Raw genomic sequence first — 72,089 nt, 5'->3', positions numbered from 1 at the left:
TGGCCAGTCCCAGATGGAGCCCTTTTCGCCTAAGCCGGTATTCCGGGGTACTCTGGATAATGGTTCCTCCACCTGGGAGGCAGATGTTACTCTGGACTCCGGGGCCGAGGGGAACTTTATGTCCTCGAGTTTTGCCCAGAGTCACTCTATCCCCCTGGTATTACTCCCACAACCTCTGACCATCAGGGTGGTGGATGGGGCACCATTGCCGTCTCAAGTGACCCATCAGACGGTCCCACTCGGTCTCGCCATGTCCCCCTCACATCGGGAGACCCTGTCCTTGCTTATTATGCCTCATGGCATCGATCAGGTACTCCTCGGGGTTCCCTGGCTTCGTTGTCACTCCCCTCACATTGATTGGGCATCGGGGAGAATACTGGGCTGGAGCAAGGAATGCGAGGGAAGGTGTCTATGGGACAGTCTTCAGGTAGCATCTACAGAGCTGCCTACAGATCTCTCCATGCTTCCTGAACCTTACCATCAGTATACGGACGTCTTCTCTAAGAAGTCTGTGGAGACACTCCCGCTGCACCATCCCTATGATTGCCCGATTGACCTCCTGCCGGGCACAGAACCTCCTCGAGGATGTGTCTACCCATTGTCTCTTTCGGAGACAGAGGCAATGTCCCAATATATCCGGGAGAACCTGGCGCGGGGCTTTATCAGGAAGTCGGTGTCACCGGCTGGGGCAGGCTTCTTCTTCATTCAGAAGAAGAGCGGAGAGTTATGCCCCTGTATCGACTACCGGGGTCTCAATGCCATCACGGTAAAGAATAAGTACCCTCTCCCGTTGATCTCCGAGTTGTTCGACAGGTTGTGTGGGGCGCGGCTATTCACAAAGCTAGACCTACGAGGGGCATACAACCTGATCCGTATTTGTGAGGGAGACGAATGGAAGACAGCTTTTAATACTCGGGATGGCCATTATGAATATCTGATCATGCCCTCCGGCCTTTGTAATGCGCCCGCTGTCTTCCAGGACTTCGTCAACGACGTCTTCCGTGACATGCTTTCTACCTCGGTGGTGGTCTATCTGGATGACATCCTCATCTTTTCGCCAGATTTGCCCACCCACCGGAAAGATGTCTGCAGGGTATTCGACCACCTGCGGGCGAATTCCCTGTTCGCCAAGCTGGAGAAGTGTCAGTTTGAGCAGGAGTCCTTGCCATTTCTGGGCTACGTCATCTCGGCCCAGGGGTTGGCTATGGATCCGGCCAAACTGCAAGCGGTTATGGACTGGCAGGAACCCCATTCTCTTAAAGCGGTGCAGCGCTTTTTGGGGTTCGTTAATTATTACCGTCAGTTTATACCCCACTTCTCCACTCAGGTAGCTCCTTTGGTTGCTCTCACGAAAAAAAGAGCTAATCCTAAGGCGTGGACCGAACAGGTTTCTAAGGCTTTTTCCTCCATAAAGTCCCACTTTGCAGGCGCTCCCATTTTACACCGTCCCGATGTGGATAAGCCGTTTATCCTTGAGGTAGACGCTTCTTCCGTCGGTGCAGGAGCAGTCCTTTACCAAAAGGATGCTCAAGGTCGGAAGCATCCCTGCTTCTACTATTCTAAGACCTTTTCACCGGCGGAGAAAAATTACTCCATCGGCGACAGGGAGCTGCTGGCCATGAAATTGGCTTTCTCCGAGTGGAGACATCTCCTGGAGGGAGCCCGGTTCCCCTTTCAGGTGTTCACGGACCACAAAAACCTGGTCTATCTTCAGATGGCCCAACGCCTGAATTCCCGTCAGGCCAGGTGGTCGCTCTTCTTCTCTCGCTTCCGCTTCACCCTGCACTACCTCTCCGGGGAGAAGAACATCCGAGCAGATGCCCTCTCGCGCTCGGTGGTCTCAGTGGAAGAAGGAGAGGCTGAGCCCCGGTTAATTCTCCCTCCAGAGAGTTTTACGACAGTGGCTCCTATCGCTCTTGAGTCCGTACCGCCAGGCAAGACCTTGGTGCCCCCTCGGCTACGGCCGGAGGTTCTTGCCTGGGCACATGCCTCCAGGCTAGGTGGCCATTTTGGTAATAAACGGACCACCGAACTCCTGGCAAGGTCATACTGGTGGCCACATATGGCTCGAGGCGTCAAGGCATACGTGAAAGCATGCGTCTCGTGTGCCCAGAACAGGCCCTCTAGACAGAGGCCGGCGGGACTCTTGTCTCCCCAGCCAGTAGCGGATAGACCAAGGGAAATGGTGGGCATGGACTTTATAGTTGGCCTGCCCAAGTCCAGTGGCAGTACGGTCATCTGGGTGGTTACCGACCATTTTTCCAAAATGGTACATCTGGTGCCACTCGCACGCCTACCTTCCGCCCGAGGTCTGGCCGTCCTGTTCATTAAGCATGTATTCCGTTTACATGGTATGCCGGACAAAATCGTAAGTGACCGAGGTCCCCAGTTTGCGTCTCGTTTTTGGAGGGAGCTCTGCAGCTTACTCAGCATCGAGCTAAATCTGTCCTCCGCCTACCATCCCGAGACGAATGGCTTGGTCAAAAGGGCCAATCAGACCTTGGTCACCTATCTACGACATTTTGTCTCTGCCAGGCATGATGACTGGGCATCCTTGCTGCCTTGGGCTGAATTTGCCCTAAACAAATGGCCGATTCCACTGGTCAGACGCCCTTTCTCCTAAATTATGGTCAACATCCACGCGTCCCTGTCCCAATGCCGGTGTCCTCCACTGACTCCAGGGTGGCAGACAGGGCAGTGGAGGCCCGGGACATTTGGGATCGCACTCAGGATGCTATCCGGGCATCTAAAGAAAGGATGAGGGCGTCCGCCGACACGCACCGGCGACCCGCGCCAAGCTTCTCCCCTGGTGACATGGTGTGGCTCTCCACCCGGAACATTAAACTGCGGGTCGAGTCTCCCAAGTTCGCACCACGATACATTGGACCGTTCAAGGTCCTCGAGCGACTTAGCTCAGTGGTCTACCGCCTGGCTCTTCCACCACATTTGGCCATATCGGACGTGTTTCATGTGTCCCTCCTCAAACCAGTTCACATGGTCTGGTTTTCTGAGCCATCCACTGGGTCATCAGACTTATCGTCTGACGAGTATGAGGTTAACGCCATCGTGGGGCGCAGGTTTGTCCGTGGCAAAAAGCTCTATTTGGTGGACTGGAAGGGTCATGGTCCCGAGGCTTGGACCTGGGAGCCGGTGGAAAATATTCATGCATCGCTCCTGGTCACGGCTTTTGAGCGCAGTGAGGCGACGGAGTAATGCTAGGCGTCAGATTCCTGGCACTGCACAGCAGGAGTCCAGAGCCAGACATCCTGCGGTCTCCCATTCTTCCTCGACCGCTGCGGGTGTTGCTCAGCAAACACGGCGAGCCAGGCTTGCTGCTCAGACTCGCTCTGACAGCCTGGATTTTGCTGCCACCTCTGGTGCAGCAATAGCAGCGCAACCTGCTCTGCAGGGAACTGCTCCTGAGGCTAAGTCCTCATGCCGTGCTACTGGGCATGCCCGCAACCTGACCTCTCACTGGAGAGCAGGGGTCACATGCTCAGGTCCTACGTCGGATCTGATTGGTCCTTCCCAAGCTAATGGAAGGTCCCGGAAGCGCATCGCTATAAAAAGCCCGCATGGCGGCTCAGCGATGCACTAGTGTAGCATATTATGCTGTGTGTGTATGGTGACGGATGTGTGGACTGGTGACTGACGCATTATGAAACCCCTTCCCTCGGATATTACGAATGGTGACAGAGAGTTGGATAGTCAGTTTCAGCTTGTGGCAAGCTACACGCCAAGTGATCCTCGCCTACACTAGCGTCCGTCGGCGCCTGTGGCTTTACCTGCCACTGCGCTGCACTAACCGCAGCTACTCTTGGTCGCTGTTGCGATGCCACACACAGGCCTCTGTGACATTAACAGAGCCGCATCTCGGCATCACATTGCCTCTTGCGACTCTGTGCCAGAACAGAGCCGTCCTTAGTAGAGTTGAGCGAAACGGGTCGAAAAAAATTCAAAAGTCGCCGACTTTTAGCAAAGTCGGGTTTCATGAAACGAAACCCGACCCTAGGATGAGGTCGGCCACGAGGTCGGCGACTTACGCGCCAAAGTCGCGTTTCAAAAGTTTGTTTTGCGCTCTTTTTCAGCCAATCAGGATCCACGGACACTGTGGGCAACGTGATGACCTAGGCACGGGTCACCACCATCTTTCAGAAGGGCATGCAAGTGATTGGCTTGCTTTGGTGGGCGTCACAGGGGGTATAAAAGGGCGTGCACGCCGACCGCCATCTTACTTCTGCCGATCTTAGTATAGGGAGAGGTTGCTGCTGATTCTGTAGGGAGAGCGTTAGGCAGGGAAGAAGACAAAAAAACTGCTTCTGCTGCTAGCGATTTGGCCTGCACAACACACAAGTCACTGTGTGTGCAGTGCAAGGGGAGGCTATATTGTGGTGTATCAGTGGTGTTGGTTGTTGGGCTGCCTTTTAAGGCTTCCTGACACGCTGGCATTGCTGTTTACCCACTGCTCCGCAAACTGCTTTTTTAAAAGCAATCCAATCTCCCTTATCCTCTAGTCACTTTTGTCACAGCTGTGCCATCGAGCCTGTCACATAGCGCTCAGATATCAGTGGGCCTCACACAATCCACAAGTGTCCAGTGTCCAAAAGTGTGCGCAGAGATTCAAAATCTCCATTATCCTCTCGTCACTTTGGTCACAGGCAGCTGTGCCATCGAGCGTGTCACATAGCGCTCAGATATCAGTGGACCTCACACAATCCACAAGTGTCCAGTGTCCAAAAGTGTGCGCAGAGATTCAAAATCTCCATTATCCTCTCGTCACTTTGGTCACAGGCAGCTGTGCCATCGAGCGTGTAACATAGCGCTCAGATATCAGTGGGCCTCACACAATCCACAAGTGTCCAGTGTCCAAAAGTGTGCGCAGAGATTTAAAATCTCCATTATCCTCTCGTCACTTTGGTCACAGGCAGCTGTGCCATCGAGCCTGTCACATAGCGCTCAGATATCAGTGGGCCTCACACAATCCACAAGTGTCCAGTGTCCAAAAGTGTGCGCAGAGATTCAAAATCTCCATTATCCTCTCGTCACTTTGGTCACAGGCAGCTGTGCCATCGAGCCTGTCACATAGCGCTCAGATATCAGTGGGCCTCACGCAATCCACAAGTGTCCAGTGTCCAAAAGTGTGCGCAGAGATTCAAAATCTCCATTATCCTCTCGTCACTTTGGTCACAGGCAGCTGTGCCATCGAGCCTGTCACATAGCGCTCAGATATCAGTGGGCCTCACACAATCCACAAGTGTCCAGTGTCTAAAAGTGTGCGCAGAGATTCAAAATCTCCATTATCTTCTCGTCACTTTGGTCACAGCTGTGCCATCGAGCCTGTCACATAGCGCTCAGATATCAGTGGGCCTCACACAATCCACAAGTGTCCAGTGTCCAAAAGTGTGCGCAGAGATTCAAAATCTCCATTATCCTCTCGTCACTTTGGTCACAGGCAGCTGTGCCATCGAGCGTGTCACATAGCGCTCAGATATCAGTGGGCCTCACACAATCCACAAGTGTCCAGTGTCCAAAAGTGTGCGCAGAGATTCAAAATCTCCATTATCCTCTCGTCACTTTGGTCACAGGCAGCTGTGCCATCGAGCGTGTCACATAGCGCTCAGATATCAGTGGGCCTCACACAATCCACAAGTGTCCAGTGTCCAAAAGTGTGCGCAGAGATTCAAAATCTCCATTATCCTCTCGTCACTTTGGTCACAGGCAGCTGTGCCATCGAGCGTGTCACATAGCGCTCAGATATCAGTGGGCCTCACACAATCCACAAGTGTCCAGTGTCCAAACGTGTGCGCAGAGATTCAAAATCTCCACTATCCTCTCGTCACTTTGGTCACAGGCAGCTGTGCCATCGAGCCTGTCACATAACGCTCAGATATCAGTGGGCCTCACACAATCCACAAGTGTCCAGTGTCCAAAAGTGTGCGCAGAGATTCAAAATCTCCATTATCCTCTCGTCACTTTTGTCACAGGCAGCTGTGCCATCGAGCCTGTCACATAGCGCTCAGATATCAGTGGGCCTCACACAATCCACAAGTGTCCAGTGTCCAAAAGTGTGCGCAGAGATTCAAAATCTCCATTATCCTCTCATCACTTTGGTCACAGCTGTGCCATCGAGCCTGTCACATAGCGCTCAGATATCAGTGGGCCTCACACAATCCACAAGTGTCCAGTGTCCAAAAGTGTGCGCAGAGATTCAAAATCTCCATTATCCTCTCGTCACTTTTGTCACAGGAAGCTGTGCCATCGAGCCTGTCACATAGCGCTCAGATATCAGTGGGCCTCACACAATCCACAAGTGTCCAGTGTCCAAAAGTGTGCGCAGAGATTCAAAATCTCCATTATCCTCTCGTCACTTTGGTCACAGGCAGCTGTGCCATCGAGCCTGTCACATAGCGCTCAGATATCTGTGGGCCTCACACAATCCAAAAGTGTCCACTGTCCACAAGTGTGTGCAGAAATTCTAAATCTCCCCTGTCCTATAGACACCTTGTTTTACATACTATATAGTTTGTTGGATTTTGTCTACATTTCTACCAAAAATGAGGAAGGCTGGTGGAAGAGGCCGTGGAATTGGGCGGGGGTTGGCAGCTGGTAATGATGGTGTTGGTGGTGGATCTGATGGTAGTGGCAAGAGCAAAATAGGACCGAATGCAGGAGGTGCTGACCCTGCGTCATCGTCTGGCTACATAAGGCCTCGAACGCTTAGTTTTCTAGGAGTTGGCAAACCGCTTTTAAAGGCAGAGCATCAGGAAAAAGTTTTGTCTTACATTGCTGACTCAGCCTCCAGCTCTATCGCCTCCTCTTCTTCAGTTGTAAAAAGTAAAAGCACTGAGTCGTCATTGGAGGCTCATGTTCATGAACCACACCTTTCCTTGTGTCCTTCACCCCAACCAAGATTGAAGGATGACGCAGGCCATACTACTGATTACTCCATGGAGCTGTTTTCACATACCTTGCCTGGATTATCAAGTGAAATGGTGAATTACCCAGGCCAAGATGAATCTGACATGGAGTGCACTGATGCACAGCCGCTGATGGATGATTCTGCTGGTACATTCACTCAGAGCACTACATTGTCCTCGCAGTGTACAGAGGCAGATTTTGACCCTGATGAGACTCAGGTGCCCCTTCCCGCACACTATACCACCATACACGGTGACACAGAGAAAGGTGCACATGACATAGAAGAGGAGGTGATGGATGACCCAGTTGTTGACCCAGATTGGCATCCATTGGGGGAAGAGGGTGCTGCTTCCAATAGCTCAGATGAGGAGCATCCACAGCAGACATCGACATCGCAACAGCTGTTATCTGGCAGGCCCGGAGCACTCCAAAGACAGGTTCCAAACATCAAAAGAGTTGCTGGACAGCTTGTCCAGAGGGTCAAAAGATCACAGCGTGCTAGGCCGCAAAATGTCTGCCAAAGTAGGAAGAGTGCAGTGTGGCACTTTTTTGAACAAAATCCTCATGATCAGGCCAAGGTTATCTGTAAGAAGTGCGCAAAGACCTTTAGCCAAGGGAAAAATCTGAAAAATTTGAATACCAGTTGCATGCTTAGACATTTAACCAGCATGCACTTGCAAGCGTGGACACAACAACAAACCTCAAGTGCCACATGTGCAACTGATCACAACGAAGGTAGTCAGCAACGCTACATTGTTTCCCCCACTGTAAGCCCACCGGTTAGCACAGCAGCAAATGTTGAGGTGTCGTTGCAAGACCACAGCAGTCAGGGAATCCCACTGTTATATCAACGAAAGACTGATTCTAGGCCATCAGAAAGAACACCAACTCCATCACCATCATCAACCCTCTCTCAGTCCGCCCTGTCCACCACTACTTCCACCATATGCAGCTCTCAAGTCCAGCTCACCCTCCCAGACACTATGAGTAGGTCAAGAAAGTACTCAGTCTCTCATCCGCGTACACTGGGTTTGAACGCCCACATTGCCAAACTAATCTCGTTTGAGATGATGCCCTTTCGGTTGGTGGAAAGCACAGCTTTCCGCGAACTCATGGCCTATGCAGTACCACGCTATGACCTACCCAGTCGCCACTTCTTCTCTCGCAAAGCCATCCCAGCCCTCCACCATCATGTGAAAGACCGCATTGTCCATGCACTCAAGCAGTCAGTGAGCGGAAAGGTGCACCTCACAACTGATGCATGGTCCAGTCGGCATGGCCAGGGCCGTTACGTGTCCATCACTGCGCACTGGGTTAATGTAGTGGATGCAGGGTCCACAGGGGACAGCGGTGGTGGGACAGTGCTGCCTAGCCCACGGTATAGGAAACAGTTGGCTGTAGGCGTTCGACCCTCCTCCTCCTCCTCTTCCTCCTCCTCCAGAAGCGAAAGCTCGTCCACAGAGCGCAGTCGTACGAGCACTCCATCTGCAGCTGCCACTGTTGCACACGATGTGTCCCCCTATCGAGCAGCTAGTGGAAAGCGTCAGCAGGCTGTGTTGCAGATGATGTGTTTGGGCGACAGACACACCGCCGAGGTGCTGGCCGAGTACTTGAAGCGACAAACTGAGTCATGGCTGGGCAGTGTACATCTTGAGGCAGGCAAGGTAGTTAGTGATAACGGCCGTAATTTTGTGGCAGCCATAGCCCTTTCAAAACTCAGCCACATACCTTGCTTGGCTCACACCTTGAACCTGGTGGTGCAGTGCTTCCTCAAAAATTATCCGGAGTTAACAGCCCTGCTCCAGAAGGTGCGAAGACTGTGCGCGCACATCCGCCGGTCGCCTGTACACTCCGTTCGTATGCAGAAGCTGCAGCGATTGCTCCACCTTCCCAACCACCGCCTCATTATCGACATTGCAACAAGGTGGAACTCCACCCTGCACATGGTGGAGCGGCTGTGCGAGCAGAGGCAGGCCATAATGCATTTGTGGGAGGATACACGGCCAGGCACTTTGAGAGCAGACATGGAGTTGACAGGCGTGCAGTGGTCGAAGCTGAAAGACCTTTGTAAAGTCCTTCAGTGTTTTGAGGAATGCACACGGCTGGTAAGCGCAGACGACGCCATCCTAAGCATGAGCATCCCACTTATGCGTCTGCTCATGCAAACTTTGACGCACCTTAAGGAGCAGGCGTCTGCAGCCAATGTTGATGAGGAGGAAGAGGAGGAGGGAATCCTTGATGACATTCAGCCATTGTCTGCTCAGGGACCTCTCCTGGACGAGGTGGAGGAAGAAGAGGAGGAGGAGGAGGATGATGGGGATGATTACTTAGGGGAGGAGGATGCATCTCGTGGGGCAAGTGAAAATGTTGGCGTGGCAAGGTCTGGTACAGGGTTTGTGCGTGACTGGAGGGATGTGGATTTGCCAGAAAGTGCTCCTCCACCCAGCACTCGCAGTGCATCATTGACACCGGGAACATTGGCCCACATGTCAGATTATGCCTTGCGGATCCTAAAAAGGGACCCCCGCATTGCCAAAATGATGAACGATGACGACTACTGGTTGGCCAGCATCCTGGATCCACGCTATAAAGGCAAATTACAAAACATCATGCCACAGGAGAACCTTGACCTAATATTGGCTAATAAACAAGCAACTCTGGTAAATCGGTTGCTTGAGGCATTCCCAGCACACAGCAGCGGTGATGGTTCTCACACGAGCCGTACGGGCCGGGGGCAGCTTGGCAGAGGTGTTCGTGGTGCACACAGCAGAAGTGGCGTTGGAGACAGGGGTTTCATGACAATGTTGTGGACTGATTTTTCAAATACCGCTCACACAACTGGTAATACTGCATCGATGGAAAGTGACAGGAGACAGCAGTTGTCAACTATGGTTACAAACTACTTTTCCTCCCATATCGATGTTCTCCCACACAGGTCATTCCCCTTTGACTATTGGGCCGCTAAACTGGACACCTGGCCTGAATTGGCCCAATATGCCTTACAGGAGCTCGCTTGCCCAGCTGCAAGTGTGCTATCGGAAAGAGTCTTCAGTGCAGCTGGATCAATCCTGACAGAAAAAAGGACCCGTCTGTCAACCCAAAATGTGGATGATCTAACCTTCATTAAAATGAACCACGCATGGGTTTCCAAGGATTTTGTCCCACCTTCCCCTGATGACACATAGGGTGACAGAAAAATGGCTTGCTTTGGTCCACCTCTTCCTGGTACTTCACCTATTTCGCCTTTTGCATCAGCTGAATGTCCAACATCAACATATGCCACTTTCTAAAACTCCCTAACTGTGCTGCCTCCCCCCCCATGGCCGGGGTCACCACCTACCGCACGACACCGTGCGATTGCCGTTGCCCTGGACAGGTGGGTAGGCCGACTCTTGGGCGCGGGCACTGGCACAGGGTCCCTCATAGTGCAATCAAGTGTCTCTGACGGTGGTGGTGCACACCCGCCGTCAGACACACCGCTGTACTATGAGGGGCCCAGTGCCAGTACCGACGCCCATGAGTGGGCCCCCCTTGCTTGGGCAGGGCCCCAGCATTTGCAATCTTTACCTCTCCCTTCTCCTCCGCTGTGTAATCTGGGCCGTCAAATCCATACTGTGCCTGACACCGTCTGAGCCTGCCTCCTGAGACATATATTTTGAATGTGTACGCTATCCATACATGTTATCCGGGGATACGGTACCCTTTCTAACCTTTGTGCAATCACGTGCAATCCATACTGGGCCTGACACCGTCTGAGCCTGCCTCCTGAGACATATATTTTGAATGTGTACGCTATCCATACATGTTATCCAGGGATACGGTACCCTTTCTAACCTTTGTGCAATCACGTGCAATCCATACTGGGCCTGACACCGTCTGAGCCTGCCTCCTGAGACATATATTTTGAATGTGTACGCTATCCATACATGTTATCCAGGGATACGGTACCCTTTCTAACCTTTGTGCAATCACGTGCAATCCATACTGGGCCTGACACCGTCTGAGCCTGCCTCCTGAGACATATATTTTGAATGTGTACGCTATCCATACATGTTATCCAGGGATACGGTACCCTTTCTAACCTTTGTGCAATCACGTGCAATCCATACTGGGCCTGACACTGTCTGAGCCTGCCTCCTGAGACATATATTTTGAATGTGTACGCTATCCATACATGTTATCCAGGGATACGGTACCCTTTCTAACCTTTGTGCAATCACGTGCAATCCATACTGGGCCTAACACCGTCTGAGCCTGCCTCCTGAGACATATATTTTGAATGTGTACGCTATCCATACATGTTATCCGGGGATACGGTACCCTTTCTAACCTTTGTGCAATCACGTGCAATCCATACTGTGCCTGACACCGTCTGAGCCTGCCTCCTGAGACATATATTTTGAATGTGTACGCTATCCATACATGTTATCCAGGGATGCGGTACCCTTTCTAACCTTTGTGCAATCACGTGCAATCCATACTGGGCGTGAGAACGGCTGGCGAGCTGTTAAGCAAGCTACAGCACCTGTCCAGACAAGTACAGGGATTCCCTAGTGAGGAGACTTATTTGATTGTTTTCAATGTTGGGACAGCAATTTTTGGGGAGCACTATACTCTGGAGAATGATAGATGGGGCCCACCATACACTGGAACATTCCAAAGGTGGACATCAGACACTGGAGCAGCATTTACAGGGCCCATTATACACTAGAGCATTAGAAATGGGGCCCATTATGTTTGGAGCATTATTTGGGCCCATAAGACAGTGGAGCTTCATCCATGGGGACCAACATATACTGTAGCATTATGTGGAGCTCATCATATACTGTTTCAAACATTATATGGGACCAATGATTCTGTATGGAGAAATAGATGGGCCTCGTCATGAGATGTAAAAAGTGAGGTATTTTTCATTGTACTATACCGCTATTTATCTGCCGTATCGGAGCATGATGAGTTGTGGTATGTGTTAAAGGGGCGCTCTTTCGCCCAGGGCACATGAAAACCTGCAGCCAGCCCTCCCCCCCCCCACAACTTTAGCCAAATAACCCCCATTTTTCAGTGCGTAACTTGTATTATGAAGTTAATTAAGGTTGACAAGCTTAAGTAAGAAGAATTGATGCTTTTGGCATTCAAATGGGCACTGTAGGTGTGTTTCCTGTCCTCCTCTCACTGCCGACTTTTATTCCCCATTGACTTACATTGGGTTTCGTGTTTCGGGACGACCCCGACTTTTCCCTATAATCGGACGATCTTGCTCGACCCGACTTTTGGAAAAGTCGGGTTTCACGAAACGAAACGCGACCCTAAAAAACCAAAAGTCGCTCAACTCTAGTCCTTAGCGTTCGGGTGACGTTAACCCGAGCGCAGTACCTCATTGATTAGGTGCATCTGCCATTGTTCAGCAGCGGTCTTGTCATCTACCGCCCGGTGGACTCCGGGCGGCGAACGTACCTCCTGTTATTTTATATTTGGTGCGTTCCGCCGTCCTAACAGAGTGCTTGCTGCGCCATCCATGGCTGACTGGACCGTGCAGTCAGGGCCATTCCCTGCTCCCATTTTTCCTGTTCACATCAACTGGAGAAAACAAACTTCCCCTTCCTGAAGACAACCGGTCAGGAGTGGGCAGTTTTTGCTCCCATTTTATTCCCACGGCCCCCCTGAGTATTCCATTTTAGTTTTCATTAAATCTGCCATATGGTTTCGGAGATTTGGCCTTTTTATTTAGTGCTAATTAGCATGGTCCCTACAAGGGGGCGTGGCTCACATAATTCCCTGGGGGCGTGTCTGTAGGCTGCTTTGCATAATTATCCTGTGAGCCACACCCTCTTAGTAATAATAAAGGAAAAATGTTCAATAAATTAAAATGGCCATATGTCTGGAGCCCTTTTTCAAAGGGGTTCTGCAGCATCTAAGGTACATATTAGAAGCTTCCCTGCCATATCCTCACTGGTCTCAAATATCTTCTGATGATGACCATATGCACCACAAGCTGTTCAACCCTCAACATGGCAACAAAAGACCTTTGAACATTAAAGACATTTTCCAGGACTTATATTCAAGGCCGATACATCAGCATCATTAAGTAATTGGCGCAAATGATGTTGAATCGACAGATGTCAGGCTGCCAGAATGAGTGTATGATCAGCAGATATAGTGCTGCCAGGATAAGCGCATGGTTGGCAGGTATAGTGCTGCCAGGATGAGCGCATGATCGGCAGGTATAGTGCTGCCAGGATGAGCGCATGATCGGCAGGTATAGTGCTGCCAGGATGAGCGCATGATCGGCAGGTATAGTGCTGCCAGGATGAGCACATGATAGGCAGATATAGTGCTGTCAGGATGAGCGCATGATTGGCAGGTATAGTGCTGCCAGGATGAGCGCATGATCGGCACGTGAGGTGCTGCCAGGATGAGTGTATGATCGGCAGGTATAGTGCTGCCAGGATGAGCGCATGATTGGCAGGTATAGTGCTGCCAGGATGAGTGTATGATCGGCAGGTATAGTGCTGCCAGGATGATCGCATGATCAACAGGTATAGTGCTGCCAGGATAAGAGCATGATTGGCAGGTATAGTGCTGCCAGGATGAGTGTATGATCGGCAGGTATAGTGGTGCCAGGATGATCGCATGATCAACAGGTATAGTGCTGCCAGGATGAGTGTATGACCGGCAGGTATAGTGCTGCCAGGATGAGCGCATGATCGGCAGGTATAGTGCTGCCAGGATAAGCGTATGATTGGCAGGTATAGTGCTGCCAGGATGAGCGCATGATCGGCAGGTATAGTGCTGCCACGATGAGCGTATGATCGGCAGGTATAGTACTGCCAGGATGAGTGCGTGATTGGCAGGTAAGGTGCTGCCAGGATGAGTGTATGATCGGCAGGTATAGTGCTGCCAGGATGAGCGCATGATTGGCAGGTATAGAGCTGCCAGGATGAGTGTATGATCGGCAGGTATAGTGCTGCCAGGATGATCGCATGATTGGCAGGTATAGTGCTGCCAGGATAAGCGCATGATTGGCAGGTATAGTGCTGCCAATATGAGCGCATGATCGGCAAGTATAGTGCTGACACGATGAGTGTATGATCGGCAGGTATAGAACTGCCAGGATGAGTGCGTGATTGGCAGGAAAGTTGCTGCCAGGATCTGTATGATCGGCAGGTATAGTGCTGCCAGGATGAGCGCATGATTAGCAGGTATAGTGCTGCCAGGATGAGTGTATGATCGACAGGTATAGTGCTGCCAGGATGATCGCATGATTGGCAGGTATAGTGCTGCCAGGATGAGTGTATGATCTGCAGGTATAGTGCTGCCAGGATGATCGCATGATTGGCAGGTATAGTGCTGCCAGGATGAGCGCGTGAACGGCAGGTAAGGTGCTGCCAGGATGAGTGTATGATCGGCAAGTTTAGTGCTGCCTGGATGAGCGCATGATCAACAGGTATAGTGCTGCCAGGACGAGTGCATGATAGGTAGGTATAGTGCTGCCAGGATGAGCGCATGATCGGCAGGTATAGTGCTGACACGATGAGTGTATGATCGGCAGGTATAGTACTGCCAGAATGAGTGTATGATCGGCAGGTATAGTGCTGCCAAGATGAGCGCATGATTGGCAGGTATAGAGCTGCCAGGATGAGTGTATGATCGGCAGGTATAGTGCTGCCAGGATGATCGCATGATCGGCAGGTATAGTGCTGCCAGGATGAGTGTATGATCGGCAGGTATAGTGCTGCCAGGATGAGCGCATGATCGGCAGGTATAGTGCTGACACGATGAGTGTATGATCGGCAGGTATAGTACTGCCAGAATGAGTGTATGATCGGCAGGTATAGTGCTGCCAGGATGAGCGGATGATTGGCAGGTATAGAGCTGCCAGGATGAGTGTATGATCGGCAGGTATAGTGCTGCCAGGATGAGCGCATGATCGGCAGGTATAGTGCTGCCAGGATGAGCGCATGATTGGCAGGTATAGAGCTGCCAGGATGAGTGTATGATCGGCAGGTATAGTGCTGCCAGGATGATCACATGATTGGCAGGTACAGTGCTGCCAGGATGAGCGCGTGAACGGCAGGTAAGGTGCTGCCAGGATGAGTGTATGATCGGCAAGTATAGTGCTGCCAGGATGAGCGCATGATCAACAGGTATAGTGCTGCCAGGACGAGTGCATGATAGGTAGGTATAGTGCTGCCAGGATGAGCGCATGATCGGCAGGTATAGTGCTGCCAGGAGGAGCGTATGATCGGCAGGTATAGTGCTGCCAGGATGAGCGCATGATCGGCAGGTATAGTGCTGCCAGGATGATCGTATGATCGGCAGGTATAGTGCTGCCAGGATGAGCGTATGATCGGCAGGTATAGTGCTGCCAGGATGAGCGCATGATCGGCAGGTATAGTGCTGCCAGGATGAGCGCATGATCGGCAGGTATAGTGCTGCCAGGATGAGCGCATGATCGGCAGGTATAGTGCTGCCAGGATGAGCGTATGATCGGCAAGTATAGTGCTGCCAGGATGATCGTATGATCGGCAGGTATAGTGCTGCCAGGATGAGTGTATGATCGGCAGGTATAGTGCTGCCAGGATGAGCGCATGATTGGCAGGTATAGAGCTGCCAGGATGAGTGTATGATCGGCAGGTATAGTGCTGCCAGGATGATCGCATGATTGGCAGGTATAGTGCTGCCAGGATGAGCGTATGATCGGCAGGTATAGTGCTGCCAGGATGAGCGCATGATCGTCAGGTATAGTGCCGCCAGGATGAGCGCATGATCGGCAGGTATAGTGCTTCCAAGATGAGCGTATGATCGGCAGGTATAGTGCTGCCAGGATGAGCGTATGATCGGCAGGTATAGTGCTGCCAGGATGAGTGTATGATCGGCAGGTATAGTGCCGCCAGGATGAGCGTATGATCGGCAGGTATAGTGCTGCCAGGATGAGCGCATGATCGGCAGGTATAGTGCTGCCAGGATGAGCGTATGATCGGCAGGTATAGTGCCGCCAGGATGAGCGCATGATCGGCAGGTATAGTGCTTCCAAGATGAGCGTATGATCGGCAGGTATAGTGCTGCCAGGATGAGCGTATGATCGGCAGGTATAGTGCTGCCAGGATGAGTGTATGATCGGCAGGTATAGTGCTGCCAGGATGAGCGCATGATTGGCAGGTATAGAGCTGCCAGGATGAGTGTATGATCGGCAGGTATAGTGCTGCCAGGATGATCGCATGATTGGCAGGTATAGTGCTGCCAGGATGAGCGCATGATCGGCAGGTATAGTGCTGCCAGGATGAGCGCATGATCGTCAGGTATAGTGCCGCCAGGATGAGCGCATGATCGGCAGGTATAGTGCTTCCAAGATGAGCGTATGATCGGCAGGTATAGTGCTGCCAGGATGAGCGTATGATCGGCAGGTATAGTGCTGCCAGGATGAGTGTATGATCGGCAGGTATAGTGCCGCCAGGATGAGCGTATGATCGGCAGGTATAGTGCTGCCAGGATGATCGTATGATCGGCAGGTATAGTGCTGCCAGGATGAGGGTATGATCGGCAGGTATAGTGCTGCCAGGATGAGCGTATGATCGGCAGGTATAGTGCTGCCAGGATGAGCGTATGATCGGCAGGTATAGTGCTGCCAGGATGAGCGTATGATCGGCAGGTATAGTGCTGCCAGGATGAGCGTATGATCGGCAGGTATAGTGCTGCCAGGATGAGCGTATGATCGGCAGGTATAGTGCTGCCAGGATGAGGGTATGATCGGCAGGTATAGTGCTGCCAGGATGAGCGTATGATCGGCAGGTATAGTGCCGCCAGGATGAGTGTATGATCGGCAGGTATAGTGCCGCCAGGATGAGTGTATGATCGGCAGGTATAGTGCTGCCAGGATGAGTGTATGATCGGCAGGTGTAGTGCTGCCAGGATGAGAGTATGATCGGCAGGTATAGTGCTGCCAGGATGAGCGTATGATCGGCAGGTATAGTGCCGCCAGGATGAGCGTATGATCGGCAGGTATAGTGCCGCCAGGATGAGCGTATGATCGGCAGGTATAGTGCTGCCAGGATGATCGTATGATCGGCAGGTATAGTGCTGCCAGGATGAGGGTATGATCGGCAGGTATAGTGCTGCCAGGATGAGCGTATGATCGGCAGGTATAGTGCTGCCAGGATGAGCGTATGATCGGCAGGTATAGTGCTGCCAGGATGAGCGTATGATCGGCAGGTATAGTGCTGCCAGGATGAGCGTATGATCGGCAGGTATAGTGCTGCCAGGATGAGCGTATGATCGGCAGGTATAGTGCTGCCAGGATGAGCGTATGATCGGCAGGTATAGTGCTGCCAGGATGAGCGTATGATCGGCAGGTATAGTGCTGCCAGGATGAGCGTATGATCGGCAGGTATAGTGCTGCCAGGATGAGCGTATGATCGGCAGGTATAGTGCTGCCAGGATGAGGGTATGATCGGCAGGTATAGTGCTGCCAGGATGAGCGTATGATCGGCAGGTATAGTGCTGCCAGGATGAGCGTATGATCGGCAGGTATAGTGCTGCCAGGATGAGCAGTGCTATAGATTATAATGGGGACGTGTTCTAGCTGTGAAAATCACGTGCAACACGGATGTCTGAGGTCTAAGGGTTAAAGTGGCTTTTTTTCTGTGTTTTTTCCCTGAACCTAGCATGCTTTTTCCCCATAGACTTCTCAATAGAAAAAAAAAAGATGCTGAGGAAATCGTGTGTGACTCCAGGTGTGATGTAATATGTGGCCATCATCCCCTCAGTGGTGGCTGTGTGCGCTCCGCCAGTCATAGCTGTGTACTCCCTGATCCGGCTCTGCGGTGTCATTCCCCAGGGACATGGAGCATCATGTGAGGAGCCGATCGGCAGCCAGAGGGAGGCAGCTCTACAGCCTGACAGCTCTGCAGCCAGAGGGAGGCAGCTCTACAGCCTGACAGCTCTGCAGCCAGAGGGAGGCAGCTCTACAGCCTGACAGCTCTGCAGCCAGAGGGAGGCAGCTCTACAGCCTGACAGCTCTGCAGGCAGAGGGAGGCAGCTCTACAGGCAGAGGGAGGCAGCTCTACAGCCTGACAGCTCTGCAGGCAGAGGGAGGCAGCTCTACAGCCTGACAGCTCTGCAGCCTGACAGCTCAGCCCTGTCTCTGGGAAGACATCAGCTCTGCAGCCAGTGAGGGGTGTGCTGCTGCAGGAGGAGGAGGAGGCTGCACACAGCATTGTGTCCGCTGCACTGCACCACTGTCTGGAGAGCAGCCCGGAGCCCAGGTAAGAGGCAGGGACCCCACCAGGTACCTGACCCTGGGGGGCATCTGCTGCAATGTCTCAGGCTATACAAGGCGCTGATGCAATTGTATGGAGCTGTCTAATTGACCTAATTAATCAGGGGTCAATTGATCTAATTATTTAGGGGATGTGGTCGGATGGCTGGTGGGTTTGGTTTTTTTTTTTGCCATTTGTCAGGAGGTTTTTGGAGCCATTGATGGACAAGAGGTGAACACCCAAACCATAGGGGTTGTAGTCCTGAGTCAACAAGTGTCAGGGAGGGGAATTAGGAGGCGATCAGTGACACATTGTGTTCTGTCCACAGGGTGTGAGCTGCCTCTGCTGATCTGGGGTGGACCATGGGACCTCTGCAGGACCGCAAGGTAAGGGTCGTGGCTGAGGATTGCGTCATGTGTAGCCTGTGATTGTCAGCTGCGATCTGGGGTGTTATTAGAGGGTTTATTGCATTAATGATTTTATGGATGTCCTTGTCTGGCGTTGTGCACTATAGTGGATCGTGTTCTGGAGGGAGGGTAACCCGTTGCCAGTCTGGGTATCAAACCTCAGTGAAATCTCAGGTTTTGTTTGTTTTGGTTTCTTTTGTGGTATTCTATTTTTTTTCCGTGTGTGTGTGTATATATATATATATATATATATATATATATATATATATATATATATATATATATATATAATAAAAAATTTTTTTTTTTTTATTTATGATACAAAGTGAATTCTGTGCCAGATCTCTGATTTCTAGAGAGCTCATTTACTCTTAGCCCTCATTCAGATGTCTGTGTTTTTCCATGGACTGATAAGATACCCATTATAGTCTATGGGCTGTAAACCGAGTGCCTGCAAAAAAAAACAAAAAAAAATTAAAACCGGTGTCTGATTTTGATCCTGGTGATGGCTCAAAATAACCCTTTCAGATCTATGGGTCTCGGACAGATTATATCCTGCCTGTTTGCTGGGAAACCGAGCTTCCGAATGAGGCCGATCATCACGTCTTTGTGGGTGACGCACTGATATTTCTGATAACCAACTGAATGACGTATGTGCACAAAATCCAATGCACCATGGGCCTTAACCTTATTTTATTTTTATTTTTTTTCTCACCGTGCTATATAAAAATGGGTCCATATTAAGATGTGGTTGCTTTTTACTGTAAATCCCAAGTGTAGCCTAGCAGCCTTGTGTGGCAGTTCTCGCATGCATGGATCATGCTTCCTAGGAGCATAATACTGGTCAGGTGTCCTGAATTTTTATTGCATCTTGGATTTAGTGTAACAGCATTTCTTCTATTTCCTGGGCTCCCCAGGAGTTTTTTCGGGTCTTAATGTTATTTATTATTTAAAACTACATTACTATGGGGGAAAAAAACAACAATGTGGAGGCACCAAAAGGAGTTGTCCACTTTCTGTATTTTTCTTGGAAGGGTTAGTGATTCTGGAATCTAAGTCAGTTATTTGCAGCGCCACCACTGTTTTCCTGCAGCACCACCACTGTTTCCCTGCAGCTCGTTTAGAACAGAAATGTCCTTATGGAGTTATCATTAAAGGGAACCACGGGCAGCATGAATCAGAGTCTAACTGCACAAAAGCAGCCAGGAATCATATTGAAAGACAAGACTAGTCCCTCAGCAAACTTCCCAGGGCTGATTAATAATCTCTCGCTATGGGAGATCCTGCTGCCCGCTGTTTGACGGGTTCCTTTTTAAAGAGATGTCGGGGCTTGGTACTTACTGAATTCAGCGCAGGCCTTTCTTGGTCTGCATCGGCTTTGGAAGCAATGACTCCACCATTCAACCAGCTACAGGATTGCTGTGGTTTTTGACAGGCAGCAGTTAGGTGACATGAACTGTTTTTGATGTATCGTTCAATCCACTTGACTACTGCAGCCTCTCACAAGCCGTGGTGGTCCGGTGGGTGGTTAAAACGTGATGTTATTGCTTCTGGTGCAATGGGTTCACAAGGGTGATAACAGGTGAGCCTGGCTCTAGTTGTTTTGTTGTTTTGTTTTTCAGAATCTAATTCCCAATGAGCACCTTTTGTCTGGTCAATCCCTATAAAAAAAAAAAAATAAAAACTTTCTGTGGAGGCCCCAGTATATTCATGCATAGAGTGAAAAGCAAAATTTTATAGCTGTTCCAGCTAATATCAGGGACCTTAATGGGGGGCCTTATATAAAGGCTTGTTTCATATGTCCCTTTCCAGGATCTCAGCAGGGGTTCACAGTACAGCTCTGCACAACTTGGTGCTTGCACGGAGCTGTAGTATGGCCGTGTGCTGTCCTGTATGGACTCGGAGCCGAGGAAAAATTTTCCTTTTTTTTTTTTTTTTTTTGTCTTGTTTTGTTACAACCAAATCCAAGGGCAGTTCCATGAAATAAATTCCACATCCAGTTCTGAGCAGTAATTGCAGCCTACAATTATCATGGGGATATTTGGCAGATTACTGAGACTTTCCTGTGTGTAAAGTAAATGGCTGCATATGTACAGTCAGCGGGCAAGATGTCTCTTTCCTTTACTTGGTGCCAAAGGAGTTGCCCTCTCCCTGCTTATTTAATCTATTTATTCACCTTGGAGCAGAGAAGATGAAGAGATGGGAGAAGTCTTAATGGAGATAATAATAATAATCTTTATTTTTATATAGCGCTAACATATTCCGCAGCGCTTTACAGTTTGCACACATTATCATGCAGGTTTGTGATGCTGGAATATACTTGGCAGATGTCACCCAGTCTACTGTCTACTTGACAAGGGAGTATCTATAGGCCAGTGATGGCGAACCTTCTTGAGACAGAGTGCGCAAACTGCAACCCAAAACCCCTTATTTATGGCAAAGTTCCAACACTGCAATTTACCAGACTGTACATATAAAGTAATATTTCCCCCCCATCCTTGTGGTATATGCCCCCAACATCCATGTGGTTTCCTCCTCCCCCTATCCTTGTGATATGTGGTTCCCCCCCCCCCCTACCCCTATCTTTGTGGAATGTGGGTTCCCCCTCCCCTTTATCCTTGTGGTATGTGATTCCCCCCTCCCCTTATCCTTGTGGTATATGCTCCCCATTTCCAGGTTTATGCCCTTCATCCCGGTATATACGTGTCCGGGTGCTCATGACGTCACTGCCATGTGCCTAGTCACATGTACTCTGAGGTCGGTTGCTGGATGTGTGTCTGAGTACGCAGATCCAGCTGTTGTAGGGTCTGGCATTGAGTGTCTACATGGAGGACTCTGCATGCCCTCTCTGGCACGCGTGTCATGGGTTCGCCACCACAGCTATAGGCAATGCAGGGCTAGCAGTCGCACCCAGTGGATCTCGGGGGACACAAATGCCCTTTTGCCTCATATGATGAATTACCAATGCCACACAATGGGTAGGAGACCATGTTACAGATTTTATGTTGGGGCATGGAAGATTCAAGTTGCTCTTTAGACTTCCAGAAAACTGTCTGAGTCGTGTTGAACTGCAGTGTAGCCCTATGCAAAATGTTTTGGGCCAGCTGCCATGTGTAAACGGCCATGTGACCAAGAGAGCCAATGTGTGAGGACTTCACCAGTGATGGCGCTCTCCTCTGATCAGTCGGGGTGTGGGGTCATGGAGATCAGATTCCCACCAATTATAAAGTAATTACATTTCCTATTAATGTGGCTGTTTTTTTACTGTGTAACCTAGCGACCTCGTGTGACATCTCTCATGGATGTCATGTTTCCTAGGAACATACTACTGGTCAGGCCTCCTTTTTCCTGGATGGACTTACTGGGCAAGTCTAGACTAGGTTATATTGCATTCACACTTCTGCATGCTTCAGAGGTGAAATCTCCCAGCAATCCTTGATAAATCATATGGGGTTGCAATCAGTAAAGTCTGTCAGCAGAAAATGGCTGTTCAAGCCAAGCACAGTCTTCGTTGATCCATTACTGTGGCGAAACTGTTCAGTGTACAAAGATGGATGCGAAAACAAGAAGGTGCACTAGACTGGCTACTCCTAGGAAGCACCGAGCGTTTGTGCTTGGGTTGAACAGTCAAGTTGTGCTGACGGAGTTCCTTTTCAAATAATACAGGGTTGGATTGGCCCACTGAAGACCTTCTGGCCCCAGTGGTCAATTAGAACATGATTATTGTGCAACCGATGGTGGAGCCAATTATGTTACTTGCGTTTCTCTTCATGGTTGAATCACAAATGACCTATTAGACCCCACCACTGTCCTTGGTGGCACTGATTTGTTTTTATGAATGATCGGAGAGTCTGGATGTCTCTGTGATGTCCTGAGGCAAGGTTGGCCAGTAATTGTTTCCTGTGAGCATAGAAATTAATTAGCTGCATTGTGTAATGGATGCTTATATTGAATTTTCAATAGACTCGAGGCCTAGTTTTAATCTGCTCTTTAGCACATGTCCTATAATTTGGCCCCAATATTGACTGAATACCATATGTAGAATGGATAATAGGTTATTAAAGGACAGGCAGAAGATGTTAGACAGAAGCCTCTTGTATATCTAAGGCTGACACACAGGAGTACACAATGCAAATGACATGAAAATAGATCTGACCATACAAGTTCAGTAATTGTTAGCTGGCGCAGAGTCCCTACATAACCTTCCCCAAATTCCCTTTTGGTTTTCTCCAGAAGAAATCCCTGAAGTTGGAAGAACAAATGAGCCATGGGGGCAGGTTATATTGCAATCGGAAGGGAATTTACCCAAAGATCTTCACTTTCTGGTCCCTTTCAGCCTCTCCAGAAAATCCCATCAACAAGATTTGGAAGTTTTGAAGAAAAGGAGATTTTTGTGGGACTATTGACTCCCACAAAATGGCCTTTCCAGATTGTTTTGGAAGACAATATTCAGGAGATGGGGGGCCAAGGTTTTTTTTTTTTTTTTTTCCTCATTAGGACAGGTTTACACCCAAGAAGGAAGGTCCTTGCATCAGTTATTTTGCCCCTATTTGGTTACCATATTAGATGGGGCACTGGGTAAATGTTCTGGACTGGACACATCCAGCTTCAGCCCGTTCCCACAAAGTACATGAGTGTTGGATATGGACAGGGCTGGACTGGCCATCTGGCAATTCTGGCAAATGCCAGAAGGGCCTGACAGACCGTGGGCCGACATGTCTGCTACGTTGTTAACAGAATCGTTGTTTTCAAGACACCCATACTGTTAAGAGTTGTGACGGAGCACAAAGTCGCTGACTCCGTCATTTACCCCCAGCAGGCCATGGGTAGCATTAGAAATATTGGTCTTGTACAAAATCTTCCTTTCCTTCATCCAGGGTGATGTTAGTAATATATCCAAATGACAGAGCTGAATTTCGGCCCCAGTCCGTGCCTGGATATGGATGTGTGTTCTTCCATGATAGACCAGTAACTACAGCATAGCTTTCGTGTTCATGACCTAGGGCTTGTGAACCATAAGAGCAGGTTCTGCTTCATCATTGCCCCCATCCATAGGAGAGGTATGAAACTAGAGTGGAAGACGGGAGACCACCTTGTGCATGATCCTTCTCTTCTGGGGCAGTTGGGGTCCTACTTCTCATTTTATGTGGGTCGCCCTCCCAGGGCTGTGGGGTACTCGGTACCGGGCTGGTCTCTCAGATGGGAATGTCACAGCAGCGGTGACCCGGTCCGTGGCCCTGGGCGCCCAAATAAAAGGGAGATTGAATGGTGGAATGTAGGTGATTAAATGAATAGTTCGTGACGCCACCTGTGGTGTTCGGCAGTTGAGGTGTTGGGCCGACGCTGCATGCAGATCCTCTGGGACTGGTGGTGTGGTGCAGCAAAGATGTTGAAGCTCCCCACAGGTGGAGCTGTAGTCCCAGGACAGTGTAAAAAGGAGATAATAGTGGGGAGACGTGGATGGTGCAGAAATGTAGCAGTGTTGAGGATGTTGGCGCCGGAATGAGTGGAGGACACAAGGGCTTGTAGTTCCAAAGCTTTACTCAGTCTGTAGTACGTACAAGTGCCTGCCTCCGTGCTGTGTCCTCTGGGTCAGGGGCTCAGTCAACCTCCAATCAAGATGGAATGCTCCCTTCCAACACTCCGCCAACATGTGCCTTTCTGAACGTCTCCTCTATAGCGCCTTTGAATGACGTACTCCCAGTACTGAGTTACACTGGAGTTCCTCCTGTCAGATGTTCCCAAGAACTATACTTGTACGGCAGACAGCTGTAGCCTGCTTCGGGGACTCTTTACTCCTAAGTCCCGGCTCACTATCAATGTTGCTGTTGTGCCCTCAAGTCTTAGATTCGAGTAGTGCATTTACAGTCCACTACTCCACCGGTGTCTGCTGTAGGATCATTAGTATCCATACAACCTCGGGGACCGGGCCCCGGCCTTGCGCTTAGAACTTCTAGGCAGGGTTCTCTTCTAACCCACGTCCTCTGTTCCCTTTTACTCCTACGTTCCGTACTAGTCTTTCCTTCTTATGGAAGATCAGGTTTCTCTTCAATGTCTGTCTCTTTCTTTCCTTTCCCGTGCCAGCAGACCCAGGTCCCTGTGATCTGCTGCAGCACTTCCTTCCTCCATCCCTCTCTCAGGGATCTCCTCTCTCCTCACTCTCTCTCTGACTCACTCACCGACTGAACTCAAATCCTAAACCTTCCCGCTCTTTTATGTATTCTAACTCCACCCACCTCCCAGCACGTTTCGTGTTCCAAGCAGGGAGCCACCAAAGGTGCTCTGCTACACTCCAAGCAGGGAGCTGCAATGTGGCTTTGCTACACTACTTTGTGATGATGGGTGCAGGTGTTGGAGTGTGGTCAGGAGCCTCCAACTTATCTGGATGGTGGGGTACCACACCTCAGGAGGAGGTGCAGTACCTCTGTGGCAACTGAACCCTCAGGGGCACCACACTCCCTCCCCTCCCCCCCCCCCTGTTAAACACAGCAAGTCCGCGGGCTGCAAGTCAAACAAAGTTAACAATACAGGAACATGCAAAATTTTTGTAATGCTGAGTAAACATTTCTTGTACTAAACTTCCCAATGTGGGAGGCACAGTTTCTTGAACGTTGCAAACAGGTTTAACTAACTATCTAAATTCAAAATTATGCAACCTAATTTAAAGTGCTATGGAAGCGAATTCAATATCCAACATCAATTCACATTTTCTAGCAACACATCTCGTATCTGTTACTTTGCACATTTTCTACTTTCTTCTTTACATGACAACCGCTGGTGTCTGGTTCATCACCTGTAACTTCAATTCTTTATTCACATTCAAGGCATTTGTACTTCAAAAATTTTTAGTATACCATTCACTATATTTCTTTCTCATTATAACTCTATAAAATCTGTTATTAATACTTTTCAATACACACTATTACTTAAGCATTATCAATAAGTGCAATTGTAGACACTGGTCCAGCCAACATGTCTGGAAATGTCCCTATGACGAGGTAATTCTTCTTTCAGAAAGAGAGTTCTATGTAAAACCAAGAGAGCGCACCTAAAGAGGTGCAAACTATGTACAAATTGCAGTTCTGGATCATTCAGTGTTCATGATCTCCACAGTTCAAGTGTGAAGGCTGCCAATGAAACTAGGCAACAACTGGAAAAACAAAGCTAAACCATGATGATCAAAATTGGAAACAGGTACAAAAATAGAAAACAAAAGGCACAACGGTACAAATACCCTCCTGGGCAACGAGAGTTATTTTACTGTGGGTTACTTGTAATGGTACCCTCCTGGGTTTCTGGAAACTGGTTGCTGGGGCTGTTTCCAGGGGTGATGCTTTGAGTGTCCTGATCCTGTTGCTGAGGGTCTACCGCTGGTTCAGCAGAAGTAGCAGCCGGTACCAAGGGATACTGTTCCTCATCGGCGGGTGGTCCTGCTACTCCGGCACAGGGTCTGACATCTGGGGAAGCCGCAGCCTGTTGGCGCTGATAGGCTACGTTCCGCACTTGTCTTTCCTTCTTATGGAAGATCAGGTTTCTCTTCAATGTCTCTCTTTCTTTCCTTTCCCGTGCCAGCAGACCCAGGTCACTGTGATCTGCTGCAGCACTTCTTTCCTCCATCCCTCGCTCAGGGATCTCCTCTCTCCTCACTCTCTCTGACTCACTCACTGACTGAACTCACTGAACTCAAATCCTAAACCTTCCCGCTCTTTTATGTATTCTAACTCCACCCACCTCCCAGCACGTTTCGTGTTCCAAGCAGGGAACCACCAAAGGTGCTCTGCTACACTCTAAGCAGGGAGCCGCAATGTGGCTTTGCTACACTACTTTGTGATGATGGGTGCAGGTGTTGGAGCGTGGTCAGGAGCCTCCAACCTACCTGGATGGTGGGGTACCACACCTCAGGAGGAGGTGCAGTACCTCTGTGGCAACTGAACCCTCAGGGGCACCACATAATAAAATACAGTATGCCAACCCAAGCATTGTAATAAACGGTTGTAAAGACATTACTACATTAGTTTATTTTCATCTTGATGTGTGTGGTAATGTAAGGCTGCTATTACAATCTGCCAGTAAATTGTTTTTCGCCAGGCTTCTGAACCTGCTGCCATGGAAACACTAGCAATACGGAACATTTGCCTTCATTATGCTGCTTGCGTCAATTAGGTTTCATCTTATTTCTTTTTTAATTTCCTTCAATTTTTGTTACAGATGACACGCAGAGGTTTAATTTTTTTTTTTTTTTGGTCTTTTGTAAACAGAAAATGCAAGACAAAGAGATTGCCCGTAGCCGCATCCCCCGCCTGGTGCTGAGGCCATACTTGCCAAAGCAGAAAGTTTCTCCGTCCTCTGAATCGCCTTTCTCGGAAGAGGACAGCAAAGACTTCAACTTGACTTCAAGTCGATCTGCAAGGACCATAAGTAGCAACAGCTTCTGCTCAGGTAATTGACCATCAGGAGACACTTTATAGCTGCATATTGTCGTGCTTATCAGGTGGGAGTACTCTGCCATCACCCAGGGCCTCTGAATCGTGGGGTAACTCTAGGCCTGGATCCCCCTTTTCCAGAGGTCTAAACGGTGATGCCCACCACATTGATTTCATGGGCCCACTGTTCAGCTACATAATATATTTCCTGACCCACTTTTGCTTAGAGGCCTACCGGGTAATCCACCGGTCGTCCTTTGTGCCAGTCCGAGCCTCGGTATAATATAAGAATGGAGCTTGTGCCGAACCACTAGGCATTGGATGGTGGTATTAATTGTAAAGTTAATGATGTGGGAAATAGATGACAGTATTATGTGGGCACCATATGGGAGTATTATCTCTTTACTACATGCTAGTATTTTTGGGACAGTGAATGGCAATGTTATATGGACATTGTATAACAGTATATGTAATATTTCATGAATTTCTTGCTTCAACCTCTGTTATCTTTATCTCGCATATATCCTTGTATATGTTGTACCTAATAATTATAAGACTAACATGAAACATGTGGTGTGTGTGTGTGTGTATGTATGTGTATGTATATATATATATATATATATATATTATATTTTACAGTACAGACCAAAAGTTTGGACACACCTCATTCAAAGAGTTTTCTTTATTTTCATGAGTATGAAAATTGTAGATTCACTCTGAAGGCATCAGAACTATGAATTAACACGTGGAATTATATAATTAACAAAAAAAAGTGTGAAACAACTGAAAATATGTCTTATATTCTAGGTTCTTCAAAGTAGCCACCTTTTGCTTTGATTACTGCTTTTCACACTCTTGGCATTCTCTTGATGAGCTTCAAGAGGTAGTCACCGGAAATGGTCTTCCAACGGTCTTGAAGGAGTTCCCAGAGATGCTTAGCACTTGTTGTCCCTTTTGTCTTCACTCTGCGGTCCAGCTCACCCCAAACCATCTCGATTGGGTTCAGGTCTGGTGACTGTGGAGGCCAGGTCATCTGGCGTAGCACCCCATCACTCTCCTTCTTGGTCAAATAGCCCTTACACAGCCTGGAGGTGTGTTTGTGGTCATTGTCCTGTTGAAAAATAAATGATGGTCCAGCTAAACGTAAACCGGATGGAATAGCATGCCGCTGCAAGATGCTGTGGTAGCCATGCTGGTTTAGTATGCCTTCAATTTTGAATACATCCCCAACAGTGTCACCAGCAAAGCACCCCCCACACAATCACACCTCCTCCATGCTTCACGGTGGGAACCAGGCATGTAGAGTCCATCCGTTCATCTTTTCTGCATCGCACAAAGACACGGTGGTTGGAACCAAAGATCTCAAATTTGGACTCACCAGACCAAAGCACAGATTTCCACTGGTCTAATGTCTATTCCTTGTGTTCTTTAGCCCAAACAAGTCTCTTCTGCTTGTGGCCTGTCCTTAGCAGTGGTTTCCTAGCAGCTATTTTACCATGAAGGCCTGCTGCACAAAGTCTCCTCTTAACAGTTGTTGTAGAGATGTGTCTGCTGTTAGAACTCTGTGTGGCATTGACCTGGTCTCTAATATGAGCTGCTGTTAACCTGCAATTTCTGAGGCTGGTGACTCAGATGAACTTATCCTCCGCAGCAGAGGTGACTCTTGGTCTTCCTTTCCTGGGGTGGTCCTCATGTGAGCCAGTTTCTTTGTAGCGCTTGATGATTTTTGCCACTTTACTTGGGGACACTTTCAAAGTTTTCCCAATTTTTCGGACTGACTGATCTTCATTTCTTAAAGTAATGATGGCCACTCGTTTTTCTTTACTCAGCTGCTTTTTTCTTGCCATAATACAAATTCTAACAGTCTATTCAGTAGGACTATCAGCTGTGTATCCACCAGACTTCTGCACAACACAACTGATGGTCCCAACCCCATTTATAAGGTAAGAAATCCCACTTATTAAACCTGACAGGGCGCACCTGTGAAATGAAAACCATTTCCGGTGACTACCTCTTGAAGCTCATCAAGAGAATGCCAAGAGTGTGCAAAGCAGAAATCAAAGCAAAAGGTGGCTACTTTGAAGAACCTAGAATATAAGACATAGAGTATTTTCAGTTGTTTCACACTTTTTTGTTAATTATATAATTCCACATGTGTTAATTCATAGTATTGATGCCTTTAGAATGAATCTACAATACTCATAGTCATGAAAATAAAGAAAACTCTTTGAATGAGAAGGTGTGTCCAAACTTTTGGTCTGTAGTGTGTGTGTGTGTGTGTGTGTATATATATAATATATGTAATTACATTTTTTTTTTTTTTTATAATAAATTTTGTTGTCCCTATGGTGGACGGTTGCCATGTCATCAATCACGAGACTAACCGCTGTCTTGACGTTCACATTTGGACTAGTACTTGGTCTTATCAATTACCCCATGATTGTCATGATGAATATGAGGAAACCAAAGAACAATTTTTTTGGGGGGATAGCAAAAATTACAGCAGAAAATGAACACAAAATGTGTGTGAGCCGATCCATCTGTTATGTTCTTTGAGCAAGGCAAATATTAAGAGTGACCTCCCTCCTGAAGGAGAACAGTCGTACTTTATATCATTCCTGGTAATACGTACTGCTGACGTGTACGTTCCAGCTAGTAACACGGGGGGACGGTGTTTACCACATGGCACCAGAACCACGTCCTTCCCTTCATCTGTGCTTGGATGGAGGTCACCAGACTCAGATGTCAGCCTGTGGAAAACATTGTGCCTGCCGCATCTGGCTGTACAGTCAGCAGCTAAGCACACGATGGCTGCTGGAAACTCCCAAGATACGTTCTGTTCATTATGACTTCGGAAAGAAAAATTGGCAGCAGTCTCCAAAGAGCTAGCCAAAAAAAACCATAATAGTTGATACTGGAAAAATATAGATCCTTGTACCGTGTTACCCCAGTATAAAAAAAAGTTGGTAATATTAAAAATCTAATTTGTTGGGGGGAAAAAACTTTTTTTTTTTTAATTTTTTTTTTTTTTTTTTTGTCTTTTATGCTGAGGGATTGCATCTTGCTATCAGGACAGTAATGTATGTAGTGGTTGTAGATGGAGCCTTTAGCTATAAATTGCGATAACCTTTCTGTATTGATTCTTCATGGGGTGTTAAGATCTCTGCTTGCAGTCATTCAGTAGGAACCTGTATCTCCTACTCCCCAGTGTGTAATGATCTGTCCTGGTCATACGATGGCCACACTGGTGAATGCATCCTTACAGCCCAGCTATCTGAGCCGGATTACAATCGTTCACTGCGCTCCCATCACACAGCAGAAAAAGATTTACTGGAAGTAGTAAATTAAGGCTATTGATGAAGAATTGCTAGATAAGATTACAAAACTGTAAAACTTTCCTTTAGGCTAAGTTCACACGTAGCGGAACTCCTGCGGAAGTTACCGTGGGAATTCCGGAATTCCATTCCGTGGGAAAATCGCATTTTAAATTCCCACGGAAAAACTAGCGACTTGCAAGCGTAATTAGCTTGCAGAATGCTAGCGTTTTCCAAGCGATTTGTAGCATGGAGAACTGATTGACAGGTTGGTCACTCTCGTCAAACATAGTGTTTGACGAGTGACCAACTTTTTACTATTGAGGCCGCCTATACAGCATCAATAGTAAAAGATATAATGTTAAAAATAATAAAAAATAAAAAATCGGGTTATATTCACCTTCCGATGTCCCGTTCAGCGTCCCCAGGCTTCAGCGATACACGCGGCAGGTCCCGTTCCCAGTGATGCATTGCGGCAATGACCTTTGACGTCGTGGTCTCTCGAGACCGATACAGTTCGCGAGACAGCAACGTCAGCAAAGGTCATTATCGCAATGCATCACTGGGAACGGGACCTGCCGCGTGTATCGCTGAAGCCTGGGAATGCTGCGCGGGACGTCGGAAGGTGAATATAACCTGATTTTTTTTAAATTTTAATTCTATTTTTTACAGGGATATGGTACCCAAAGCCTGGAGGACAGTCTCCTCTCCTCCGGACCGTGGGTACCATCCGCAAATGTTCGGCTTACTTTTCGCATGGTGGGCACAGCCACATGCGGAAAGTAAGCAGAACAATGCATTCCTATGTGGGCGGAATCGCCACAATTCCGCAAAATAATGAGCATGCTGCGTATTTTTCCACGATGCGATTCCGCCTCGGGAAAATCCGCAGCATTAGCGCAGCATTGCGGAATCGCATGGGATGCTGTTTTTTTGCGTTTTCGCGGCAAAATTGCGCGTTAAAAACCGCCTTGAAAACGCAAAAAAAGCCACGTGTGAACGCAGCCTTTATACTTGTCGGATTTCTTAACCACCGTGGATGAGAACTCCCTCTAAGTCAGAAGTGTGCACCCTGGGGGCTGCAAACAGGCCACGATACAATCTGCTCACATGAAAGAGAAGAGGAATAGCACATAGGACGCTGTGTGGCAGCGAGTCTTACCCCTAACTTTTGGCAGAATCTGGGTCTTCTGATCGAGTTGCAAGGAGCAGATGAAGTGGTCTTGTATATGAGCGGCTGTAAGGAGGTGGTGGGGACCCTCATGTACCTTCTTTCTCCTTAATGCTGTTCACCTGTGTCACATGTGGCACCGTGATGTTTTATTATTGGATGTAATGTAAATGTTTTTGTCTTGTGATGCGCATAGGCTTAGAGATAGGTTAGGAAGTAGTGCAGGACCATAAGGGGATTAGAATAGAGGGAGGCACATTAGAGAGAGAGAATAGGATAGATAACAGTGTTAGTTAGATACAGGCAGCATAGGGGTTAAGCAGACGGGAGGAGTCACACAGCAGAGCAGTACAGATCAGGGAGGTATAGGAAAGGCACTTCGTGATTAGAGGCAGGCACCTTGCCCAAGGGCAGGGCGTGTGAGCAGAGTATTACAGGCCGTGGGGATAAAGCTGCTACAGTAAGGGGCCCCAGGCTGAGAATTGTGCAGGTGGTCACCAGCTTATACAGAACCGTTCCAAGGAAGGATCCGAAGCTAGTGGCTGGGAATAGGAGGCAGCAGAGTCGGCAAGCCTGTTACCCTATAACTTGCAGACGTACCAGGGAAACGGTAGGAAGCTAGTGGGCCTGGAGCACGAGTTGGACAGAGATTGTCAAGAAGGACAGGGATTCTCCAGGGATATAGTTGAGTTTGCTGTGAAAGCGAAGCTGATGCAGAAGATAGTCTGTCCGGATGACAGGGACAGATGAGATGTCTCTGTGTTTGACTTGTGCTGCCTATGTGATAAATACGCTGCTGTCTAGTAAAGTTAAGCTGTTGGAAAAAGACTTTGTCTCTGAGGTGATTTGTGGAGCTCATGAATACGGAGCCGACATGGCAGCAGCTGAGGGGAATCTGACAGAGCCTGTAAGTGTTCTGTGGTGCATGCTGCACATGTAGTACAAGAGACTTTATTTATCTCTTCATGTAGAAGGTGCCGGGTTGCTCACTGACTGTTGCTTAGAGTTCTCGCCCACGACTACCACACCGTGCCACCTTGCTACATGGCTACCATCACTATAATTTTTTCTGGAGAAGTGAAACACTTGGCTTTTTCAGTAGCTCACTCAGGGTATGTGCAGACAATAAGCAAACTCTGCCGGTTGGACGTTGCGTACTTATGCAGCGTCCAACCCATAACGTCCAGATGTTGCACCAATCCTGTATACACCTTCCCACCTGCTTGGCTTCCATCAACTGTATCTCCACCGTTTTCTGACTATGAAGCCACAACTGTCAATCAAAGAAGAGGGTGGAGCTAGAGGGGGGGAAAAACAAGTGGAGAGGAAGGGGCATAAAAGTAAGTGGCCCCACTGTGAAGTATCGAGTGGCGGGAATTGGTTTGAACAGTCATTCTGTGCAGACAGTCCCTTTTAGTGAATAGTGCAGCAGTCAAACAAGCGGGTTGCCTTTCCATTCTAATGGAGATAAAAGTTCCCCTGTTCTGCAGATTGTTGGGGCTCCAATCACTAGGACCTGCACAAATCAACAGGTTATCACCTAGATGAGAACTTTTCACTGGGAACAACCCCTGTAAACTACAAAGTAGGCAGGCACATGCATGGCCTCTTCCCTTCTGCAGTGTGAACTGGGTTGTTCCTGAACTGGGTTGTTCCTGGAATTGGAACAGCCACCTGTTGTACATTCATGTCGAAGATGTTAAAATCGATTATTATATAAATTTTATTTTTTTTGTTGGGGAGGGGGGGGGTAGTGGAACTGCACGTCTCTTCTTCCCACTGATCTGATCTGTTGAAAGGTGGCAGTGTAGATCAATATCCTGGTAATGGAGGACCCCTTTATTAAAACTTGTCTCTCTTTGATATTTCATCAGGTCTTTCTTTCAGAAGACCTGAAGAATCTTCTCTGTCGAAGACCCAAGGAATAGGGACTTGTGTAAATGGTTCCTCGGGGTGTAAGTGCTCCCTTGTCAACAAGTCTCCAATTTTTTTTTTTTTCCAGTCTAATATACGCGGCAGTTTAATACAGGAGACAAAAATGTAGACAGAAGATATGAATGGCTTACATAATAACACCCTTTCCCGATTTTTAGGAAGTTGACTTTTTTTTTTTTTTCTTTAAGATGATACTGGTTGTCCCAGTAGTCAGTCCGTGTCCCCAGTCAAGACGCCTTCTGATGCTGGTATGAGTCCCATGGGCTTCTGCACAGGAAGTGAGGATGACTACAGCCACAAAAGAGTCAATGTTGGCACTTTTGCAGATGGCAATGTCCAGCCAGCACGATACAAAAAGGAACCGAAAAGTGGACTTCTGAAGACAGGTAAAATTCTGCTTTCTACAGATCTTTTGTTATTGATTATTCTTCCACATGCAATAGATATATTGCATCCTTGTGACCTGAGCATGGTATGGCTTTGAAGATGACTGATTGCATATACCCTCTTGGGGGAGTGAGTGGAGGTAAAATTGTCACCCTGTTCCATAAAACCAGCAGTTGGAATGGTCCAAAGTTGTAAACTGCGTTGCCTCTGGTGGTCACGCAAGGCTTAAAGTGCTCAAAGGCCAGAGGGACCCTTGACTATTTAGTGGGCACCTTGACTTGCAACTTCCATGAGGACCTGCAGCCACACTTGGGCAAAAAATAACTGGACTAATACGGCAAACATACAGGTGAGCAGCTATGGTCTCTGAACCTACCATGGCAAGGATATTTAGGAGATATGTTTAGCGATCAGTGGATTAATCTTTAACAAACGTGTTACAGACTTGCTCCCCAAATTTTTGAATCCGGTGAATCAAAAGTTTGGGGGAGTCTATCTGCATAAATCTAGAAAATTGTTAAAAATGTTTCAACAACGGGAAAAGGATTATAATATATGTTCTTTTCACCCATGCCCATTTTTGGCCTTCCACCACTGTCCCAGCTCCCTGGTCACCCATTCTGGTCTTTGATTCGTCTGGGCTGAGAGGAAGTCATTCATCATCCGTGGATGGGCAACGTAACTGCACACATATATACACGCACGTATACACCTCCTCCCACTTGAGATCAATCAGTGGTCTTTGTGCCAAAACAACCAAAGACGAGTGTGAAGGACTGGGGAGAGGTAGTGGTATAAGGACAGGTGAGTAGTGTTGAGCATTCCGATACTGCAAATATCGGGTATAGGCCGATATTCGCGGTATCGGAATTCCGATACTGAGTTCCGATACTTTTTGCATATCGAATACCGGAATCAGAAGTTCCCATAATGCTATGAGCCAGTTTGATTTGATTAAGCCAATGAAGAATCCTAAGAAGTGTGGGCACATCCTGTTAGGTATGTTAACTAATGGCATGGCTGTGATTGGCTGCGAGCAGACCACCCAGCTGCTCCTCCCCCAGACACACGCTGAACAGTGATCTATGGAAAGTGAAACTAGTGAGGGAGGAGGAAACGACCAGTTCTTATTTCAATGCCAGAACACCCCTCCCCCTGGACGTTTATCTTAGAAGCAAGAGATATCTTGGAAGCCGTACAGACTAGCCACAGAAGGTAAATTACTTATTGTCAGCATTCTGCAGCCTAGATATGCACTGAGATTGTGAAAAACCCGGACAACATGTTCTGTTATGTATTTCCGCCAAGTTGGATCGCCCGCCAGGGGTACTCGGAGCCAGGCCCCTTGGTTTCAATGGGAGATGTCACGGTAGCTATGACCCGGTCCGTGGCCCTGGGCGTCCATTGTAAAAGGGAAATGTTGAACGTATGGATGATGATTAAAGTTTGAGTGAATGATTTGTGACGCCACCTGTTGTGTTCGGCAATGAAGATGTTAAGCAGACGCTGCAGACAGATCCTCTGGGACAGATGGTGTGGTGCAGCAATCATGTCGTGGCCCTCCACAGGTAGGGCTGTAGTCCCAGGGCAGTGTAGATGGAGAGGTAGTGAAGAGACGTAGATGGTGCAGTGCCAGGCACAGAGATGTAGCAGTGCTGAGTGTGTTGGCGCAGGAATAACTGGAGGACACCAGGGCATGTAGTTCCAAAGCTTTACTCACAGTCTGTTGTGCATACAGGTGCCCGCATCCGTGCCGTGTCCTCCGGGTCAGGGGCTCAGTCAACCTCCAAGCTAGATGAAGCACTCCGTTCCAACACTCCTCCAACATATGCCTTTTCTGAATGTCTACCTCTATTGCTACACAACCCCATTAACATAGTCAATATTTTTGTAACTCCGAACGTCTTAAAAAAAAAAAAAAAATTCCTGCTATTCCATTTGATTGGGCTAAACCTCTATGGCTTTAATGTCTCCTCCACCTCCCCCAATACATTCTACATTATTCTTAGTTGTTTTCCTTCATGTAGAATTAACTTACAAGGAAAGAAAGGGTTTATTTTAATTCCGATATTTCTGTCCCATTGACTTGTATTGGTTTCCGGTATCGGAATCGGCGATACCCGATACTTTTTGGGTATCTGTCCGATCCAATCCGATATTTCCCGATATCGGAAGGTATCACTCAACACTACAGGTGAGTAATTGTATTTATTTTAACGTCTTCCCTTTCTTCCCACTTATTATGCTTGCTGTCTAGCAAGAACTCAAAATGTAACTTGTTTTTGTGGCAGTCGGGGCGCTCCTCCTTCAGATCAAATCTACTGGTCCAATAAAGCAAATTTTTCCCACAACAAACTGAGATTCGCTCATCTCTAGGAGAGTAATTTGGGTACGTGGAAGCCTGGCCTCATACAACACAGAGGTTTTAAGCCCACTTTGAGGTTAGAATAGTTCCCCTTGGTAGTAACAACAGCCTCCTCTTCTCCAGAAGTTGCCTCAGGTCACCACCCCGCCCCCAGTGGTCACAGCAGGGCTTCAGAACACTCTCTCAATAGTAACTGATGCTGTGTGAGAGCAAAAACACAGTGTAATCTTGAATGAGCCAAAAACAAATGCAAATCCAGAGGTGTCCCAGTATCGGAACGTTAATTAACTTCAGCTTGTTGTATTTCGGTACAATTTTTAGGGTTCCTATGGTAGCTACAGCTCTAGTTTGGACATGGCGATCTCTCACGTGAATGAGTAATATAGCACAGGCAGGGTCGGACTGGGGTGCCCAGGGCCCACCAGTAACACTGACTTTGGAGGGCCCACTTTTCACCTGCATACAAATATTACATTGACCCTGGTTCACAAATTTACCTATATCGCTATATAATAATAAACTGGGTAGTTTAGTTAATGAATGAGATGCTGCTTTTTTCTGTACAAAGTGAATTATGTACTGCCCATACAGTGGGGTTGGGGTCCAGACTTGCACAAGGGCCCACCGGGGGATTCCCCTGTTTCCCCATGGGCCAGTCCAATCCTGAGCACAGGACATGGGCTCTTTTATAGGTGAGAGTCTAAATAATGTTCTAGATACAAGTGACAAAATCTCGTATTGGACAGTTAGTGCTGCAAAGTGCATTCGATGAGAAGGACCGTTTGTACTCCACTTCCTCTGCGGCATCAAGCATTGGGAATAGCTGGGAACCTAACCCAATGGGATACCTCTCCTAGGCTGAAGCCTACATTTATATTTGTAGGTAGGATCCTGCTATAGTTAAATCCTCCATAGGGTGATGGGTGGAAAGCTCAGTCAGAGAGCCTATATATAAATAACAGAAGGCTGACCGTCACTTCCAAACAGTTTTCTGTCAGCTCTCTTCTTTTTTTGCCACCAAGCTCTTGCAAAATAAGCTCCTCATACAGTAAGGATCCACCCTGCAGTCTATGGGCATGTAGGCCGGATGTAATGGTGTCTAGTCTGCTTTTTGGCTTTAATGGGGTAAGGGGAGCAAGTTTCTTCCAAATGCCTCTGGCAGCAGCTAATTTCCCCTGAGAGCCAAAGGATTCAGTGTTAAAATTTGCTTGTCTATTCTTTCCTCTGACCGCATTGTTGTGAGGTCCCAGTATACACAAGATAGTTATCTTATCCTATTATAATTGCCAGACCTGAATTAACAAGCATTTCTCACCTACTGTGTCCCCCCATTTCCTTGTAGATTGTAAGCTTGCGAGCAGGGACCTCACTCCTAATGTCACTGTTTGAATTGTCTTAACTTGTATTGAATTTATTGTCTGTACATGTCCCCGCTTAATTGTAAAGTGCTGCGGAATATGTTGGCGCTATATAAATAAAAATTATTATTATTATTAGTTGGCTGGTATGGTGACTTTGCGCTAAAGTTTTATGTGCGGCTTAAAGGGAACGATTATAAGATAACGACCAATTGTTAAGACTGGTATTACTTTCACTGTTTTCTTTTTTTTTGGGGGGAAGACTCTAACTTCTTATTGTTTCAGGAAACAACACATGTACATAGCCACAAAGGTCAGACCCCCCCCCCCTCCCCACCACACCCTATTTATTATAGTAAGGCATCTAATGGGTGTGTGCAAAGGTCATTGTGAAGGGAACAGGAGCAGCTGATTGAATCCCATGCTATCAGCTGTGTATAGAGGTGCTACCTGTCATATTATTCCTGTCTGATAAGGAACCTGCTGTAAACTCTCTAAAGTTGTTTTTAAATATGTGAAACAAAAGCCTGATTTAAACAATAGGTCATTTTCTGATTTTCTTCCCTTTTTTTTTTTTTTTTTTTTTTTATTTTATTATTTTCAGAAGCATAGGAACATTAGTGATTGATGGTTAAGGGAGTATTCCCATCTCCAAGATCCTATCCCAATATGTAGTATAGTTCTTCTGATTCGCTATGTTACTTTCCTCTTGTTGAATAAAGAACAATGACAAAGGAAATCCTTAAAGGAAGTAGGGGGATCTATGTAACGAATTGTAAAATAAAAATATAAATCTAAAGTAATCACCCTGTGACCAAAGAAAGCCAGACCAAAATAGTGACTAGTGGACAGTCGGGAATTACAAGGAGCCGAAGCCAAAGAAGAACCGACCAGAAAATCCTGTATTTTGTGATGTAAATAATTTAAGAGAACAGGTACAATAACAGAAAAATATCAGTAAAAATACTAGTACATTAAAATAACATAGAAAAAAGGGACACCCCGGGGGGGGGGGGTTGGGGGAGATATACAAAAAAAAGGCCAGGGAAAAATCTGAGAAAAAATGCACGATCCAATAACTAGTATAAAAATTGAATGTAAAAATACAAATAAATTGCTTGTGGCAAAAGGAATCCCTGGCACCCAAATGGCGTTCTGTTATGATTGGGTCACTGAGGAGGAGAGCAAGCCCAAGCTAAGCCACAGAAAACCAGAGAGGTTGGTAACTAAGCAGATTGCAGACCCCTGATCCTATCCACACAACTAGCAGTAGCCGTGGAGCGTGCCTATGATGATCCTAGACGCCTCGGCACAGTCAGAGAGCTAAATAAGCCTAAAGCAAGAAAGGGGAAATCTAAACTGCCCCAGAGAAGACCCCAAAGGAAAAGATAGTCCCCAAACATATATTGTCGGTGAGACAAGATGAAAACACAAACACAGGTAAGAAAATAGGCTGAGCAAATGATGGGGCCCACCCTGACTAGACAGGACAGGAAAGGAATGACACTGTCTGCAATCATGCAAAAAACCCTGCAAAAAAGTCCAACACGTCTGATGCAAAAAATACTGAAGTCGCATGACTTTGCCCACTATATCAGCACGCTGGTATATTCTGAAAGCAGAGCAAAAAGAGGCCAATCTAATAAGGGACAAAAACAAACTGGCACAAGCAGTGACATATGATGGTGATTCAGCACAGCCCGAGCCGGAGCTGGCTGACCTACACAAAACTGAAATGGGCAAAACCAGATCAAATGTAAACAGAATAGCAAATGAACACTTAGCTGAACATGTGGGGACTGAGCTGGAAACTAAGACCTCAGGAGGCAGGAAGAAAATCGCCAGCAGAGATAGAGGGAGTCGGCTGTCTTAAATCCCAGTCTGAAACCCCAGATCTCCAATCGTCGTCCTCATTATCAGGTGGCAAGCCTCCGTTAATCAGGTCAGCTCCATTACCTCCAGAGGGAGCCCAGAAAGAGAACTCACAACCCCTCTGTCAATTTGACCAGCTCCACTACCTTCAGTAGTAACCAGAGGTAGGCCAGAAAGTGAATTCACAACAGTTCTTCCATTTGGACGCCATTTGGTGCCAGGGATTCCTTTTGCCACTGTAAGTTATTCTCCATGTTCGGCATATAATCGATTATTACTATCTTTGTGTGTACTCTTCTTACCAGGGCCGGCTCCAGGTTTTTGTGGGCCCCGGGTGAAAGCGTCTCAGTGGACCCCTTTAACACGTTCCACAATTAATGATGCACAGATACGGCAATGAAATATAGGTATAGTACAATGCCAAAGATATCACTTCTTACATTACATGAGTGATATCTATTGTAAATTCTACAATAACTCAGAAACCAGCAAATCCTCGCAGAGCACAGTGCGTGCCCTAGTGGGGATTCAAAAGTTTTCATTTAAGACCGACAGTATAGAACTCCATACAGTATTCTGGACATCACATAGTCTTCCATACAGTTTATTGGGCACCACATATTGCTTCATACAGAATGAGCCTCATATAAAGCTCCATACAGAATGAGCCTCATATAATGCTCCATACAGAATATTGAGCCTCATATAATGCTTTATACAGAATAATGAGCCTCATATAATGCTCCATACAGAATGAGCCCCAAATATTGCTTCATGCAGAATAATGGACCTCATAATGCTCCATACAATATGAGCCCCATATATTGCCTCATACAGAATGGGCCCCATATATTGCTTCATACAGAAAAAGGGTCCTCATATAATGCTCCTTACATAATAATGGGCGTCATATAATGGTCTATACAGAATAATGGGCCCCATACAACGCTCCATACAGAACTCCATACAGAAAATGGGCCTCATATAATGCTCCATACAGAATAATGGGCCCAATATAATGCTCCATACAGAATAATGGACCCAATATAATGCTCCATACAGGATAATGGGCCCCATATAATGCTTCATACTGGATAATGCTCCGTACTGGATAATGAGCTCCATATAGTGCCCCATAGAGAATAATGGGCTCATTTCCCCCCCCCCACTCTCATCTCCCCCGGGGGCTGGACTCATTCTTCCCCCTGCTCACTCTCAACGCAGCTCACCTGAGTCCAGGCGCCGGTAACTTTTTCCTGTGAGAGCACGCAGTCACAATGTACCGCTCATTAAGGTCATGAATGTGGGCACCACACCTATGGGAGCGGAGTGGCATCCATATTCATGACCTTAATGAGTAGTAACATATGGACCGTGCGCTCTCACAGGAAAAGAGATGGTGGTCAGTATGATGTTGGGCGGAGAGGGGAGGGCAGAGGGCGGAGAGTGGGGGACCGACCCTGGACTTATAAATAATAAAAAAAAAAAAATTTAAAAAAAATAAAAAACTTGTTCAGGTGCCGAGTGGGCCCCCTGTGTCGCCAGGGCCCCAGCACTTGCCCGGGTGCTGATGCCAGCCCTGCTTCTTACACACTTCACTTTGTACCGCACTATGCACATGCTCTTCTGGTACGAACAATGGGCATTTTGAATCTCATGATCCACACTTTGATACTCACTATATTTTCTTAGATATTGCTCCCTGGCCTCTTTTTATTCTTTATTTATTTTTTTTTTTTTTGTATCTTCCTCAAACTTATTTTGTATGTTATCTTAATGTACTAGTATTTTTTATTGATATTTTTGTGTTATTGTACCTGTTCTATTAATTATTGAATCTTTACATCATAAAACACAGGACTTTTTTGGCTTTGGCTCTTCGTTCACTTTCCTCATGTGCAGGCATTGCAGGACCTTAGGTATCCATGGTTACGACCACAAGCAACTAGCTATCCGTCACTATATCGATGGTTGTAACCATAGATAACTAAGGTCCTGCAATGCCTGCACATGAGGAAAGCGACATAGTGAATCCGAACAACCATACTACATTTCTAAATGGAGTTATGCGAATATTATTATTACACCTACTATGTATTGGGATAGGATCTTCGAGATGGGAGTACCCCTTTATTTCTTACTTTGTACAGGTTTTGCTCTTTACTTTTTTCTTAAAACGGTGCCACTCTTATCGATGGGTTGTGTCCACTGTTATAACTAAGCTCTAGTCTCTTGAATAGGACTGAGCTGCAATACCGGACACGACCCATGGAGAATAGTGGCGCTGTTTCTGGACAAATCTAGAGGATCCTCCTTCCTATAAGTGGCATCCTGAGAAGACTCCTCCTTGCGTTGTTTTGCTTTGTCACTGACTCATGTGGAGAATTATTCACTGTAACCGGACCTTGGTTTTAGTTTGTCACGGCTTTGGAAATATTCTGTTTTAGAAACGGCCTCTTGTTTTAAACAAATCCCCGGGAGATGGATGGTACTGCGCCGCAACAATGTTCTCCTTCACCCTCCACACGTGGCCGACTGTCACACCCTCCTGTCTGCACGTTCCTGCTGTTTTCCGTGTCGGCTCTTCCAGTTCTGCTGTGGATGATGCCAGATTAGTTCTGGTGGAATAGTCACACGCCATCAGGTGGAGGCAATGTGTGGAGGTATTTTTTTGGAAAAGGGTATAATATATATATATATATATATATATATATATATATATATATATATATATATATATATATATATATATATATATATATATATATTATTTTTTTTTTTTTTTTTTTTTTAGTAATGGATTAAGTTTAGGCTTTTTTTTATCTTGTAACTATAACATACAACTTGGTGAAATCTATGAAAAAAAATGTACTGTATTCGAGTTCTCGCTCTTTTTCCATTTTTCCTAGGAAAAGGGCAAGGCGAGGGTGAGGTTCTTTCTCCACTTAGTTGGCACTCACATGCAAGGAGCAACTGTAAAGGAAGGGTGTATTCGATTTATAAAAATAGCTGTATCTCAGGAAAGAGACCTATTATTATTTTTAATTTGTAAAAAAAAAAAATCTACAAAACACGCAGGCAAGTGCTTAACATTTTTAATGAAGACCAACTATAAAATACTTAAAGGGGTTGTCCAGGGTTGGGGCTCAAGCCTGCAGTTACTCTGTGACTGTAGACTTGCGACTCCTCACAGGGCGCATAATTAGGATTTTCGGGCACCAGGGTCCGGGGCGCGCTCATGACCGCGAATTTGCGATTGGAACACATGTAGCCACATTTCAACTAGACTAGATACAAGTGGTTTGGCCCGGACATGTCTAGTCAGAATGTGTCTTGACAGTATAGAAATCACAAATTTGCGGTCACATGACTCTGTGCCCCGGGCATCGGAGAATCTTGACAGTGCGCTCTCTGAAGGAGTCAAAAGTCTGAATATTCCTAAAAAATTGGGAGGGGGAATGTCTCAATATATCCTAATAAGGTGAAATAAATTTTAAAAACGACAAGGCAAAATTTAACAAATGAAGTGTTTAACCCCTTCCAGTCTTGGCGCTCTGTCTTTTACAAGGAGAATCTCGGATTCCTTTTTCACTACGTCGTGTGTTTTGGCAATGTTTCTTCTCATTAGTGGCTCAATTCTCTTCTACCCTGTTTTTGGAAGGCTGGAGGTAATCTAAATTGTTACCTTCCAGCTCTGCAGCTGCCGCTCGGCCCTGCCACTGATAGGTTCTAGTTTGCCTTTTTTTTTTCTTTTCTCTTCTGTTGTCATGGAGCAGTCTCATTTTGCTTACTTGACCTGCGAGCACAAGGATGCATTAAAGTCTGTCTCCATGACGACAGCAGCACAGAGCGCGTGATCCTCCAGGAGGAGAATACATATGCGGGTACATCTGGTATCCAGCGACTGCCGCCCAGGGCGTCCTTTGTTTTCAAGCTTTTAACAAAAAACAAATTGCACCATAAATATACAATTTACTCTCTTGCCCTATCACAGATAATCTGCGCAATACAGAATCTGTCGCAAAACTTGCACTGCAGTCAACGTTATGGCCAATCCACTTTTGGCTTGCCCACAATTTTTGTGCCAGTCCCCGGGCCACATTGAGAGCCATAATCGCGCATATCTATTACAGTCCCCGCACCCAAGCGTCTTGGGGCTCTGTAGTTCATGTTTAGCTCAGAAGTAAAATGGTGCTGTGATGAAACTGCTGCAAAAAGTAATCAAGTGTGAGATGGTGGCAGGACAAGTGGTCGTGGCTCACCTGCCAGGGCCATGGGGATATTCGGTACCGGGCCGGTTCTTAAAGGGGCTGTGTCACGGCAGCTGTGACCCTGGTCCGTGGCCCTGGGCGTCCAATAAAAGGGGATATTTACAAGGAATAAAGTTTATGATAAAGTGTTCATGACGCCACCTGTGGTTTCTGGTCAGAGGTGACCAGCGCTGCAGGCCAGATCCTCTGGGACTGATGGTAATGCAGCTGAGTTGGTACAGCTCTCCACAGGTAGAGCTTTGTCCCAGGGCAGTTGTAATGGTAAAGGGGTTGTATTTGATGATGATAGATGTATCAGAGTTGGGTAGGTGACTCAGGAATAATCAGAGGACACAGCTGGGTGCAGTTCCAAAGGTTTACTCACTGTTCCGATGCGCATATGCCCACTTGGTGCTGCGTCCTCCAGGTGAGGGGTACAGCAAACTCCCAGGTAGATCAGGATTCACCTTCCCAGAACTCCCTTCAGTATATACCTCTCCTGCCCAACACCTCAGTCAGTGTCCCAGGCCAGCAGCCGCGGACCCTGTTGGGTAACGTCCTCTCTGCGTTCCCTTTCTCCCTTATGGCTGCCTTTCCGGAGAAGATAACTGTGGCTCGTAGCTGAGGTACCTACAGGTGCCTCTGCCTCCGGCTTGCTAGTTAAGTCTGATGATTTCTCCACTAGGCTAAGGGGCCGGTACCCCTGTGCAACCTGGTCCCTCCAATACTGGAACGGGCCCAACGGGTGGCTCTCACATGTCTCATGCCCCTAAGACCCCTTCTGCTCTCCGGGAGATTCCTTCTGTCTCTTTCCCTCCTTGTGCTGCTCCTCCTGACAAGGAGCTGCTTCACACACACGTCTCTGCACTTTCCTTCCTGCTCACAGACTGCACTGTCTTCTCCCGCTCTCTTCCTACCTACCAGCTCCACCCACCTCCCAACACCCTTTACTACCCAGCCAGGGATGAGACCATCCTCGTGAAGGGTATGTCCAGGGTGCCCTGCTTCTGTAGTGTGTGTTGGGTGCAGGTGTTAGAGTCCTGGGTGGTGCTCCCTCCTTACCTGAGAATGGGGTACCACACCTCTGGGTGAGGTGCAGTACTTCTGTGGTGACTGGACTCTCAGGGGCGCCACAGTCGGGGATTGCTAAATTTCTCCAAAACTCACTTTGTGTGTACTAGGCTCCAGGAAGGACAGTGTATATCTCATCCAAGAAAAGCTAGAGGAGGTATCGGAAATCTGGGTATCACTAGCAAAGTGGTCATGAGAACCTGAAGATGACTGCTTTGAATTCTATGATTTTTATTATTCTTATTACCGTATTTATTTCAAGTTTTTACAGCCTCATCTGAGGACAGAGCCATGTAGTCCAGGGATGTCTGACTCAAATACACAGGGGGCCAAAATTAAAAGTTTGGACAAAATTGCTTGCCAACCTTGCTATTTATTTTAAAAAAAAAAGTGTACAATTGAGAGGCTTTCCTTATCCTGAAATATAACAATAAACTTTTTCATATGGAAACAAACTTAACAAAATAAAGTACATTTTAATTATTAGTGCTAAACATATGACAGTATACTGTATTATTCTAATATTTTCTATGTAAGAGCAGTAAAAAGAAGATTGCCTAATGACCTAATTTAAAATAAGTAACAACAAAGGATAAAAAAACATGAATAATACAGATAAAAAAAAATATGCAAACAGAAATGCCCTCAAACACCGTATGATGCCCCCACAGTGAATTCCTCCACAATATCATCCACATGCACAGTATAATGACCCATCACAGTATGATTCTCCAACTGTAAACCCCACACCGCCTTCCATACAGTAGAATGGGCCCCACATACAGTAGTGCTCCATATGGTGTAATGGGTCCCACAGCAAAAAAGAAATTACTCCCCTCTGCCCGTTCCCACCACACTGCTCTGGTCTCTTCATGGTACAGCAGGTGTGCTGTAATGTCTTCATTGTGCCCGTTGCACTGCAACATCAGATGCAGAGGGGGAATCATGGAGGAAGGAGCGTCAGCTGACACTCCCTCCTCCATCATTACTTTAAACTATATCTGCGTCTAGCATGCTGATACAGTTGGATGACCGCTCCGACATCGCGGGTCACATATACTCGGGGGAGCCTCACGGATTGCGGGCCAGCGTTTCACATATTTGATGTAGTCAAAGCGACCCTGATTCCAGTGATGTGTCACTTGGTTTGATTGTGTCACAACAGTTGCACCCAGTAGAGTTTCCCTGCTGTGGATGTAACTGTAAAATAATGCTTATCCTGTAAAATACTCAGGACTAGTTACCAGATAAAAATATAGTGGTTTATTTGGATTCTTCCATTAAAGAAAGGTTATTACAGAAAAACAGGTGAATAAAAATAAGTGAAAGAGAGATTGTCCATTGTTCATAGCAAAGCAGCATGTATTCTTCTCTCCGAGATCCTGATTAGCAAATGGCTGCTGTCTCTCAGTTCGGCTTCTCACATCGCCGTCAAGTAATATACCAGCTGTTATGTCATGTCATGGCCCAACACAGGCGACATCTTCGTGTCTGTCTTTCATGATGGTGAGGGAAGAAGACAGCGACCTCTACAGTTAGCCATGAATTATATACGTCTCTTGAAGCACGTGATCTCGGTATATATGGAGTTTGACATTTACCTCAAGGCTAAATATGTAGTGAGCTGACATTTCTACCATGAGCCAAGCTTAAAAATAGCCTATGTCATATAAGCTAAAGCAATCTACAGAACTGGGTGTAATAAGAAATATTTAACGAATTATTAATATTTAACAATTCCCCCTTTTGAGGGAGACAGACATTAATTGGAACCCTCAAATATAACAAGATCTTTTTCTTCTTTTCTTCTTCTTTGACAAAATAATTTAATATCAATAACAATAATAATATCAGATTACCGTTATAAGTACTCAATGACATAATTGATGTGAATTCATGTTATGGTAAGCCGTGAACAATATTCATATAAAATATGTATAATTATACTTCCCTAAGTCTAAATTGAAGCATCTCAGGTCCAGTCATCATCATCTGATGTCATCTAGTCTTCATTTTGATGTCTTCTGTCTTCTTCTTGGTTCTTTTAAAACCACAGTTTTTCTCTAGCATATAGATGTTGTAGAAATTGTGTTGTGTATCAAATCAAAGTTCATAAATTCAAATGTTGCTAAGAAACAAAGTCTATAGATGAAATGCAGCTTTAATATCTGTGCAGTGTCATCTTTAAAAACCTGGGCTTACATTGGCTCGCCTTGGATATTCTGGAATCCTCCATCGGCACTGGTCTTTGAACAGGTGTGACGTCTTTGGTCAGCAAAGCAAGGGTTAAAATGACTCTTCCTTGCTAAACATAGCACCATAACCAGTCCTTGTCCTAATGCACAGGACATATGTCAGGGTTAATTACCTTCATTGTTCACCAGCTTTACATTGAAGCTTTTCAGGTGATTGAAAACCTCTGGAACTTGATAAGAGCGTGATAACACCGTTCATCTCAGCATCATAGGATCATCGTCCTCTGGTTGTCAGGTTAGACACTTTAATCGTGACCGTCAGTGGTGGATACTGCACTTGTGACTGTCAGTGGTGGATACTGCACTTGTGACTGTCAGTGGTGGATACTGCACTTGTGACTGTCAGTGGTGGATACTGCACTTGTGATTAACACAGTTCATTTCTCAGAAATCATAGCTTTGTTGACTTCTGGATAGCGACATTCTTCTTCTTGCAACTGATAAGAATCAATTTTAATATGAAAAGTCTTTATTAACATAATTTCAGTATCTTGCTTGAAGTCTTCATTCCCTAGTCTATACCAAATCTGGTAATTTTCCTATCCTATAATATCACAGCGTACCATAGCAATCAGTAATATCCATATAATTATTATCAGAATTTGTACCATATATGGATTTCAATATTTGAAATAATAAACCAATAATAAGTGATTATACATTATTATCCATTTTTTTCATGTGATAGAACATTTTTATGTCATAGGTGTAATTACCTTTTTCAACCTATAGGTGTCACTGTGTTTTATGTAACCAGTGTTTTCATCTTTATTAATAAGGAATATATTTATTATACTAATAATATGTAGGAATGTAAAGCCATGAACCAAAATAAGAATATATGAGTGAGCGAATGAATGAATAAAAGAATTGTTGCATATAACTCAGAAGTGAAACATTTCCTTAGTAATAGAACCATATAATTGCTATATTTAATGAAGCAATATTCTCAGTAGATATTACTTTACTAAATATTGGTGAAAGAATTAAAAATAATGAAAAATAAGAATAAAAATAAAAATAAGAATAAGGCCTTTATGTTGATGCAGAGTAGTTATGTCTTCAGTAACATATACCCTTAATATTTCCATGATCTGGATTATTTCATAATTGTCATAAACTTGTGTTATCAAAATATTCAAATCATGCAACTTTGCATGTAATTCCTCTTAGTGTAAAGAAATGACTCTTTATAATACTTGTTATTATACCCAATACTTATACCATTGTACCTTATTAATATTTTGTCCTATTAAAATGTGTGAAGAAGAGGTATTAATCAAATGTGATGATGTAGTCAGGATCAAAAACATATTTTCCCCCTTAATACCAAAAAATATTGTTCTATGAAATAATTCATTTATCAAAACCAAAATTAAAAATAATTAATTTATAAATTGTGTAAATATTATACTTGCTTATACCATTATTTGTCTGAAGATGTGTAACCATTAAAATTAATTTGAATATCATAAAATTATCCTTTGGAAAAATTAATTTAAATGTAGTTTAAGATTAACACACTTGGACAGAGAAGGAAGGTCCACTATTCCCAGATGCAGCTGGTGAATACCAGGCTCTGTGCTGGTGCCTGTTTAAAAGAGCTAAAGCTGATAAGGAAAGAATAGATTTTCTTCATAAACTATTTTCTATTTTGTTGTGCGATTGCACTTATCCACAATTAACTAAATCAAGAAATAATTACTAAAGAACTATAGAAATATATGTTGTGTAGATAATATTTCATTATGTATCTTAATATTCTAATAATTTATCTGATCTGCATATTTCTCCTAAAGATAAAAGCTTTGGGGTTTTTTTTTTTTTTCTCATTCAGAATCCTGAGGCCTCATACAAACGTATCACATCACTCGCTCAGCAGCTGCTCATACACTCAGTCACTGTCACTCAGACTGTGTCACATATTTAAGTTTAAACCAAATACCTCACATACGAAGGTGTGATGAATACACGTATTTTAACCCAAATTATCCTAATCATCAATGCATTGTAAACTATTTCAATTTAGTCTCTTAATATTTCTTTGAATATTCCCCAAATACACATGACATAAATATATGTATAGCTATACTTGACATTTAGGCCTGGAAAAAAAAAATTCCATTGCTTTGCAAAAGCGGAGACCCCTTTAAAAATTCTTTCCCTAAGGAACAGGGACATAGTATACTGGTCTGGTATACTTATTATTAGAACAAGGTACAAATTTCACCTGCTGTGGTTGTCATTCATGCCATGCAGTGAAGGCGCGCACACACACAGAACATATTTAAAAATGCAATTAGTTATTTCCTTTTAAGGGTTAGATATATAAAATCATGCAATTATTGCAACTTCCTGTGTAAATAAAGGCATAAATCCTTATAAGAGAATTTTTCCCGATTAAGTCCTGCTTTGAAATGAAAATTCTAAGGAAACATAAAAGATAAGGTTAATATCATATTCAGAATTCTAAATATTATTACTGATGTAGATTTTAATTTTCATTAAAAAATACAGTTCTACTATTTCTACTTCTACAAACACTCTATATATACTGTATGAATATGTATATATCCACAAACCATAAAACTACAGGATTATACTCTATAAAATAATTACATATAACTCACTAATTGTATAACTCTGTTACACAAAATATATATATATAATTACTTTTTCTAGCCAATTCCTAAACCCATACTTATTCCTCTGCAAAAAATATCCTGAAAGGTTCTTGCCATTTTAAAGCTGATAGATTCTTGGAGCAGAGTATTCAGTTTACAGGCCATGATGTCACTCACCACCTGTTTCTGTCTGTCAAATTCGGCCATCTTGGTTACAGAAAGATCAGAACTCATCATTTTTCTTAATTCAATTTGTGTCTTTTCGGTGATTCTTTGCATCATTCCATATGGCTTATAACAAACATGTGATTTCCTTTGTTCTTCATATATTTGATTTTGGGGAAAACTCATTTTAGAAGGTTTTGCTAATACAGGCTTTTGATAAGATTTTACTCTGCCTGTCTTTACAAAATTAGCACAATTTACTTTCCTCTCACGATTCTCGTGTTTTCTGGCAAAATCAAGGGATTGCGCACATTCAAACAAAGAATCTTTTTGTGACGCAATAACACGAGATGCAGGATTTAGAAACCAAAATTTGCTTACAAAACTCCTTATGAGGGACGGTGTTTTGACATTCTCACTCAGCATTCTATACAAACGTTCATATATGGACATGAACGTAAAAATACATTCCTTCCGACCAATCCTTAATTTTTGAAGAATATCAATATCTGGATGATTTTCATTTGATGAACAAAAAATGAGAATTTTTAATCTGTCTTTATCAGTTAAATTCTCATGTGTTTCACCAGATAACTTTAAAGATAACCTCCTGGAAAAGGTTACACGGATCCACATTTTGAACAACTGATTCTTCTCCTCGTTAGATAAATCAAATTTGTCAACACAACTTTCAAAAACCTCAGAGTTTCTACAAACATGCATTTTGTTGTCATATGCAGGTATTATTTTACATATCGTTAGCAAACTTTTCCTTACTTTCCTTCGGATTTGGGCCTGCGAGTCGTCTATTTTTAGTGGTACGTCTTTCCCTTGTACGTCCTCTACGTCAGTTCTGAAGTCTCCTCCTACTTCTCCATCTTGTTCCACGTCTGCAAGGTCACCTTCAATAGCTGCTGCTACTTGTAACTGTTTCTCCACATTACAGTGAATCTCGAGAACATCACAACAATCATTTTTGGATTTCTCTGCCACAGATCTATGAAATATATCTACCATCTGTAGAATATTTTTTAATCTCTCTCTTTCTCTATTGAAAAACTTAGAATCTAACCTTTGATTCTCGAGTTCACACTCGGCATATAAACTTAACCATAAAACTTCTGAATTAGAATTGTCTACAGACTTAAATTTCAATTTACTCTGCTTAGCAAGACAATTAATGACATCCATTTTATCTTACCTTGAAATGTCTCAGCTTGTTCCTTTGATGGACAACGCTGGGTTCCTGTCTTCACACGTCTGGCTTACGTCTGGTACTTTTGGCACTTGTAGTACTTCTCAATCTATCTGGCACTTCTTAGTCCTCACGTCTAGGTTCCGTCTGATTCTTGTGAATAGTGGAATTCCTGACAACTTGCACATATGAGCAAAGTTCAATCCCCCTTGTGGGCAAGTTGAGGGAAATCCGCAAAAAAGTACAAAAATTCAGATCTGGCTGGCTCTCCAATGTAAAATAATGCTTATCCTGTAAAATACTCAGGACTAGTTACCAGATAAAAATATAGTGGTTTATTTGGATTCTTCCATCAAAGAAAGGTTATTACAGAAAAACAGGTGAATAAAAATAAGTGAAAGAGAGATTGTCCATTGTTCATAGCAAAGCAGCATGTATTCTTCTTCTCTCCGAGATCCTGAATAGCAAATGGCTGCTGTCTCTCAGTTCAGCTTCTCACATCGCCGTCAAGTAATATACCAGCTGTTATGTCATGTCATGGCCCAACACAGGCGACATCTTCGTGTCTGTCTTTCATGATGGTGAGGGAAGAAGACAGCGACCTCTACAGTTAGCCATGAATTATATACGTCTCTTGAAGCACGTGATCTCGGTATATATGGAGTTTGACATTTACCTCAAGGCTAAATATGTAGTGAGCTGACATTTCTACCATGAGCCAAGCTTAAAAATAGCCTATGTCATATAAGCTAAAGCAATCTACAGAACTGGGTGTAATAAGAAATATTTAACGAATTATTAATATTTAACAGTAACCGAGCTCAGAAAGCTAACCCCGCTCACACCACTGGTTGGCAGCTTCCTATGTATATTGACAGTAAGTGGTTAATCAGCGCTGGGGGCATGGTTGGAGCAGGAGGCACGGGGCAACTAGTCCGGCAATGATCTCATGCCGATATAACGCTGATTCTGTTGAAACAAGACCACAGCGCCTAATAACTCACCAGTGAAATGGGGGGGGGGTCTGCCCCATGTCACGCTGTTCCGAGACTACCTAGCAAAAGCCTATGGACAAATTCCCTTTTTAAATAGACGTAACCTGGTGAATACAACCTCAGATGAGCAGCGCACGGTGGATGATTACACTGTTAGTCCTGTTTTTTGGTAAGCTAGTAATAACTGCAGAAGCAGTGGGAGAAAAACTAAATACGGTACATCCCTAGGGCTTGCTCAGTGTGGGTTTTTTTGTTTTTTTTTTCATTTTTAGTCTTTTGAGCTGCCCATCCCCCTTATTCCCTTTTGTTATTGTAGAAAATGTCGGGATGGGGGGATATTACTTCTTTGAAGCAAATTCTGATGAAATCTGCTCCAAAATGAGCACAGTCCAATCAAAAGGCTAAAAAATATATAAAGCCTCAGCGAGAAACTCTTCCAAAACCGCTTCTTCAAGACCTGAAAAATGCCTCCAAAAAAGAGCGTTTCCGCTAGAAAACTTAACTTTTTTCTTTTTTCAATGGGTAATAGAAATTGGAGTCCAGCTCAACAGGACTGGATTTTCCTTTTCTTATTTTTCTAAAGAAAATATAATGCATACACAAGAAAAATCTACATCGTCGACATGACCCAGTTGACACGTTTCCACTGCACTAAGCAGTCATGAGTCGAAACGCGTCGACTGGGTGATGTCGACCATGTACATTTTTCTTTTGTGTGCACTATATTTTCTTTAGAAAAATAAAGGAAAATCCTGTCCTGTTAAGCCGGACTCCAATTTTTTTTTTTTCTGTTCTCCTTGATGTGAGGCCAGGACGAGGCCGGTGTCTGAGCTCCAGGTGGATGAGCATAGAGCAACTGGGTGAGCGGGAATCTAGTTTTACAGTCATGGCCAAAAGTTTTGAGAATGACACAAATATTATATTTTCACATGATCTGCTGGCCTCTGGTTTTTATGTGTGTTTGTCAGATGTTTTTATCACATACAGAAATATAATTGCAATCATATTATGAGTAACAAAAGGTTATATTGACAGTTAGAATGAGTTAATGCAGCAAGTCAATATTTGCAGTGTTGACCCTTCTTCTTCAGGACCTCAGCAATTCTCCCTGGCATGCTCTCAATCAACTTCTGGATCAAATCCTGACTGATAGCAGTCCATTCTTGCAAAATCAATGCTTTTATTTTGTCTGAATGTGAAGGTTTTTGTTTGTCCACCCGTCTCTTGATGATTGACCACAAGTTCTCAATGGGATTAAGATCTGGGGAGTTTCCAGGCCATGGTCCCAAAATCTCTGTTTTGTTCCCTGAGCCATTTAGTTATCACCTTTGCTTTATGGCAAGGTGCTCCATCATGTTGAAAAAGGCATTGTTGATCGCCAAACTGCTCTTGGACGGTTGGGAGAAGTTGCTCTCGGAGGACATTCTGGTACCATTCTTTATTCATGGCTGTGTTTTTAGGCAAGACTGAGAGAGAGCCCATTCCCTTGGCTGAGAAGCAACCCCACACATGAATGGTTTCAGGATGCTTGACAGTTGGCATGAGACAAGACTGGTGGTAGCGCTCACCTGGTCTTCTCCGAATAAGCCGTTTTCCAGATGTCCCAAACAATCAAAAAGGGGATTCATCAGAGAAAATGACTTTACCCCAGTCCTCAGCAGTCCACTCCCTGTACCTCTTGCAGAATATCAGTCTGTCCATGATGTTTTTTCTGGAGAGAAGTGGCTTCTTTGCTGCCCTCCTTGAGACCAGGCCTTGCTCCAAGAGTCTCCGCCTCACAGTGCGTGCAGATGCACTCTCACCTGCCTGCTGCCATTCCTGAGCAAGCTCTGCACTGCTGGTAGCCCGATCCGCAGCTGAAACACTTTTAAGAGACGGTCCTGGCGCTTGCTGGTCTTTCTTGGGCGCCCTGGAGCCTTTTTGGCAACAAGGGAACCTCTCTCCTTGAAGTTCTTGATGATGCGATAGATTGTTGACTGAGGTGCAATCTTTCTAGCGGCGATACTCTTCCCTGTTAGGCCATTTTTGTGCAGTGCAATGATGACTGCACGTGTTTCTTTAGAGATAACCATGGTTAACAGAAGAGAAACAATGATGCCAAGCACCAGCCTCCTTTTAAAGTGTCCAGTGGTGTCATTCTTACTTAATCATGACAGATTGATCTCCAGCCGTGTCCTCATCAACACCCACACCTGTGTTAATGGAGCAATCACTGAAACAATGTTAGCTGGTCCTTTTAAGGCAGGGCTGCAATGATGTTGAAATGTGTTTTGGGGGATAAAGTTCATTTTCTAGGCAAATATTGACTTTGCAAGTAATTGCTGTTAAGCTGATCACTCTTTATAACATTCTGGAGTATATGCAAATTGCCATTAGAAAAAATGAAGCAGTAGACTTTGAAAAATTAATATTTGTGTCATTCTCAAAACTTTTGGCCATGACTGTATAGTGGTTGTTTTTGGTTTTTTCTTTTTTTTGTTATGCTTTAAAAAAAACTGTGCACATACCTTTTTTCATTAGTTCCATAGGAAATAAGTGAGTATATGGCAGAATAGCGGTCAGCGGCTGCTAATCACGCGCCATCGGTTAATTCTACATCAGTAAGTGTGATGTTCGAGTCCCAGCCACAACACATGAAGGGATTACCTTACAGCTGCAAGACATGCAGCTGCGGGGACTCGAACATATTTTTCGAGCACGCTGAAGACTCTCGGCTAGCACCCAAGCATGCTGAGATAACACCTTTCTCCGGGCACGCTTGCTCATCACTACTCTTGGCTTATCCTATGGGTGATTTAAAGCGCTCGTGCCTCGACTAAAACTGTCTGGCAGAGTATTCACGTTTTTGTCCCATTTTTCTTTGGCTTTAGGAAGTGAAGCGGACTTCAGTTCATCTAGCAGTACCGGCAGCATATCCGCTCCAGAGGTTCATATAAATGCTGTGTCAGGAGGCAAGAAGACTTCATTCTCACGCAAGTAAGATTTTCCTGATGCGCCGTTCGCTTGGTCTTGTCGCATGGTGATCGGCCTCCACACTGCATAGACTTGGGGCCACAAGTGCAATGTAACCGAGTCTCTATCTGCAAGAAAGATATCGAGCATCCAGAACTGAGCAAAATGTATTCCGCAGAATGTCTGCTCATTCTGAGCATTGGAGTCCAGTGGGCGGTCCTGATCAGTGATTGGCCACTCTGTAGTCACAGATGGGGAAGACCGCCCACTGGACTCCAGCACCTGAAGATTCTCAGTTTTCAAATCTTATGGCACAAGTTTACAGCCATGCAGGAAAAAAATAACGCTGTTACTCCTTACACGCTAGGTAATTTTTCATATTTAATGCAATAAGAGCCAGAATTCTAAAATTGTGACCCGTATAATGAAAAATTCTCTCCGTTTACTGCCTAGACACATTGTGATAGCCTTAAAATTCTCTAGATAGGAGTTGGCAGGCAGAAGCAAGTGACTTCAGCAGCTTGGCCTAATCCATTAGCTATACTGTATAGAGGTCTCTCATTGTGTGTGACAGATGCTACTGCATATTGACACTTAATGAAAGTATGATGGTCACAGCGCTTTCACTGATGGTCTGTGGACATATTTGACATGAAAAAACATTTTTTTTTCACGCTTGTTAGTGGCTAGCTTTTAATTAAAACTGCAGCCTGATTTTTATTTACTACAATTTTTAATTGAATTTTTTAAATTCATTTTCTCACCCAGTGATGTGCAGTTTACATCCTGATAAAAAAAAAAAATGTTCTTGCAGGAGTTTCTCTCATAGTAACATAGGCTGTTAATGAGCTCTGTATGTATACAGGCGTGCTGCTGACTTTATTAGCTCATATATCAACACCGCTTCTATCCTGCACTGCTTTCCTGCTTGTTTTATCTGCCCTCCCTGAGACTGCAGCTGCTTTCTTCACACTAAAGTGCAGATCTGTATACAATTTCCCCCCCCCCCTCATGCTAGAACACTGAAAGAAGGGAAGGAGGTGAGCAGAGAGGCATCAGAAGCAGGAGCTCTGACGGATTTGTAACACGTCTGTAAAGGCAGTCTGTTTAAATAAAGGACTTGTCTTCCAAAAAAAATAATAAAATACTATTTATAAAGTGCATTTAGGAAGCAAATGAACAATGGAAAGAATCTGTGCAACGGTATACATAATATTGAAACCTAACTGGTATTCGCTCAGGGTCTTGTAGGTTATGGCATTTTCCTACCTTCTTTACTGTATCAGATGCTGCCAGTCAGTTGCTTACAGCCTAATGTTGTCACATGGATGACCTCAAAAAAGGACTTTCACACCTTCTCAGTGTTAAATTATTGTATAAGAGCACAAATGCGCTATGTGGTCAATATACAAAAATATACACCAGATGCCTCAGCACAATGAACCTAATGAATACATGAACTCCAACATTGCTGGAAATGTTAGAAATATCGGGTACTGAGCTTTTGCCACTTTTGATCAAACCACGTCACGGTGTACCTAACCATGGATGGTCACTAACTCTCTAGTGACTCTTCTCCATGCGCCATAGCAGGCCTCGAAAAGATGCTGCGCCCTGGAGGAGGCCACATGCTACCAATGTATACTATACAAAAGTCTTTAGGTGGGGCCCCCTCCAGGGCTCGGCACCCTCTTCCGCCCATATTTCCCACGCAATGTTTTAATTGTGAGCTTTGCATGGTTTCCTTTCACTTCCCCATTCAGATGAGGTCTGATTTGGCACGTGGACATATTTACCAATCAAGGTGTACCATATTTAGGTGCACCTTGCCATGGCTGGATGGCTTTTGAAATTTTTGATTAAACCGTTTACGACCTATGACATGCCTATAGGTTGCCTCCCTCCTTTTGCGGGCTCCAGAGCTGAGCCTGCTTCTTTTCAGGCACGTGACAGCTGACCTGATTAGCTGTCATGTGCTCCTAACAGCAGCGGGTGGAATTTCGATCCACCCGCGGCTGTTACCATGACAGCGGCACTTAACATGCGTCTGCCGGAAACTCGTCACAAATGACGCCCATTGGTGCCCCTGTTACATAACTGCTGGGCACCGATGAGTTGCATGATAATCAGGGGTCTGCAAGAGACCCCCATGCTTGTCATTGCAGATCCGCTATGTGTGTGGAACCGTGGCAGGCATTCATAGAAGATGATGTCTGTTACGCATAGCAGGCCTGCTATGTGTAGCTCAGGCAATCGGATGATCACAGCTTCTAGTTTCCTAAGGAGACTATTGAAGCAAGTAAAAAAAAAAATGTAAAAGTCCAATTGTCCCCCCCTTCCTTTTGCCCCATTTAAGCTGTCATATTGATGAAAAAATAAAGATATATGGCTCTGCGAAGAAGGGGAGCAGAAAAAGGAAAATTCCATGGTGGTGAAGGGATTCACTAAGCACCTTGCTTTAACCTGTAATGGCAATTTTGGAGTTGGTGTATTCATTAATCAGCGTGCTGACGGAGGGTGGTATATAGACCACCTCAGATGATGTAAGCGAGGGTCCCAGGCCTCTACATTGAGGGGCAGCGTTACTTTTCCTATACGTATTGTATGAATTCATGATGGCATACGTTTCTCCTCTCTGCTCCTATGGAAGGCCGTCGTACCGCACCGAGCCTCAGAAACGCGTCTCCAGGAACACCACAGAGAGGTGACTGCATGTGACCCTCCACCACATAAGTGTCCATCATTTTCTGTGACCCCTGTGTAGTGTTGGTGCTCCCCTCCATAGATGTGACTCAGTGCCTCCATCAGTGCGTTCTTCATGGTCCTCATATATTGCAGCAAAGTAATGAAGCCATAAAAGCTGCGGCATTATGGGGAATCTTACTGGTACATTTATAGCAGCATCAAAGAATTCGTGGTGACACCATAGTGTTATCTGTGATGTTACGAGAGACTGCATTGTGGAAGCTGCTGATTAGAGACTATACAAACTGATTCACAGCACTCTGTCCAGCGGCCACGTCTGTCATCTCTGAGAACGGCCTCCGCAGTTTGTTTGTTTTTTTTTTTTTGATTAACCGGCCTGGCTCAATATCACGTGTGTCACACTGCAGTGATGGTGTCATGCCAGGCTGGCCAATCAAATGAGCAGCTGCAGATGTCGGGAGATAGTAGTGGGCAGTTCTCAAATACTGACTCCAACGTTGGGTTACTTACTTATGGTTTTTTTTTTTAAATCCGTGGTTATCTGCTGTGGAGTGCCCACTTGCCCCCTTTCCACCACTGGCTGCCGGCTCGTCCCCTCCCCTTTCCGCCGCTGGCTCCTTCCCGCCACTGGCTGCCGGCTCGTTCCGCCGCTGGCTCCTTCCCGCCACTGGCTGCCGGCTCGTTCCCCCCCCCTCCCCTTCCCGCCACTGGCTGCCGGCTCGTTCCCCCCCCCTCCCCTTCCCGCCACTGGCTGCCGGCTCGCTCCCCCCCCTCCCCTTCCCGCCACTGGCTGCCGGCTCGTTCCCCCACCCTCCCCTTCCCGCCACTGGCTGCCGGCTCGTTCCCCCCCCTTCCCTTCCCGCCACTGGCTGCCAGCTTGTCCCCTCCCCTTCCCGCCGCTGGCTCCTTCCCGCCACTGGCTGCCGGCTCGTTCCCCCTCCTCCCCTTCCCGCCACTGGCTGCCGGCTCGTTCCCCCTCCTCCCCTTCCTGCCACTGGCTGCCGGCTCGTCCCCTCCCCTTCCCGCCGCTGGCTCCTTCCTGCCACTGGCTGCCGGCTCGTTCCCCCTCCTCCCCTTCCCGCCACTGGCTGCCGGCTCGTCCCCCCTCCTCCCCTTCCCGCCACTGGCTGCCGGCTCGTTCCCCCCCCTCCCCTTCCCGCCACTGGCTGCCGGCTCGTTCCCCCCCCCCCTCCCCTTCCTGCCACTAGTTGCCGGCTCGTTCCCCCCCCCTCCCCTTCCTGCCACTGGCTGCCGGCTCGTTCCCCCCCCCCCCCTCCCCTTCCTGCCACTGGCTGCCGGCTCGTTCCCCCCCCCCCTCCCCTTCCTGCCACTGGCTGCCGGCTCGTCCCCTCTCCTTCCCGCCACTGGCTGCCGGCTCCTCCCCACCTCCCCTTCCTGCCACTAGTTGCCGGCCCGTTCCCCCCCCTCCCCTTCCTGCCACTGGCTGCCGGCCCGTTCCCCCCCCCCCCCTCCCCTTCCTGCCACTGGCTGCCGGCCCGTTCCCCCCCCCCCCTCCCCTTCCCGCCACTGGCTGCCGGCTCGTCCCCTCCCCTTCCCGCCGCTGACTCCTTCCCGCCACTGGCTGCCGGCTCGTCCCCTCCCCTTCCCGCCGCTGGCTCCTTCCCGCCACTGGCTGCCGGCTCGTCCCCTCCCCTTCCCGCCGCTGGCTCCTTCCCGCCACTGGCTGCCGGCTCGTCCCCACCTCCCCTTCCTGCCACTAGTTGCCGGCTCGTTCCCTCCCCTTCCGCCAGGGACACCTTGTACCATACCCTAAGATGAGTCGGCAGCAGGTGGACAGGGGAAGTCGCAGCTTGTGACTATTGAGGACTTGTTAGTATGTGCATATAATGGAGAGATCTCAGTATTGCAGTAGATAACCAGATATTTAATGGAAACTACTGCATAAAAAAGAAAACCATTAAAATATTGGAGTCAGTACTTTATAAACCTGGTGGCGTAATTAGCATTTTACTATTATTTAAAGGAAATCTAGCTAAAAGAAAAGTAATTGTCAGAATCTAATTTATTTATAATAGGTCTCTTATTTTTTTTTCTTCTTCCCCCTCTCCTACCCCATGACTATTCATAAAAAAACTCCAATATTTTTGTTGTCACACTGGCCACTGGAGTAGTCACAAGAAGCGACTCTGCTCATTCTGCACTAATGTATACAGTAAAGCTGCCAAGTGATATCCAGAAATGGGAAGAGTCCTCTACTTTATCTTTCGATGGTGGGCGAATAAATCACCAACTTATTGTACTGGAAGCCTAGATAAGGAAGAAAAGCAATGGATTGTCTGGTTTATAGTTTTTTAAATTGAGCTAATAAAGTTAAAATAAGAAAAATGATTATTACCCTTAACTTCTAAGCCCAGTAAAGGTGCAATCTCTCTGACAGTGGATATTATTTGTAATGTCTTAGTAAATCTGAATACACACTATGGCTGTGGCCACAACAGTATATTATGTTAGTCATTTACATAATCGATCCAATTCTGCTCTATGATCAGAGTTGGAGCAGAGTGTGATCCGATTTTCTTAGATGAGAAGATGGAGAACAAAATGTTCGCAGAAATCTGACTGCACTTAATGTCATCCGAGTGCAGTCCGATCATTTCCATGTACCCATAGACTCGAATGGGCGTATGCCATCTGATTGCGTGGCATGCTGCCATTTTTTTTTCTTTTACGGATTCTGCTGATGAAATAAAACAGGCGTGCACACAACCCCATTGAATAACATTGATCAACGTGCTATCCAATAAACCATGAGATGGCACTCCTCCCATGTATGTGCTCGTGTGAGCGAACCCTTAAAGAGAATCTGTCACCAGGCTTTTTCTACCTCCTCTGAGAGCAGCATAACGGAGACCCTAATTCCAACAATGTATCACAACTGCTGCACCCAGTAACAGATCGGTTTTTAGATGTAGCCTGTAGCAGAGCTGAGCAAGCTGTCCCCACCCACAGCAGGCTTTATGTATATGTACATTGTCTATTGACAGTGACCTGCTTATCAGAGGAGAGGGCGTGGTCAGACCAGGGCTCGCGTGAGCTGTAGTTCAGGCAGTGATAATCTCCCGATGAAACACTCATTGTATTGAAATGGCACACAGCCTCATAAGTGACACATCGCTGGAATCGTGGTCTCTGCCCCTATCTCGTGCTGCCCTCAGATTACATGGCCAAAAACTGCTGACAGATTAGATTGCCTTTAATGTCTAATAAGGCCTATAAGTGGTTAGCGTTGCATTATCCCATTTGTCAGGTGGTTTCCACTTTCAGGCACAACCATGTCTCAACATGTCACCGTGGCCTGTAACTGCAGCCTCTGAAATTTAATTCAGAATTCAGTTTCTTCACTTGGAGGGTTTTGTACAGTTTATATACTGTCCTAGATTCTTATTTTGCATCCTTTTATATTGCTGGACCCATTCCAAGAGCTTTTGTTTTGTCTTCCCTTTAAGTTCAGCATAATATATGTATTGTATACACATACCTTCAATATCTCGGGGAAATAATGTTTGTTAGAACATTGGCTTTGTTCTAGTTTGCTAGTATGAGAATTGTTATTTTGGCAAAAAGAAAAACAAAACCTGTAGGTGCCAGTTTGGACTTTAAAATTTTAGTCCTGACTATTGGAGCGTATGTGTAAGATCTGCTACAGAGATGAGCAATTTGGTTCCCACTGCGTTAGTCTGGCGAACAGTCCAGTCGTCCACAGCAGACGGAATTCACTTCTGTGCCCGACACACTTGGCTCCTTTGCTGCTGACTAAGCCCGTAAGGTCCAGAGTGTCTTCAGAGTGCTAGGAAAATGTTTGGGAGTCCTTGTGGACTGGCGGTTCGGCATTTTCGACACATGCGGGGATTACTGGTTTGTTAGGACATGCAGCCGCAGGGACATGGTTTTCGAACATTCTGAAAACACCAGGTTGGCACAAGAGCATGCTAAGATAACTCCTTATCCCAGCATGTTGGCTCATCAAGCCTCGCGCACAGAAGTCAACACCGGCTACTGCAGATCCCCGGACTGGACCCGGACCAGGGCAGCACACGTAGAATTGCTTATCTCCACTCTGTTCGCATCATACATCTTGTTTGTAAGACAAAAGTTTACACTAGAGGAAGAGACTCTTTGACATAGTTATTCTACCTTTAATCCTTCTTCACATAATAAAATACAAACAGACCCAAAAGTATAAAATACTGTATGGTGGTCTGCTTTTATTTTAATTTTCTTCACAATGGATCCATAAAATAAAATTTTTAAAAAGTGCAAAAATATAGTTAAAATCCATACAGTAATAAAAAATTCCAAAAGTTGTCACGTGTGGTGTGAACAGAATCGCATCCCTGATCATGTCAATTATATAATGAAAGGGCATTTATAAAGTAATTTTCTTTATTTTTTATTTTTTTCCCCTTTTGGGTGTCTACTTTAGCTCTCTAAGGCCTCAAGCACATGGCCGTATTCGGGATCCGTGTCACGTCCCATTTTCCCCAAACGTCAATGGGTAAGCATGGTTCCTGCCAAAAAGTAATGGCATGAGTTCAGACCCTTGTAATACAAACCTGTATGTATACACCCAATAAAGGTCACACAAAGGTACAGAACATCCTCTGTAGATGGAAAACTCTTGTAACCCTTCAGTCACGGACTTATCACGTGTTTTCCAAAATGACTGGCAGCGCCACAAGATGGCTTGTGCAACACAACATTTTGTTGCTGTCTTGTCTAAGGAATGAGAAAAATTAAGTTACAAAAGTTCTTCCATAAAGGAGTCGACCCGTTTGAAATATTTTTAGCCAATGGGCTGGGTGACTTATAAAATAGCAACTGCTCTGGATTTGTCCATGCTGGGTCCAAAGCTGCCCCTCCATTGCTTTTGATATTTGGCACTGTCTAAGTGGGCTGCAGCACCGTTGTGATGGGATGTCGGGGCTGCAGCGCTGTTGTGATGGGACATCGGGGCCAGTTAGTGAGGGCCAGTAAAAGCTCCAATCTATTTTCTACATCATTGAGCCTATGGATTGGAATGACAGCTGCTTGCATGGATCCTCCCCAACTCTCCCCCCCCCCCCCCCCCCCCCCCCCCAAAAAAAAAAAATCAAATTTAAGAAATTTTTCATGCTAGCTATTTTTTTTTTTTATTTTTAAGTCGTGTGTCCCATGGACGAAGTCACACGTGCTCCTCAACAAAGCCTGTGCACAGTTCCCCCGGATCGCGTGAAAAGGATCTCTTTTCAGCGCTATGTAGGAATCAGACCAGTCCCATCAATGTTCATGATGCCTACGGAGTGTCCTCTCCGAGCAGCAGTAACTCTGGATCCTACAAGGGCAGTGACACCAGCCCTACTCTCCGGTAAGTGTGTTTAAATATTTGCGTGACCCACATGACAGGACCCCACGTAGATGGATGTACAGTATAATCTTGGGATGAGCTTTTTCTATTCCTTAGTGTACATATAACAGAATACTGTAAAATTAGCAAAAGTCGCATAATACAGACACCAAGGGCCAGATTCATCATTTAAGGCACAAAACTCAAGATAAAAAGCGGACGGCACCGCTGTTACCGTGTAACTTCAAATGATGTGCGGCATGCAGAAGCCCAGCAGCTGGGAATCTCGGGTGCCAGACCTGGAAACGGTCAATCCTGGGAATCCATGCAAAGAGAAAAGGTCGCACTCATCGAGATGGAAATTTCACTGATTTATTGACATATCATGAACATGTCAAGTCGGGGGAGTGACATAAGGAGTGCAAAGAAGGCTGACAACGGCTGTTTCGCGCTGCTCGAGCGCTTTAACGGGTCCTGTGACCTGTTGAAGCGCTCGAGCAGTGCGAAACAGCCGTTGTCGGCCTTCTTTGCACTCCTTATGTCACTCCCCCGACTTGACATGTTCATGATATGTCAATAAATCAGTGAAATTTCCATCTCGATGAGTGCGACCTTTTCTCTTTGCATGGATTCATCATTTAAGGGTTTAAATCCCGTTTAGTTTTTTGACTTTGTGTTTTTTGTCGATATTCCTTACACCAAATTCATCAAAATAGCTCTCGAAATTCATGAATCTTGTGCACAGGCCAAAATTATTTATTTTTTTTCTATCTTTAACTATCTTTGTGAATTTTTGAGAAGTCGCACATCTTGCAGAACATCGCAAAAAAAACCCCACTAAATTCAGGGAGGTGGAACTTGTGTAGAGTTGACCCAATTTTTCTATCTTTTTTTCTTTGTTTCCATAGGCGTACCATGAGATATGCATCTTGTGGTGATAACCATGGCATCAAGCCGCCGAGTCCCGAACAATATCTGACCCCACTTCAACAGAAGGAAGTCTCTATACGACATCTGAAAGCAAAGTTGAAGGAGTCGCAGAGCACTTTGGAGGAAAAGTATTCTCCACTTACAATTTTTTATGTTTTTTTTTTTATTTCTTTGAAAATGAATGTGGCCTCAGTGGACAAAAAAGCTTCTCGTGGTTACATCCGAGCTGTTTAGGCCACATGAATTCAGACCACCGTGGTCACGTCTTCCATGATGGGGTTTACCTCTGTGAGCTGCTTTTGGCCACTTACACCATTAGTATGGACAACACATCAACATTTTGTCCATAAAGCCTTAGAAGTGTACATGGCCCCTTCATCTGAACCACTTTAGGGCATGAGTCCCCTTTGCGCAGCACCCCCTCTCCAGAGAAGCTTCACTTTTGCCAATCAGATGGGGGAACTTTCCCAAGAGTAGTTGAAACAACATGAGGAATCTGGGTGGGGGGACACTAGCTTCGTCTGTACTGGGGGGAAACCCAGCATCATATTTGGGTGGCCCCATACTACGTGCCCAACTTTTGTTTGTAAGATATAGTGTACAAGTAAATAACATATCTCTTTTCAAAATTTAAGAATGGTAGAAATGTGTCATGTAAAACTTCAGACTTAAGTGTTATTTAAAAGGAGTCTTATCCTAACCTGGTAATCTAAAGTAAGCAAACAGCCTTGTAGGGGGGGGGATACAGCCCCTATAAAAAAAAATTGCACCTTAGTGCTTCTACTACTGCCTCTGTTTTGCAGAAATTGAAGTTTAATCGGATATGCTAATTGTAGTGCTTGGTGCACCCTTGGTGTGGCCAAAAGGTTCAGCGCACCGATCTGCCCCCGGATCTGCATAGTCCTGCCTCCCTCACTGGTGATTGACTGCAGTGCCTTTCTTGGAGTAAGCACTATCTGCAGGGAAAGCTTAGGCAAGCCAATGCTGCCAATCACCAGTGAGGGAGGCAGGGACATGAAAACCAGTGGGCGGATCAGTGCAACGAGCCTTTTGCCCACACCAAGGGTGCACCAAGCACTCCAATTATCATATTGGGTTAAATGTTGGTGTCCTAATCTCTGCCTCTGTTGTGCTGAAGCTGAATGTGTTTTGTTTTTTTTTTTTTTTTTATAGGGGCTTTATACCCTACAAGAGTTTTTGGCCCCGATTTCATAAAGACCGGTAATTTTCTCACCGGTCATGAGGGGGGTTTTGAGTCCAATGGAGTCAAATGCATGCCTCCTATTGAATAAGAAGTATCTGAGTGGCGTGCACCTGGCTAGAAATCTTACTCCAGTCCCTGACTGGAATGTAGTATTACAGGATGACCCAATTCCCTATGTTTGAGCTGTAATATTTAACACAACCTATGGACCCATGCGGTGCTGTTTATGGAAGAATGCAGACATGTTTTCGCAATCTTAGAAAGTCCTTAACGCTATTTTGGAGATCTTGGTTACTCGTGTGATTCTTTCCTAAGATGGGGTTTATTTTTTGTGTGTGTTGCAGGGAAGCAGAAATAGAAGACTTGAAATCTCAGCTTGCTCGTATGAGAGAAGACTGGATTGAAGAGGAATGTCATCGCGTGGAGGCCCAGCTTGCCTTAAAAGAGGCCAGGAAGGAAATAAAGCAATTAAAGCAGTTCATTGAGACCATGAAAAATAGTTTGGCTGAGAAAGATAAAGGAATTCAGAAATATTTTATAGACATTAATATTCAGAACCGAAAGCTGGAGACCCTTTTGCGTTCCATGGAGCTGGCTCAAGATGGGACTTTTAGAGATGACTCCTGTTTGGATTACATATGTAACTCGCCAGGGGCATCCCTTACAGAAAGTGCCATTTATGATAAAATGTCAGATGGGCTTTTAATGGAGGACCAAGCAACGGAGGAAGTGGGGGATTGTGATCTTCTCTTGAATGACGAGCTGGCACACAGGGATTCTATGTACGATGATGTCATCATGGACACCATAAGTGATGGTGACAGTCTGGCAAACATGAATCCTGCTACTTTACAGGGAATGGTCGACTTTGAAAAGGAGAGGGAGAAATTTAATTCAAAGTGGACTCAAGGTTCACTCTGGATGGAACAGGCAATCCAGACCGATGTTGTACCTTACAGCCTTGATCTTGAAAATCTCATCTTGAAGATCTTCAAATCTCATAATGACAATCTGATTGGTCGCTCTTCTTCCTCTGTTTTTCAGGGTCTTCAGCTCAAATGTTCAAGTAAGTTAATAGACTTGACCCCTGATGATCCAAATTCGGCTATCCTTCTATCCCCGGATTCTCAAAGCAACGATTCGTTTCCAAGTTCTACGTCAAACCGTGCCATGAAAGAACTTGACTTTGATGGATCTCTGGTTCAGCTGCCAAGTAAAGACCCAACACAATCTTGTGTAGCCAAGAAACACTGGAGTGACCACTTCCTGACCGACCTCCTGGCTGTGGCTGTGCCTGTAATTCCTTCAGTTTTATGGGCCTTCACCACCCAACGAGGGAACCCTGATCCTGCGTATAACTTTGGTACAATGATGCGGGGTTGTTGCTTGATAGCGTTACATACTCTTCGTAAAACATCCTCCAGTGCTTACATTTAGATCTTGATGGGGTTTTTTTTGACTGGACATGTTCAGGTCTTATGTTAAAGGGGAAATTGTACATGATCTGTCTTTCAATCTCCTATAGAGGGCCGCTCTGTTCCTAATGTATTCATGTTATCTACTACTTTTTGTTTGGTACAGCTACTGCTTTTTTTTTTTTTTTTAATATTTTTTAATTAAAACCAAGTTGCCCTTTAAAGTAAGCCAAATGCATAACTCTAGGACTTAAAAAAAAAAAAATATATATATATATATATATATATATGGAACAGTTGGGTCTTATTCAGGTATTCATTGTACCGGTGTTTCAATCTTTTCTGGATGACACGCCTGCAGTCATCCGGTTTCTGATGACCTGAGCTTACAGCAGCATAGGCTCCTATTTAGTTCAGTGGATGTTCCTTGCACTACATGCAGAATCCATAAAGTGTGAACAATGCCTTGATCTGAATGAGGCCTTCTACTCTGTTGGCGCACTGCCAGATAATTATCTTAGTGTTACTTCCCCTTTAACGCTATTATACATAGAGCACTTGATAAATTGAATTTGGCACCATTGCACCTAAAATTTTTATTTGCACTTTATCACCAAATTCACTTTAAGTTTTCTTTTAAATGCAAATAGAAAAAAATAGAAAAAAAATATTTAATGAATGGATCGCTATGCTTTTCCTCCTCCTAACAGATTTGCACTAAATTTGTAAAAGAAAAAACAAATTTTGCTCTTGAATGTTGCAATTCCTAATCTTGCACTTGTACAATGACCGTCTGCAGCCCGGCTGCGCTTTATTGCTGTGCTTGTTGTGACTTTATTAATCGTCCAGCACCCGAGCCTTTCACCGACCTCGCCGCGCTCTTGTTCTGTGTATCCTACTCGCTGGTGTATATGACTGTTCCGATCCATCGCTCTTCTCTGCGCCATTTTCATAGAGCCCCAGTGTCTGCTGTAGGTGCGCTTGGCTGTCTGTGAAGTGTATATTGTTACCTATGGTAATGTACGTTTTTCTTGCTAACTGCCTTGTGTCAGAGCATGTCGTACTGAGACTCGTGCCTGTATGTCAGAGGTTATTGCAAAGTGTTTACAGCGTAACATGGTATGGCGAGACGTATTTATAGATCTAGTGTATAGTGATTCTAAGAAATTCTATCAGTGGACCATTTCCATATTTATATAAGTATATATTATATGTTGCAGTATGCAAACAACTTGCCGGATGTCTGTATGTACAGAGTCAATAAAAAGACCTTCTCTAAGTCATGTCTCGTATATTGGGGTGTGGACGTACATACACATACTCACGTCTCCGCAAAATAAATAGACATGCTGCAGTCTGTAATGACACGCCGCATGTGCATCGGTGCACACATGGTGGACATGGGATTTCTTGACATCCCATCCACTATGCTGTAACATCTGGACGTGCATGTGGTCACTGGTTTCTTTGCAGAAATTAATCTTAGACGTTTTGTCTATTCATAATATGAAGTACAGTCAACTAAGTGAATGAAAGCTGTTACTTTATTAAAAGGTGGAATACGAGAGGTTCGTTCTTGCAGCAACGTGGCCTTGAGTGTAATTCACGCACTACTGTTAAAGCGCCACTACATTGATTTTTTTTATTTTTTAATTGTTGCAGCGCTGGGTTGGTGCTTCTAATCAAAGTTCCCTGGCCCTAGCCTAATACTTACAGCCGCTGTCTTCATCTTCTATCAGTGCTGCTCCGGTCGGTTTCCAGTAGTCCTTATGTTTGATATAGTTTTTAAGGGAAATTTCACGTAGTGGGAGGGGTAAAACATACAGGGATAACATAAAAACAATGCAAAATTTATATGCTAAGAAGAAAGAAAAGCAGGCTGTACCTTAACAACCTATCTAAACTAAAGGAGAAGGTAAGTAAAAAAGAGGTTCAGTGAGAAGGCAGGGAGGAGAAAAAGGAGGGAGAAAGAATAAATGGTGATAGACTGAACTGCGAAGGAAAGGAGGGGGAGAACAAAATAGTTATCTGAAGTGTTTAAGATGGATAACAATTTACATATATTTTAATGTGCAACATTCCATGTTTAGAAAAAAAGACTGGCTAACAGGAAAAAGCAGGTTTCATAGAGACAATCTGACTTCATATTTAGGAACAGTATTGGATAATTCAAAAGTGTTGAGACTCAATGATATCATTAATGGTATGGATAAGGGGAGATTTCCATTTGGCCCCAATGAGCAGTAGAAAAGGAATCTGTTTTGAGGGAGAGATCAGGATCTTCCACTTCCCTATTTTATATAGTAGATTATCGATCACTCCCCATAAAGGCCTTATTTTTGGACAAGACCCAAAAATGTGTATAATACTATTGGTTTGTCTCCAGTAGTTTTATGACCTGCTGGATGGCCCCAGTGTTTGCCAGGCGATCTGGAAGTCATTTCTCAATGTACAAGTGCTTCTCACAATTAGAATATCATCAAAAAGTTAATTTATTTTAGTTCTTCAGTACAAAAAAAATGAAACTCTTATTATAATCATTACAGAGTGATTTAGTTCAATAGTTTTTCTGTTAATGTTGATGACTATGGCTTACAGCCAATGAAAACCCAAAAGTCATTATCTCAGTAAATTTGGATAAGCATTTAAAAAGGTCCCTCTCCATTCCATACTGGACTGTCCTCTGAAACTGTCTCCCTATATAGTGCCCAGTCTCCATAGTGTGCCCCATCATACTCCTCTATACTGCCCACCCACACTACCCACTCTATTCTGTGCCCCTTCACACTTTTCTCCCCCTTATTCTCTCCTCACAATATTCCCCTCAAATATCCCCCTCCTCATACTGTCTCTTCATTTTTCCTCCTTGCTCTCCATACTGTCTCCTCATACATCCCCATATCTTTCTGCACCTGTTTCCTAACATGTTCCACACTCCCTATAACCCACCCCCCAAACTTCAACACTATATCTTCACACGTCTCCCTCACCATCCAGTGTGTCATTATCTCCTAACAGGTCTCCCTTACTGCCCATACATGTTTTCTCCTTACAGGTCCGCCTTGTACTCCATACTACACCAATTCCCCCCACCCACCTGCTCCTCATGCTGTGCATGCCCAATCCTAGCCCCTGCTCCTCATACTATGTCTGCAACACCAATCCCCACTCCTCATACTGCCTGCAGCATCAATCTCCCCTGCCCCTCATGCAGTGACCACAACAATCACCTCCCACTACTAATTCTGTCTGCAGCACCAATTTTGCCCCCCACTCAATCACATCCCCACTCCCTATGTCTCTCCCTCCCCCCCTTGCCAATAAGATTCTGGTTTCCTTAGCTGCAGGTGTTCGCTTACCTGACCAACATACCCCATGCCTATGTGGTTCTGGAGAATGATGTCTGCTAACCTGATCATGCTGCTGTTGACCTGACCCAGAAGTGCTAATGGTCAGAGCTTCCATAGTACTCGCGTTTGAAAGATGCAAGTACAATTGATTGAAGGGAGCTAGCGAGCTGCACCTTCACCTGAGCTGGCAGTCAACTTGACAGCCAGCTCATAGAACTGTTGAATCCCACTATGGGGGTGGCAAAATGCAACCGCCAGGAAAACTCCTCGGACAGCTGTATCAGGTGCCCCCCCCCCCCACTGTGCGAAAGGCAAGTACCCCGCTCACCTTCCCTAGATAGGCATTGCATAGCGCATTCAAACCTGAATTTTATATAGCACTCTTCTGTGTCTGAACTTCCACTATCCTTCTGTAGAGTCGCTGGGCTGGGGGGTGGTCCCTCTGGGTACCGCGCAGCAACGTATAGACACAAGATGAGGCAGGTTTCGGGTTCAACAGGTCCAAGTTTATTCTCTCACCGTCCGACTGACGGCCCTCACAGTACACCACAATATCTCCTTCACGGCCATCCATATCCAGGGCTGCTTCACGCACACCGTACTTTACACCGGGGATGTACATGTACACACCGTCCCCTCTTCGACGCTCCTGTCAGATCCGTCACTGTGGCCGCCTTAGGCCCGTAAACCAACAGTACTTTTGCTGATCAGTCGTCTCTCTCAATACGGTATGCTTTACCTCTGTGCCTCATTTATACTGCGGTACTTTTGTGTCAGGACCACCCCCCTGACTTCCTCTCTCCTCAGTCCCCCTGGTTTGGTTCTCTCACAGTGCACAAACTGTCGTAGTCTTCCTGTCACTTGAGTGCCCCCTGCGGACTGGAACTTTCTGGAACCCTCCTGGTTTCCTCTGACTCCGCCCCCATGACCAACGGTTTCTTAAGCCCTAAGCTGATGTCAAGTCTTATGCTCACACTCCTCCCTGCCCTCTAATGGTCAACCCAAGGTACTGCACGTCCACTACACTTTCCTAGCTGTTTCCCCACTGAAATAACTGACACCTGTCTAAACTGTGCAAACCTTCCTTTCTCTATTCTGACAAGTCCGGTCACCTTCCCTACACTTCTACTATATAAACCTGTGTCTGGCTGTAAGGCTAGGTGCACACGCTGTGGTTTTTGCTGTGGATCTGCAGCAGTTCTGCAGTGTACAGAAGCATGCAAATCTGTGATGTACAATCTACTGTGCACATGCTGTAGATTAAAAAAGCAGTGGTTTTGAATCCGCAGAAAGAAATGACAAGTCACTTTCCTGCGGATTCTGCTGCGGTTTACCATCTCCTCCATTGTAGAGGTGATAAACCGCTGGTCATGTTACCTGCGGTTCCACAGATACAAATCCGCAGCATGTGCACATAGCCTCAGACTACTGACTGCAACTCAAGTTCTGCACCCCCTCTTTGGGATGTATTTAAAGGAAGTACCAGCTCAAAGTAACTGTTCAAGCCAAGCACAGGCGTCCAATGCAGATTACCACCTAATGGTTTTCCATCAATCTCATCGCTATCAAAGAACAGGATTGTGCAGATACATTCAAGTAAAAACACAAAAATTGAGCTTGGTTTGAGTTGGTACACATGCAGCATATAAATGCATGTTCACATGGCCAAAAAGCATACAAAACCTTTTACATTCAAGTAAAAGTAGGTGGGAAGGTGCACTGATCTGATCGACCAGAGCAAGGGTCCACTGAGAGCCTGTACTTGGTTTTAACTGTTTTGTGCTGACACTCCTTTTTAAAGAAAGTGAAGCTCTGTCCTATGTCATCCTCTAATCAATCAATCAAATTTATTATCGCCAAGTACATATTACATATATACAAGGAATTCTTTGTGGCAAAGAGGCAACATAATATATAACAACAGATACAACAAGTAACATCTAACAAGACAGATACAGTATACAGTATAGTCTACACATGACGATTTAATTGTTGAACAGAGAGTGGATAGAAGCTGTTCATATGGCGGTTGGTGCTGCATTTGGGGACTCTGAAGCGACGTCCTGAAGGAAGTAGTTGGAATGAGGAGTGTCCCGGGTGAGAGGGATCGGATGAAATTTTCAATGCGTGGGATCGAATACTCTTATCATAAAGATCCTGGATTTTAGGCAGGGGGGAGCCTATAATTCTCTCTGCTGTTCTGAAAGTCCTTTGTAAGCGGAGTTTGT

The 72,089-nt window shown here is 45.6% G+C and overlaps 1 protein-coding gene across 7 annotated transcripts; it reads left to right on the top strand.

Annotated features, from left to right (window-relative positions):
* The first annotated feature begins 17,791 nt into the window (after positions 1–17,791).
* Positions 17,792–67,790, top strand: SYBU (syntabulin). Of its 7 annotated transcripts, none has more exons than XM_073590199.1 (11): positions 17,792–18,179; positions 18,502–18,559; positions 26,839–27,019; positions 33,363–33,443; positions 33,612–33,809; positions 54,831–54,936; positions 57,563–57,616; positions 62,063–62,134; positions 62,780–62,983; positions 63,871–64,020; positions 65,441–67,790. In XM_073590199.1, exons 2-11 carry the CDS (start codon positions 18,536–18,538, stop codon positions 66,531–66,533), a joined length of 2,163 nt encoding a protein of 720 aa, XP_073446300.1. In that variant the 5' UTR covers positions 17,792–18,179; positions 18,502–18,535; the 3' UTR covers positions 66,534–67,790. The 7 variants fall into 7 exon arrangements, with proteins under 7 accessions (XP_073446300.1, XP_073446301.1, XP_073446299.1 ...); XM_073590200.1 differs by lacking the exon at positions 17,792–18,179 and adding an exon at positions 18,312–18,404; XM_073590198.1 differs by lacking the exon at positions 17,792–18,179 and having other exon boundaries at positions 18,413–18,559.
* Positions 67,791–72,089: the final 4,299 nt, after the last annotated feature.

This window comes from Dendrobates tinctorius, unplaced genomic scaffold (assembly GCF_039654945.1).
Source record: "Dendrobates tinctorius isolate UK_male_01 unplaced genomic scaffold, ASM3965494v1 ptg000116l, whole genome shotgun sequence".
In the NCBI taxonomy this organism is placed as follows: domain Eukaryota; kingdom Metazoa; phylum Chordata; class Amphibia; order Anura; family Dendrobatidae; genus Dendrobates; species Dendrobates tinctorius.
Note: the sequence above shows the minus strand (reverse complement) of the source record. Positions and strands in the feature narration are given on the sequence as shown.

Excerpts from the sequence above, each read along its gene's own strand:
- SYBU (XM_073590197.1), top strand. The coding sequence starts at position 18,647 with ATGATTTTATGGATGTCCTTGTCTGGCGTTGTGCACTATAGTGGATCG. Across the intron at positions 27,020-33,362 it reads TAGCAACAGCTTCTGCTCAG|GTCTTTCTTTCAGAAGACCT; the intron begins GTAATTGACCAT and ends ATATTTCATCAG. Across the intron at positions 33,444-33,611 it reads TGTAAATGGTTCCTCGGGGT|ATGATACTGGTTGTCCCAGT; the intron begins GTAAGTGCTCCC and ends TTTTTCTTTAAG.